The sequence below is a fragment of the Uloborus diversus genome, unplaced genomic scaffold (assembly GCF_026930045.1).
Source record: "Uloborus diversus isolate 005 unplaced genomic scaffold, Udiv.v.3.1 scaffold_577, whole genome shotgun sequence".
Lineage (NCBI taxonomy): Eukaryota > Metazoa > Arthropoda > Arachnida > Araneae > Uloboridae > Uloborus > Uloborus diversus.
The window spans coordinates 49,933-122,021 of NW_026558766.1; the positions used below are offsets into that span (position 1 = coordinate 49,933).

General features: G+C 32.0%; 1 protein-coding gene and 1 long non-coding RNA gene across 2 annotated transcripts; one reads left to right on the top strand and one right to left on the bottom strand.

Moving 5' to 3' along the window:
* The first annotated feature begins 25,834 nt into the window (after positions 1-25,834).
* Positions 25,835-59,853, top strand: LOC129233647 (uncharacterized). Its single transcript, XM_054867621.1, has 11 exons — positions 25,835-25,849; positions 28,511-28,604; positions 30,963-31,134; positions 33,619-33,758; positions 35,969-36,086; positions 42,496-42,554; positions 44,677-44,799; positions 48,139-48,216; positions 55,459-55,525; positions 58,788-58,874; positions 59,693-59,853. Exons 2-11 carry the CDS (start codon positions 28,530-28,532, stop codon positions 59,851-59,853), a joined length of 1,080 nt encoding a protein of 359 aa, XP_054723596.1. The 5' UTR covers positions 25,835-25,849; positions 28,511-28,529.
* Positions 59,854-68,790: 8,937 nt separating this feature from the next.
* On the bottom strand, positions 68,791-71,480 carry LOC129233645 (uncharacterized). The gene is made up of 2 exons (XR_008581472.1): positions 71,385-71,480; positions 68,791-68,990 (listed from the first exon to the last, which is right to left on the bottom strand). It is a non-coding gene; the product is annotated as an uncharacterized LOC129233645 (long non-coding RNA).
* Between the last annotated feature and the right edge of the window lie 609 nt (positions 71,481-72,089).

Sequence of the window (72,089 nt, forward strand, 5' to 3'; positions counted from 1 at the left end):
GCACCAAAGTCGGCAAAGATGTCACAAAGAAGAATCAAGGTCGTGATGTAAAAATGTTGAACTTGAAAACATTTGCATTCGATTTTAAATGAATTTCTGTAATTTCACTGTAAAAACTACTAATCTATATTTATAGGTAATGTAAAGGAAATAAAATAATTTGGTAATTTTTAATGGTGTGAATGTTTTGTTTTTTCTCATGAAAACAGTATAACAGAATATAAAGTTAAACTTTATATAAACCTCTGACAGATTTTACTATACCGAGTGAAAAATTGTTTCTGTTTAGTTGCTCTGGAATTCTGAACTGTCACATATTTATTGTTTTCATCTATGTAAACTTTAAAAGGTTAATAAATATCAAGTATTATCTAATCTATAATAATATTCTGTTTACAATAAAAACCATACTGCTCATTTTAGCATTAAAATAATGTTGAAAGTGAAAAAAGTATTTTTAGTGAAGATACGATGTAGTGTTTTCAGTTATATATATAAAAAAAACTTCTCATTTTTACTAGCTTCGTGGATCAAAAAGTTTTGTTTTATGAAAAGGCTATACTTGTTCTTAAAATAAAGCTTCAGACCATATCTTGCAATTTCCTTCTATTTGTAAATTTTTAAGTTAGCAATAAAAGCTAAAAGTTTTTTTTAGAAATGAAAAAGCACCATTTTTCCTCCTTTAACAGGTGTTTATAAAATATAAAGACGGGTATTGATTTATTTTGTGTACAATGAAATTAATATCAATAAAACATTTAGCAGCAGTTAAATATTTTTATGTAAAATGCTTTTATATTTCTTTACTTGTTGCTTTTCATAGCCTAAAACATTATTTTTGTTGTTGAAAAACTTTAGAAAAGGAACAGATTTCGTATGTAGGCTGATTTTTACAACGTACATACAGAATAAATTGCTTTACTTTTCTATATTGTTCTTCAGCTGTAAAAGCAGTGATTTCGGCTATGAAAAGAGAGAACGATAGGGGAGAAAATTCTTTTGCATAAAAATTTATAACTATTTAATTTATGGTTTACTGCTGTTAATTTTACTGTACAAATCATTTATAAAACCGTATACTACTGCTTTTACGGAGCAGTGCAGCTGATTTCGCAGCATATTACTGCTAACTTTTCAGTTTGTTACTGTTAATTTTGCAGGGCAATTTCATTAAAAAGCAGTATTTTACTGTTAATTTTACACATTATCTCTGTTCAATTTACAGACCAATTCATTCCTAAAACAATATATTACTGCTAATTTTACTGTTTGATACTGTAAATTTTACAGGGCATTTCCATTAAAAGACAATATATTACTGCTAATTTTACAGTTTATCGCTGTAAATTTCACAGTAAAAGTCTGTTATAAGACAGTATATTACTGCAAATTTTACAGTTTAGAATTGTAAATTTTAGTTTTTCTTTGGAATGTGAGCTGCCAGTAATATACTGTAAAAACAACAGTTTATTTTTTGCAGTGTGACTGACACACTTGATACAGTAACTGACTGACATTCTGTATTACTTTAAAATAGCTGCAATGTATTTATTTCAATACTCCTGAAAACAGAATTATTTTTTTTTAGCATCAACAAACTCAACTTTTTTATATTTTAAGAATGATAACATATTTTATTGATTTTGATCATTATTCACTCTTACAATAATTTAGTAATGCTTGAGCCTAAATTTCGAAAATAATCTGGTTGTTTCTTTCAGTCAAAAGTAGTACTTTTTGGCACTGGAATAGATAGAATTAAAAAAAAGAAAAAAGAAAAACATGGACACAGAAAATACTTTCATTTTTTCAACAGTTATTTTTTAATTAATTTTTTAAGATGTCCGATTTTTCAAACAAGGCGTGGTCTTTATAACGTCACAAATGATGCACTTTGGCGCATCTTTCCATCACCTTTCACGCGATATGATTAATCAAGCAGCGAATTACGATGGGGTCGTTTCCAAAATTTTTTGGAAACAAAATTTTTGAAAGAGCATGCTTAAAAACATAGGATCTGACCATTTTTTAAATCATTTATTTAAGTTTAATATTTTTAAAGACGGCCGAAATTTACATTTTTAAGACGTAAGTTTCGGAATTTTTTTCGGGAAGATCTTATCTTTCTTTACTAAACTTTTTTTTATGACTTACGCTTAGAAGACTTTCGAGGGAAGAGCATTTGAACCACCTCCTTGTTCCCCAAACGTTAACTATAACAGACTTATTTTCTCCATTTCACTATTTTTCCTTCCTTCCCTACTTTCCAATTTTTAATTTTTCAATATTTGTTTAAATATTTTATTTATTTGAGATCTTTTTTTTTGTTTTGTTTTGTAGACGAAGAATGGATAACATAATTTTCCCCGTTGTTTTTGCATTAACAAATGAAAGCAGTATAGTATCGATGGTGTTGTTTTACTCTTCAGAGCAAAACCAGCTGCAGTTTTGAAATCGTTTTTTTTTTTTTTCCAGAAATATTCTATTATAAGTTACAAACTAAACCGCGAAAGTTTTGAAGAATCCTTTAACAGTAATTTGAGTTACCCCTCTGTTCCTTATAACGTTGTCTGGGAAACGCTAATTAATTACTATTACTTAAGTGGAATCTTTTAAAGTTAGTTATGTGGCAAATGCAGGTTTGTTGTTTTCTCTGTATTGACACACTGTTAGTAGAGAAAACCTTTTTACAGAATTCATTTACTTACGTTAAGAATATTTACTCAACAGTGCTTATATCGCTTAGGGACAAAATTAGTAGCTATAGAAAGTTTTTCTAAGAATAAGATGCGTTTTATGCAATAAATAAAATAAAAATTTAAATTAATGTATGCATTATACATTGTAAAAAAGCTTCGGAACAAGAATAATGTGATTTTTTTTTTTAAATTTCTTTGACATAGTTTCCATTCCGATTGCGAAATGATCATATATGTTTTAGAAAAATGACTGCTGCAAAAATTCATATTGAATAATATAAATATTTGTTCTTGATTTAATTTCTTAATTTAAATGCAAGTCCCTCTTTCTTTGTTGTTGAATGAGTTTTCCAAATTTAGCATTATCTGTAGGTCATCAGTGTTTAATTTGTCTTTAAGCTCACCGGATCTCAGTTCCTGCATTTCGTTTCATTTTCATTTGAAGTTTTACATATTGGACAGAATTCAGGCTATTTAAGCATAAAAACAAGTTCTGAAGTTTAGGGTCTGGTGGGGGAAAGTGGTCAATGGGGTAAAGTGGTCATAATTCAAATAAATGGCTATACCTTAAAAATAAATGTTCGAATGAAAGTGAAAATTTTATTTTAGAGTAGTGCAGTTAGAAACTACATTTTGAATACAAAATTTTACAACTGGCAAAATTTTATTTGGTAAAAAAAAATATTTTGAGTGATTATGAATTTTTTAAAAATATAAACACCTTTTTTAACTTCCTTGGGAAATTTTGTTTGTTAGAATTATGAACAGATTGACTGCACAGGAAGCTTCCTACATGTCTCAAGAACTCATACTCATTAGCAGTTAGCTGAACCTCTTTTGAATAATTTTTTAGAACAATTTTAGTAAGATGGGGTAAAGTGGTCATAATATTAGGCTTAACGAATATTGTTCTTTTAAAATCACTTAATCTTTAAGTATAAGGCAGGTATCAATTAAATATTAATTTCACTGAATATGTATTGTTTTTACAGTAAACAAGGCTAAATATATGAGTATATGCGCATGCATAAGCATATACTCGTGTAGGCACGTATATATACGTATTCACATAAATGCACCAATAAATACGTATTTGGGTATCTCGTAGTATTTTTTATCCATACAGATATACATTCGACTATACACGTATATACCCGCTTATACTCGTACATATACGAACACTTATATACTCAGGTAGACACGACGTATATACACGTACATACTCGAGCTGACACATACATACTAGCATATGATATACATGCATGCAGGGTGAGTTTAAACTCTTGGGCAAATTTTTAAAAGGTGTTAGAGAGGAGGATAAGAAGGAAGATTCATAAGAAACATATGGCCACAAACTCAACGCTGACGCGCTACATGCACGCAAAGCCAGAAACTAATGAGTGCAAAACAGGTCACAAATTTATTACAAAAAAGACAATTTCGCACAACGACTTAAGAAAGTTTTAAAGTCATTGATGAAACTTGCGGCCGGCATCTGTAATACATGCGTCGTAATCACTCTGTTGCAATTACGAGACTCTTGAAAAACTTTCATCAGTCGCTGCGCCTTTGCTGCGATGCGTGTATTAGAGCTACTACAGGCCTTACTTTTTAACAACTGTCTAAATATTTCTTAAGAACTAAAATGTCGGGTAAAATCATCTTTGTGTAACAAATTTGTGACCTGTTTTCATTCCATCGATTTCTGGCTTTGTGTGCATGTAGCGCGTCAACGACCATGCATGTAGCGCGTCAACGACCATGCATGTAGCGCGTCAACGACCATAAGTTCCTTACGATTCTTTGCTTCTTATCCTCCCCTTTCACACCACTTAGATTTTGCCCCAGATCTTGGATTCACTATGTAAGCATACATGTATATTAGCGGATATACTCGTAGATATACGTGGATACATGTACTGATGTTTACACGTAAATGTACGTATATACGTCTAACAAGTATATAATCGTGTTTACACGTAAGCATACGTATATACTCTTGCTTCCACATATATATATATATACGTGAGTAGGCACGTACCAAACACGCACTGGATATATCCACGAATTAACTCGTTTATACCCGTATATGTATGTAAGTACACTACTAGCTGTTAAAATTGCTACACCAAGAAGGAATAATCTGAATGAAACAAAATTTTGCACACGTGATGGCAACATTGACACTAGAAAACGATTACAAAATGAAAGCAAAATGATCATTTATTACTGGAAAAATCTCACATGAATGGAGGTTTAAGTACCCTGTTCCGCCACCTCTAGTTAGAATTTAAGAACCGATACGGTCGAGCATTGAGGTACAGCAGTTTCGTACGATGTCTTACGTCTTCTCGTACCACAGTTGCTGTAAACACGCCACTAATTTGATCAAATTTACAGGCTGTCCAATTTACCGTCTCAAGTGATCCCAGATATGCTCGATTTGTGACAAGTCACAAATCGCAGACCAGAGCATCACGCAGACCAGAAAAAGTGATAATGCGGAAGAGGAAATCCCTTTACACCCTTGCTGTGTTTGACCGAGCATTGTCATGTTAAAAAATGGTTCCTGGGAGCCCCGTCGTGAGTGCTAACACGTATGAGTTTGATCGAATGAGTGGCACGTTTACAGCAACTGTGGTACGAGATGACGCAGGATATCGTAGGAGACTGTTTTGTCTCAATGCCCGATTGTTTCGCTTCAAGTACATCGTACATTCACGCTAGAGGTGGCTTAACAGGGTACTTAAACCTCCATTTATTCGAGATTTTTCCAACCATAAATGATCAATTTGCTTTAATTTTGTAATCACTTTCTAATGTCAATTTTATTATCACGTATGTAAAATTTAGCTTCATTCTGACAATTTCTTCTTGGTGTAGCAATTTTAATGGCCAGTAGTGTATCTATGTACACTTATATATGCGTATATACGTCGACTATACACGTATATACTCAGAAACTCAGGTATGCACATATATACTCGAGATACATGCGCAAACACGCAAATGATGTTCGTTTTGCGCGTATATACTCGCATATACACGTGACTCGTATATACTCGTGTAGACACGTATACATGCTTATACGCTCGTGTATACACGAATATACTTGAGTAGGCACATGCATGCATGTATCTGATGTATACATGTATTTATTCATATATGAACATGTTTACTCTTGTTTAAACGACACGTATATACTCGTGCATACCCGCATATACTCGTATATGTACTTGTAACAATAAAAATAACCAAAATATACAAAAAATAGGGTTATTTGTAACAGTTTGTAGCTGTTTTTAACTATGACCACTTTACCCCATGCTATGACCACTTTCCCCCACCCCATGGGGTAAAGTGGTCATAAATACAAAGGGAAATGAAAATGTTATAAAACTACTTAAATCAATATTTTTTTCCCTGAAATTCAATGTACGTGTTCTTTAATAATGCAATGTAAAATAATAACAAAAAAAGTTGAAGTATTTAAAGAATTTATTGTATTTATTATCCACGTAAGTTGAAAACCTACGATTTTATGACCACTTTACCCCACCAGACCCTATAGGATTACCACACTTCTTTTGTCAGAAATTATAAATCCTGTACGTCAGGGATTCCCAAACATTATAGCTCCTTCATAGACCAATATTCAACGCGGCTCTCTGTCATTAAAGTGAATATATACTTGAAATTAATTGAACTTAATTAAATTACCCAGGTAGCAGTTTACAGTGCTGAATTTTTTTTAGAATTTCTGAGAACAAAAATTAAATTCAAGAAGCGAAAATCAATATAGGGTCAGATTTAGCCTTAAGGGGTCAAAGCAAAAATCAATATAGGGCCAGACTTCAGGGGGCCTTAAGCCATCTCAGTTACTAGGACTTTTTTGTTGGCCGGACAACTTTTGTGTTGGTGGCAAAACAGGCCAATTTATATAGTCTCCCCCCTCACTATGCGTGTATACGCTCGAATACATAAGAATATGTTTTACCTTTCTTTTTTTAATGCTGTCCGCTCTTGGGTTGGATCGACCTTGAGCGGGAAGGGGGTATCAGCAGAGTGAGTTAACGACTCTATTTTAAATGTCCTCAACATTTTAGAGTTCCAGGGCTTTCTGCCCCGGGGAAATATTTATAAAATACCTCATTTCGAGGTCTTATATAGGGTGATTGGAACAGCAGAAATAGCCGGAAAAAATAGGCAAACAAAAACTTTTTAAAAGCTAAACACTCTTTTTTTTTCAAGTAAAGATAATGCAAACTAAGATTTGTTTTTGGTTCGACAAATCGTTGGCTCAAATTGTCAGAGGGAGGAGAAAAGATAACGCATCGTCACTGACTCACATCGGCTTTTTCCTTTTGGTATATGGTTGATTCTTGATCTTCCCCCAACCCACCGACAAACAGAGCACTGCATTAAATGTGAAATGATCAATGGTAAAATATACATAAAATTCTTCAAAATAAATAGTGCGGAGATATAGAAAATACGTAACGAGAGAATAAGAGCCTAGCCGTTCAACCAATTCATACTTGATAATAAATAAAATTGAATTTTTTTTCAAGTAGTCTCAAAAAGGTATTTAATTATTTTCAAGGACTCTATAATAATTACATTATATAAAGCACTTCTTTTGCGCTTAATAGTCTCCAACATTTTAATATTTAATTGCATAGTTTTACCGAATCGTTCTAACTTTGTGAGAAATTTCGGTTTTAAATTTAAATAATAATAATAATAATAAAAATAAAAAAAACCTTTTTCAGATTTCTGAGTACAACATTTTTTTGTCATCAGAAGAAGTGCAGAAAACAAACAAAGAATTTTTATTCGCTAAGGCCGGGGAGTTGGCGAGCAAAGCAAGCAGGTGGTCTGACCTACTAGTCTGTTCCATTAAAACTTATTCCCGTCTGTCTGTGTGTCTGTAACCCTCTCCTCCGGACTGTGAATGTCTATCAGGTCAATAAAATTATCGGGTTGTTTCTTTCAGTCAAAAGTATTACTTTTTGTCACTGAAATTGATAGAATAAAAAAAAAGAAAAAAGAAAAACATGGATGTAGAAAATACTTTCATTTTTTCAAGAGTTATTTTTTAATTAATTTTTTAAGATGTCCGATTTTTCAAACAAGGCGTGGTCTTTATAACGTCACAAATGATGCACTTTGGCGCATCTTTATATCACCTTTCACGCGATATGATTAATCAAGCAACGAATTACAATGGGGTCGCTTCCAAAATTTTTTGGAAACGAAATTTTTGAAAGAGCATGCTTAAAAACATAGGATCTGACCATTTTTTAAATCATTTATTTAAGTTTAATATTTTTAAAGACGGCCGAAATTTACATTTTTAAGACGTAAGTTTCGGAATTTTTTTCGGGAAGATCTCATCTTTCTTTGCTAAACTATTTTTATGACTTACGCTTATAAGAATTTCGAGGGAAGAGCATTTGAAGCACCCCCTTGTTCCCCAAACGTTAACTATAACAGACTTATTTTTTCCATTTCACTATTTTTTCTTCCTTCCCTACTTTCCAATTTTTAATTTTTCAATATTTGTTTAAATATTTTATTTATTTGAGATCATTTTTTTGTTTTGTTTTGTAGACGAAGAATGGATAACATAATTTTCTCCATTGTTTTTGCATTAACAAATGAAAGCAGTATAGTATCGATGGTGTTGTTTTACTCTTCAGAGCAAAACCAGCTGCAGTTTTGAAATCGGTTGTTTTTTTTTTTTTTTCGGAAATATTCTATTATAAGTTACAAACTGAACCGCGAAAGTTTTGAAGAATCCTTAACAGTAATTTGAGTTACCCCTCTGTTCCTTATAACGTTGTTTGGGAAACGCTAATTAATTACTATTACTTAAGTGGAATCTTTTAAAGTTAGTTATGTGGCAAATGCAGGTTTGTTGTTTTCTCTGTATTGACACACTGTTAGTAGAGAAAACCTTTCTACAGAATTCATTTACTTACGTTAAGAATATTTACTCAACAGTGCTTATATCGCTTAGGGACAAAACTAGTAGCTATAGAAAGTTTTTCTAAGAATAAGATGCGTTTTATGCAATAAATAAACTAAAAATTTAAATTAAGTTCCGAAACTTTTTTACATTATACATTGTAAAAAAGCTTCGGAACAAGAATAATGTAATTTTTTTTAAAATTTCTTTGACATAGTTTCCATTCCGATTGCGAAATGATCATATATGTTTTAGAAAAATGACTGCTGTAAAAATTCATATTGAATAATATAAATATTTGTTCTTGATTTAATTTCTTAATTTAAATGCAAGTCCCTCTTTCTTTGTTGTTGAATGAGTTTTCGAAATTTAGCATTATCTGTAGGTCATCAGTGTTTAATTTGTCTTTAAGCTCACCGGACCTCAGTTCCTGCATTTCGTTTCATTTTCATTTGAAGTTTTACATATTGGACAGAATTCAGGCTATTTAAGCATAAAAACAAGTTCTGAAGTTTATAGGATTACCACACTTCTTTTGTCAGAAATTATAAATCCTGTACGTCAGGGATTCCCAAACTTTATAGCTCCTTCATGGACCAATATTCAACGCGGCTCTCTGTCATTAAAGTGAATATATACTTGAAATTAATTGAACTTAATTAAATTACCCAGGTAGCAGTTTACAGTGCTGAATTTTGTTTAGAATTTCTGAGAACAAAAATTAAATTCAAGAAGCGAAAATCAATATAGGGTCAGATTTAGACTTAAGTGGTCGAAGCAAAAAATCAATATAGGGCCAGACTTCAGGGGGCCTTAAGCCATCTCAGTTACTAGGACTTTTTTTGTTGGCCGGATAACTTTTATGCTGGTGGCAAAACAGGCCAATTTATATAGTCTCCCCCCTCACTATGCGTGTATATGCTCGAATACATAAGAATATGTTTTACCTTTCTTATTTTAATACCGTCCGCTCTTGGGTTGGATCGACCTTGGGCGGGAAGGGGGTATCAGCAGAGTGAGTTAACGACTCTATTTTAAATGTCCTCAACATTTTAGAGTTCCAGGGCTTTCTGCCCCGGGGAAATATTTATAAAATACCTCATTTCGAGTTCTTATATAGGGTGATTGAAACAACAGAAATAGCCGGAAAAAATAGGCAAACAAAAACTTTTTAAAAGCTATACACTCTTTTTTTTCAAGTAAAGATAATGCAAACTAAGATTTGTTTTTGGTTCGACAAATCGTTGGCTCAAATTGTCAGAGGGAGGAGAAAAGATAACGCATCGTCACTGACTCACATCGGCTTTTTCCTTTTGGTATATGGTTGATTCTTGATCTTCCCCCAACCCACCGACAAACAGAGCACTGCATTAAATGTGAAATGATCAATGGTAAAATATACATAAAATTCTTCAAAATAAATAGTGCGGAGATATAGAAAATACGTAACGAGAGAATAAGAGCCTAGCCGTTCAAACAATTCATACTTGATAATAAATAAAATTGAAACTTTTTTCAAGTAGTCTCAAAAACGTATTTAATTATTTTCAAGGACTCTATAATAATTACATTATTTAAAGTACTTCTTTTGCGCTTAATAGTCTCCAACATTTTAATATTTAATTGCATAGTTTTACCGAATCGTTCTAACTTTGTGAGAAATTTCGGTTTTAAATTTAAATAATAATAATAATAATAAAAATAAAAAAAAAACCTTTTTCAGATTTCTGAGTACAACATTTTTTTCTCATCAGAAGAAGTGCAGAAAACAAACAAAGAATTTTTATTCGCTAAGGCCGGGGAGTTGGCGAGCAAAGCAAGCAGGTGGTCTGACCTACTAGTCTGTTCCATTAAAACTTATTCCCGTCTGTCTGTGTGTCTGTAACCCTCTCCTCCGGACTGTGAATGTCTATCAGGTCAATAAAATAATCGGGTTGTTTCTTTCAGTCAAAAGTATTACTTTTTGTCACTGAAATTGATAGAATAAAAAAAGAAAAAAAAAGAAAAAAGAAAAACATGGACGCAGAAAATACTTTCATTTTTTCAAGAGTTGTTTTTTAATTGAATTTTTAAGATGTCCGATTTTTCAAACAAGGCGTGGTCTTTATAACGTCACAAATGATGCATTTTGGCGCATCTTTCTATCACCTTTCACGCGATATGATTAATCAAGCAACGAATTACAATGGGGTAGTTTCCAAAATTTTTTGGAAACGAAATTTTTGAAAGAGCATGCTTAAAAACATAGGATCTGACCATTTTTTAAATCATTTATTTAAGTTTAATATTTTTAAAGACGGCCGAAATTTACATTTTTAAGACGTAAGTTTCGGAATTTTTTTCCGGAAGATCTTATCTTTCTTTACTAAACTTTTTTTTATGACTTACGCTTAGAAGACTTTCGAGGGAAGAGCATTTGAACCACCCCCTTGTTCCCCAAACGTTAACTATAACAGACTTATTTTCTCCATTTCACTATTTTTTCTTCCTTCCCTACTTTCCAATTTTTAATTTTTCAATATTTGCTTAAATATTTTATTTATTTGAGATCTTTTTTTGTTTTGTTTTGTAGACGAAGAATGGATAACATAATTTTCCCCATTGTTTTTGCATTAACAAATGAAAGCAGTATAGTATCGATGGTGTTGTTTTAGCAAAACCAGCTGCAGTTTTGAAGTCGTGTTTTTTTTTTTTTTTTTTTTTTCAGAAATATTCTATTATAAGTTACAAACTGAACCGCGAAAGTTTTGAAGAATCCTTAACAGTAATTTGAGTTACCCCTCTGTTCCTTATAACGTTGTTTGGGAAACGCTAATTAATTACTATTACTTAAGTGGAATCTTTTAAAGTTAGTTATGTGGCAAATGCAGGTTTGTTGTTTTCTCTGTATTGACACACTGTTAGTAGAGAAAACCTTTTTACAGAATTCATTTACTTTAAAATTATTTACTTAACACTGCTTATATCGCTTAGGGACAAAATTAGTAGCTATAGAAAGTTGTTCTAAGAATAAGATGCGTTTTATGCAATAAATAAAATAAAAATTTAAATTAAGTTCCGAAGCTTTTTTACATTATACATTGTAAAAAAGCTTCGGAACAAGAATAATGTATTTTTTTAAAAAAATTTCTTTGACATCGTTTCCATTCCGATTGCGAAATGATCATATATGATTTAGAAAAATGACTGCTGTAAAAATTCATATTGAATAATATAAATATTTGTTCTTGATTTAATGTCTTAATTTAAATGCAAGTCCCTCTTTCTTTGTTGTTGAATGAATTTTCCAAATTTAGCATTATCTGTTGGTCATCAGTGTTTAATTTACCTTTAAGCTCACCGAACCTCAGTTCCTGCATTTCGTTTCATTTTCATTTGAAGTTTTACATATTGGACAGAATTCAGGCTATTTAAGCATAAAAACAAGTTCTGAAGTTTATAGGATTACCACACTTCTTTTGTCAGAAATTATAAATCCTGTACGTCAGGGCTTCCCAAACTTTATAGCTCCTTCATGGACCAATATTCAACGCGGCTCTCTGTCCTTAAAGTGAATATATACTTGAAATTAATTGAACTTAATTAAATTACCCAGGTAGCAGTTTACAGTGCTGAATTTTGTTTAGAATTTCTGGGAACAAAAATTAAATTCAAGAAGCGAAAATCAATATAGGGTCAGATTTAGACTTAAGGGGTTGAAGCAAAAATCACTATAGGGCCAGACTTCAGGGGGCCTTAAGCCATCTCAGTTACTAGGACTTTTTTGTTGGCCGGACAACTTTTATGTTGGTGGCAAAACAGGCCAATTTATATAGTCTCCCCCCTCACTATGCGTGTATACGCTCGAATACATAAGAATATGTTTTACCTTTCTTTTTTTAATGCTGTCCGCTCTTGGGTTGGATCGACCTTGGGCGGGAAGGGGGTATCAGCAGAGTGAGTTAACGACTCTATTTTAATTGTCCTCAACATTTTAGAGTTCCAGGGCTTTCTGCCCAGGGGAAATATTTATAAAATACCTCATTTCGAGGTCTTATATAGGGTGATTGGAACAACAGAAATAGCCGAAAAAAAAGGGAAACAAAAACTTTTTAAAAGCTATACACTCTTTTTTTTTCAAGTAAAGATAATGCAAACTAAGATTTGTTTTTGGTTCGACAAATCGTTGGCTCAAATTGTCAGAGGGAGGAGAAAAGATAACGCATCGTCACTGACTCACATCGGCTTTTTCCTTTTGGTATATGGTTGATTCTTGATCTTCCCCCAACCCACCGACAAACAGAGCACTGCATTAAATGTGAAATGATGAATGGTAAAATATACATAAAATTCTTCAAAATAAATAGTACGGAGATTTAGAAAATACGTAACGAGACAATAATAGCCTAGCCGTTCAACCAATTCATACTTGATAATAAATAAAATTGAAACTTTTTTCAAGTAGTCTCAAAAACGTATTTAATTATTTTAAAGGACTTTATAATAATTACTTTATTTAAAGCACTTCTTTTGCACTTAATAGTCTCCAACATTTAAATATTTTATTGCATAGTTTTACCGAATTGTTCTAACTTAGTGAGAAATTTCGGTTTTAAATTTAAATAATAATAATAATAATAAAAATTGAAAAAAAAAAGAACCTTTTTCAGAATTCTGATTACAACATTTTTTTCTCATCAGAAGAAGTGCAGAAAACAAACAAAGAAGTTTTTTTCGCTAAGGCCGGGGAGTTGGCGAGCAAAGCAAGCAGGTGGTGTGACCTACTAGTCTGTTCCATTAAAACTTATTCCCGTCTGTCTGTGTGTCTGTAATCCTCTCCTCCAGACTGTGAATGTCTATGAGGTCAATAATACTAATACCGTTGGGTGCAGGACATTCAGGGGTAGGGCCAAATTCAGCTCCATGCCACCCCTAGGCAGATTTAAAATCTGCCTTCCCCTCCTACCTAAAAGAAGAAAATTTCCTTGATTCAAAACGCGCAAAGCGTTTAAACTGTCGAGCTTATGAAGAAATGATTCAGAGGTGCCCCGATGAGAGATCACAGTGATCTCCCAAAAAATTCCTTATTCGTCAATATTTGCTGACGACTCGGCAAATTTGAAGATGATATTGCAACAGAGGGATTCTTTTGTTCTTCTTTTTAATTTTAAAAATTGTTTTTAAATAATGTCTAACGTTCTTTCTCATTAGCTGTTAGGTACGTATGTATAAGGGTTGCCCAAATGAAAAGTGGACAAGTTGAATAAAAATAATAATTTTAATGTAAATCAAAAGAAATCGTCATGGGCGTTGAGGCACAGGTCCCAGCGTTGCAGCAGCAGGTCGATCCCTTCGCTGTAGAAAGATCGGGGCTGATTCCAAAGGAAGTCCTGCCCGGCTTCCTTCACTTTATCGTCCGAATGGAAACGTTTCCAATGTAATGCTCTCTTAAGTTGCCCAAAAAATGGGAAGTCACAGGTTGACAAGTTCGGACTATACGGGGGTGTTTCAAAACTTCCCATCGGAAAATTTGTTTAGGGTCGTCTGGGTTTCCTGGGATGATCTTTGTGGATGATACTGTGAACCGTTCCTTTACTCAGGTTGAGTCGTCACTGATTTCAAGGGTCTTTTAATCTTTCGATTAGCTCGGATCATTTCATTAACGAAGGCAATGGAATCATTGGTGATCACGATGTTTGCTTGGCCCGTCCTCGGCAGATCTGATGTCGTGTGCCGCCCTCAACCTTACTACCGCGTTTTCCAATCTGGACGCATCCATGGATAGCACCAATTTTCTTCTGTACAATTTCCTCTACTGCAAACGGGTTGAACCGCTGAACGACAATTCAGATGCATACCTCATACCACCCTTTATATAGTTGTGCAGTGACGCTCTAATTGAATCATTCATTCTAATGTTATTGCACTTGTCCACTTTTCATTTGGGCAACCCTTATATGATATGCGTGTAATCTCGCGTTTTATCATTCTGTAAAACTAGAATTCCCAAAAATTTTAATTTGATGCTCCTCTGTTTATGTTATTTAATTTTGCACATCGTTTATGGCTCACGTACTGCTCTTGGGCAGGTTATCAAACGATTCACCTAAGACCAATTAAATAATATTTACATTATGTATACTTATTTGCTTTTTTATCAATTGATAGAGCATGGTTATTATTTTTTCATAACCCTATGGTTTCATAAAACATGTTCTCTTTCATTATTTCAAAGTTTTAAAACATTTCCTTATAATGACAACGTAGATGAATTGCTGAAAAATGATATAGACCTATAAGGGAAAATAAAATGATAGAAAATGGGGAGATAAACAGTAACTGAGATTTGTCTCGCACGCTAAGCATGTTAGTATGCTAGATAATTGTGAAATACCAAATAAAAGTTTTACTGTTTGCATACCAATGTTTACAATATGTGTGAGTATCTGTATCATTCTTCATTTTAGAATTATTTTCTTTTTCTTTTACCATCGTATTTTATTAAAGTAAAACTAAGATTTTTTTTTTTTTTTTTGCCAGAGGATTTTTCTTTTTTTTTTTTTTTTTTGTACTTGGGAATTCTATTCTTATTTTCCTTTGTTGCTTTATGAACGTTCGATTTTTCTCACTCACGTTACAGTACGTACTTTATTGCGAAACATGCTTCCGTTTCAGTTTATTGATGAAACGGTAAATCCATCTTTTTTCATGTAACATTTAAGTGTGAATGCTAATAAAAATTTTAATGTCTGCGATCCAATGTTTTAATGTGAGTATTTGTATTATACTTTATTTTAGGTTTTATTAGATAATCGTTAATCTATTAAGAAAAAACTAAAACAATTTTCAGCATAATATTTTTTTTTAAACTGGGGACGCTATACAGTATTTTTTTTTTTTTTTAATACTTTAAGTGCGTTCAATTTTTCTTAAATCTTAGTATTTTACCGCGAAACATGCTTCAATTGCGGTTTGTTGTTGATACTATCTTTTTCATTTTACAACCCAGTGCGGGGACTACTTAAAATTATACTCCCTGCATGCGATTGTTCAAATGTGCGTAATTTTCTATATCATACTCTTTTTTTTCTTTTCCTAAATCGTTATTGTTTTTGGAAAAGTAAAATATTTTTATCAAGAGATTTTATTTTATTTTATTTTTTTATTTATTTATTGTACTAAGGGACGCAATTTTAAATTTATCTTTGTGCTTTATGTATGTTCGATTTGTTTTACTCGTTATAGTATTTTACCGTTAAACATACTTCACTACCGGTATTTTGAAGAAACTGAATCCATCTTTTTCCACTTTAACTTCGGCATGAATACTAATTGAAATTTCACCGATGAGTGTTAATAGTTTCCAAAATTATTCACTATATTTTGGTATTTTTTTAGTCGGTAAGCAATTACAAAAAAAAAAAAAAAAACCCTTTAGTTCAAAACTCCCTTTTCTTTTCTTTTTGTTTAACTTAACGAACACTATTTGTGTCTCGGTAATTTGTACACAGCATCACATATGACAGCATCTTTGTTTTCCGAATTAATTAACTAACTTCTTTGTTGTTTCATGATTTGTCATCGTTTACTCAAAATGCATTTCGATTTCAGGAAAAGAAACAGAAAAAAAAAATGAATTTTGTCATCTTGAATTCAAATTATGTTTTTCGCAATCACGAGTGTGTGTGTATATGTAAGCGTGTTTGTTTGTGCTTGGGGAATATGTGTGTGTGTGTAGGCATGTGTGTTTGTGTCTGTGCGCAGGCATGGGTGTGTGGGTAGTTGTGTGTATGTGATTGTGTGTGTATGTGTTTGTGTATGTGTGTAGGTGTATGTATGTGTGTGTAGGTGTATATATGTATGTGTGTGTAGGTGTATATATGTATATGTGTGTAGGTGCGTGTATGTATGCGTGTGTGTGTAGGATATTGACGCAACCTGGAGACGGTTTTCGCTAGAGTTGCAGCATCGTGAGGACCCGGTTGACGGTGATGCTGTGGAGGGTGCTGGTGGGAAAAATCAAAGGAACGTCAAAAACAGTCAAATGAAAGTAATAAGCAATCGTGATTGCTCAAAAAAATACTGATTACATTCCGAATTAATTCTGTTACTTTTTTTAAAAGTTACGTATTAGCACTGCTCTTTTGATCAAACCCGTGTTTTGAAATCGAAACTCTAGCTTCGTTATTTAATATCTAGATAGTTGAATCTTTGATAAGCACTGATATTGGACTTAATTTTAAAAAATCTCCATGAGATCTGTCTCCTGATATTACCGAAGATCCTTCAAAATTTCTTTGATAAGGCTTCAATTCGGAAAAATTTTCGCGGGAGATCTACCAAACTCCCAACCCCTTTAATAGTATTGAAAAGCGCCTACGATTGCGTTAATCTTTCTACAAATCGAAATTTTTTCGAGAGAATGCCCACCTCTCTCTCTCGTCAACATCGTCGAAAAAGTCTTATATCTCGCTTTTAGTGCTTCAATTACAAAACATTTATGTGCGCGAGCCCCTTCAAAACTCTCCCCCCCCCCTGTCATCGAAGGTTGGCTTAAATTACGTTTTCGAAGCTTCAATTTCAAGAAACTAGTGGTGCACTCAATTTTAACAAAAAAAAGACTTCAATTGCGTTTTTAAGGCTCCAATTTCAAAAAATTTCTGGGGGATGGTCCTGCATCTCTTTCTTCCTTAATATCACCATAAATCGGCTAAAACTGCATTTTTCGAACTACTATTTTTAAATTTTGCCCGGGGGAGAGCCCCCAGACCCCCTTTTACTTGTCACAATCTCACAATCAGAAATAATTCACAATTACGAGCTTAGAGATTGAAATTTCAAAAATAGTTAGATATGACCCTCCCGTGTCTCTTTCTCCCTGAACATCATCATCTTGAAAAATCTTGAAAAATTCCCGGTGGAGAACCCCCGAACCCCCTCTTTTGAACATAATCAAATTTTACATACGATTGTGTTTTGAGAACCTACATTTGGGTAAAAATTATCAGGAGAGGCTATCTTGGATCTCCTCTCCCCTTCCTCCCTAACTTAAATATAGTTTAAAACTGCGTTTTTATACCTTCAATTTCGAAAAAGTGCCAGGAGATAGCCCTCCGACACCCCCTATTTCTGATTGAATATTATCCTTACAATTAATTTTATATTGCTAGTACTACTAAGGTCTAGTAATATGACTATCCCTGCTAAACCGGAAGCTAAATCTTCTATCTCTCTCTCTCTGCATATTGGAACATGCGTTTGAAATAAACAAGGGGCCGCCGAATGCGTACCCCCCCCCCCCCCAGGGTTTTTGATTTTGACCTAGCGACGGCCCTGCCTGGAGGATTCTGAGTAATCGGACTCCACCCGTTCTGTCTCGCTTTGCAACTAGACACATTAGACACATGATCATCTGACGTTGGCGACAGCAAATACAATGCAATAAACGTAGGAGATCAAAAAGATCAAAAACGTTCACGTATTTTTCAGATTCTCAAGCTACAAAAAAGGAATTATGTTTGCAAAACACTTTTGTACAAATTTGACCAAAATGAAAAATGTGCTTCAGACATTCGAACCAAAATGCCGCCCCTAAAATTTGCCGCCCCGGACAGGGGTCCGATTTGTCCGTCGCTAGAGCCGCCCCTGCACTGAACTTTAATGTCTTGTGCGTTAACAATTTTTTCAGTTGTTATCTTTATTTTTCACAGCATCTTTATTCTGTTATTTTTATTTTTTCATCTACAAATCAATGATTTGAATAATTTCCTCTGTTATTACGTTTACTCACTAATGTTCTTAGCATTTCTACTGTTCGATGGTATTTCATTAGTAAATTGTTACTGGATTAGATTGCAAAGATTCCAAAGCTTCCTCTTTTAAAAACTGCCCATTTGATATACAGTAAAACCTGTAAAGTTGACCACCTTTGTAAGTTGGCCACCTGTCTAAGTTGACCGCTTTTGTCAGGAACGGAATTAGTCCTATCTTATGTAATGAAGGAAAACCTCTGTAACTTGACCACCTCTCTATCTTGACCACCTGTCTATCTTGACCACTAATATACACCAGCTTTGGTTTGGAGTATTGTAAAAAACCCTTTGTAAGTTGACCACTAGGCAAAAGCATTAGATTGTACTAAAAGTTTCATCAGTTATGCCTCAAATAAGTAACCAGACATTTTAGAAAAACCTATGAATGTTTGTTTCCATCGAAAAACATTGGGCTAATGTTAAGTCCCAGAAAATGAGCCAAACTTCAATAAGGAGTTATTTTGTTGAAAAATAGATTACTATGGTTACAAATGTACAAGAAAAAATCAAATGAAGAATTTGAGTCACTTTTGACTTGTTATGAAATTTTAGGAATTGTTAATATCAAGTAAGTAGTTTTTCATAAGCAATGAGGCATTTTTTTTTTTTTTTTTTTGATCAATTCACAGAAATTTTAAATTTGTATGATACGTTACGCGTCTCATTCTGATAAATAATCTCTAAAAATATTTAAACAACTTTTTTTCTTATTGTTTTAAAGTAATGTTAAATAATGAAATGAGTTTAAAGTATTTCAATTAGCTAAAAAATAAATGCATGGGACAAAAAATGACAAAAAAAAAGTTTTCATTACTACCCTCTATAAGTTGACCACCTGTCTAAGTTGACCACCAAAGTACTGCACCGCAAGTGGTCAACTTATACAGGTTTCACTGTATATATATATATATATATATATATATATATATATATATATATATATATATATATATATATATATATATATATATATATATATATATATATATATATATATATATATATATATATATATATATATATATATATATATATATATATATATATATATATATATATATGTATGTATATATATATATATTCCGGCCAAACGCAACGACACTTTTTGAAATTGACACCCGCTTATCGTCTTCACTTACTTTTTTACGCTGATTTATTACCATGATTGAAAATCATTTGATTTTCATAAGATGTGTGAAAGTAATCACTATTCAATTACAAGAAAAAACTCACTGTGTGGAAAATGAAAGAATGCTGATATCTTATTTTGAAGATTAAAGAAAATTAATTTTAAAAACCTGTGGTTAAAGCTAAATTTGCAGCCATTGAAAATTTTGCCGCCCTAGGCAGCTGATACTCTGCCTATTGGGAAATTGGACCCTGTTCAGGGGAAGCCATTCCGCCCTGTATTACGCACTAAACCGCACGGGTCCGGACATCCAGGATGTGCTTAGGACATTGCGGATTAAAAGCGTTCAAATCATCAAATTTCACCCGCCGCAGGCGGCATTGATCCACTGCAGCTGGCGGACGAAGGTCGACGCGCGGAGCGAACAGAGGGCACAGCCACTAGTGTAGCGTAATTTCTAACTTCTATCACACTCGCTTCAGTTCAGTTTTCTATTCTAATGAAATGATTAATGCATGTTTGCCCCTTTTTGTTCCATTCGGACACTAAACAATTAAATTTGTATCCGATAAAACAATACAGTAAGTGTTTTAGATTAATATTGAATTGAAGTTTTGAAATTTTAAATAATTAATTTTTAAAATGAAAAAGGAAATTAATAGTATTTGTCTCCTGCTTGCTGGGCCGTATTTTAGGATTGGGTTTTAAAAGTTCAAACTCCCTCCGAAAGTTTCAAAAAATATTTTTATTGTTTTCTTTTTTTTTAAAAAACCCCTAATATTGCTGAAAAAATATTAAGATTTAATTTTTTATTTATATTTCAATATCATTTGAAAAATTAAAATATTAGGCATTGAATTATTGTACTTAAGTGTTTGATGTGCAGTATATTTTTTTATTGCAGTTAGTGAGAATATCATTTCTTACTAAACAACATAACGTTTTCCTTCAAATTTTGAGTACCGCTACAAACACGTCAAAATTCTTAAATTTGGAAGTGCCAAACTCTATAGTTAGCACATTTTATAATGGGGTTGTTTCCTTCAGACAAAAGTACTACTTTTAGTCACTAAAATTGATAGAAGAAGCAAAAAAAAAAAAAAAACATGAACCCAGAAAATACTTTTATTTTCCCAACTGTTATTTTTCAATTAATTTTTTAAAATGTCCGATTTCTCAAACAAGGCGTGGTCTTTATGAAGTCCCAAATGATTCACTTTGTGGCGCATCTTTCTACAGCGTTTTCACGTTACGATAATCAAGAAGAGAATTAAATATTGCGCTCTACTCTTGCTATCAACCATATCGTTACCAATATACGTAAGTAATGATGTCACTGGGAGAAGCGTAAACAATGAAAGCGCACCGATTAAAGTAATTTTTTAAAAATATTAAACTTAAACAAATTATTTAAAAAGTGGTCAGATCCTATGTTTTTAAACATACTCTTTCAGAAAAAAACACTTTTAAAATTTTGGAAACGACCCTATTCTCATCTCAATATATAAAAATCAATGTCCTGAGATAACATATATATATATATACATATATATATATATATATATATATATATATATATATATATATATATATATATATATATATATATATATATATATATATATATATATATATATATATATATATATATATATATATATATATATATATATATATATATATATATATATATATATATATATATATATATCAACGCACAGCCAATACGGCTGAAGCATCAGACTTGAAATTTGGCAGGCATATCCACATGATTATGAAAGTATCCACTAAGAAAGGATTTTTCGAAATACCAATTAGTTCGGGAGAAATTAATTAAAACCCGTTAATTTCTGTGAAATTAAAACCAGTCATTGAAATTTAAATCCCTTATTTTAAGAGGCTTTCCTCCATTCAAATCATTATTCAGTACTTCATCTCAACTTTTGTTCGATAGCGAATTTTAAATTTGATATTGTTTTTATTTCTCACGTGATTCTTCGAGGCTTTTCTCAAGTCAAATAATAATGTTTCTGTCTTTTGCTTTCATTTTCTCAAAACTAGAAACGAAGTTTTTAAGAACATCATCATAGGCGGACTATCCTTTTGAATTTAGAAGAGTGCAGCTTCCTGTAAAAGTTTGCTTTGCAATAACCGTTAATAAGTCACAAGGACAGACATTAAAAGTAGCAGGGATAAATTTAAAGAAGACTTTTTTTTCACACGGCAAATTTTATGTAGCTTGCTCCAAAGTCTGTTGATCAAGCAGCTTAATAATTTTATAGCACCAGAAAGAAAAACCAACCTAAACTAGTATGTTGTGGCCATCACGAAACTTTCTTCTATATTTTTCCTTTTTTTTTCTGATCCATCCCCATGCTTGACGAGGAAGCAATATTCCCAACAAAAACAAAATTACACATGCAAAAACTTGACGACCATCCCAATGTCTGAATTATTGCAAAAGCAAAGCAAAGAGCGAAAATTGAAAGTTATTTTAAAAGCCTTGCTTGAATTAATTACAAATATTTTATTTGTTAACAAACATAAGATGGCAACAGTTAAAAATTTTAAATCATTGAGATAATATTTCCGATCGTTTCCATACAATTAAAATCACGAGAAATACGCAGACGACAATTTATTACGATTTATCTTTCTTATTGTTGTATTAATAAAGCTATTTTTATTCGAAAAAAAAAAAAAAAACACCTTGGAGCGATTGGTGTCAAAATTGAACCAAAGCCTATTTACATATGGATTCACATATATTCCAAATTTCAACCAGAACGTAGCATTACTTCTTGAGATAGGGCACTCACAATGGAAAAAAAGAACGGACGATTGCGCTACCCCCCATTTTTAGTTGTTGACACCAAAATAAAATTAGCTTTTATACCCACTAAGGGCTACTTGCCGATATTTTTTTTTTCATTCCGTTCATTATTTTTTGAGATACAGCAGTCACAATTGACGACAAAAAAACGTTCTATAGCTCAACCTCCGTTTGAGTTATTGACACCAAAATTAAATCAGCACCTGTTCCTGTTACTGGCAACATATGGACCAAATTTTGTTCGATTCCGCCAGTTACTTCCTGAGGAATAGCAATCACGCTTAACTCAAAAAACGTCCCATTGCTCCACCCCCCTTGGAGAAATTCGCGCCGAAAACCAATGGGCACAAGTTCACATAGGGGCACATATGTGTACCAAATTTCGTTCGATTTCATGCGGTAGTTTTTGCTGTAGAGCGGCCACAAAAAACTGGTCACACACAGACGTGACACACACACATACACACACACAGACAGACAGACATTTTCCAAAAATAGTCGAAGTGGACTCAGCACACCTCAAAACGTTCGTATCCGTCAAAATTCGAAATTCGAAAATTTACACGAATCCAATACTTTCTTCTATATATTAGATATAGAAGAAAGTAAAATGTGTTATACAAAGAAGTTCTTGCTTAAACATAGGTATAACAATAAAATGTGGATGGCCTGTGTTTGCAAAGATAATCAATACTTTAAAAGGATCGTTAATAACATTGAAAGATCGGTTAAGTACAAGGGCATATACATAAGGAGTCCAGGGGCCCCGGGATCCTCCCAAAACTAGAAAAAAATATAGGTAGTAAGTAATTATTACAGGGGATTTTCGAAACTAGGTGCCCCAAACACTGTTAACTCTTGCTAATTCCATTACCCGAGCAATGCCGGGTACGGGAATGCTAGTATAACATAAATTTAAGAAGTATTACTTTGAATGTGCGTATATGCTCGCGGTGCCGATGCGCCTTTGAATGAATGCCCTCTGTGCACTTTCGTTTCTTTTTTCGGGTTTTTTTTTTTTTTGAGCAATCACGATTGCTTATTGCTTTCATTTGACTGTTTTGATGTGCTATCATTTTATTTTCCCACCAGCACCCTCTGCAGCTTCACCGTCGACCGGATCCTCACGATGCTGCTCCTATAGCGAAAACTGTCTCCAGGTGGCATCCATATACTACACCACACACGCATACATACAGACACCTATACAAACACACACACACCTACACACAACTACCTAAACACTCGTGCCTGCACACAGACACAAACACATATGCCTACACACAAACACACATACCTCCCCCCACACACAACACACCTACATACACACACACACTCGTGATTGCGAAAAACATAATTTGAATTCAAGATGTCAAAATTCAAATTAATTATTATTATTATTTTTTTTTTTGCGCCCTTTGGGAGTGAAGATTGGCACCCTCTTGGGGGACCCAGTCCACCCCTGCTGAGTATACTTATCTATACTCTTGGCTGCTAAAAAGGCATCGAATATTCAACAGGGGTGAAGTTAAGTAATGTACGCAACATTTTTTCTCTTCATTTCACAACAATTCTCTTATATTATTTTTCGCTTTACTACATAGAAGACTTAATTTTCTTAATAACTTTTTTACTGTGATTGATGATGAAAATTTCTTTTTTTATTTATTTTCTTGTAGTTGAGACAGGGCAGCTCTGATAATTTAACAGGGCTCCACGCAGATTCACCAGGGAACGCCGATGGGAGACGTGGGAGAGGTCACAATGACCTCCCAAAAATATTCTTTCATTCAGCAAATTTTGCTGACGATTAGGCAAATTTGGAAACAAAATTGGAAAACTGAGATTTTTTTTTTCGAGTTTTAAATTTTTAAATTTATTTATAACTCTTTTTTGATAGCTCTGATGATACATGCATGACATGTGTTCATGTTCAAAATTTATTATTCGACGAAATCGGAATTCCCTCCCTCCCAAAAATTTTAGTTTGCGGATCCTGATCAGGCCCATCATTTTTTGGAGGGGGGGGGGATCAGGAGAGAGTCATTCTCCCTTCTGACTTTTAGGAAATTAATGAATATACATACTTGCGGGCCCAAGGGTGCCCACCTAGCATGGGCGTGCACAGAAATTTTAGGGCCCGTCACAGATGACTTTCCCGGGCCCCTTCCATATTGTTTACCCCTATATTTCATGCATATTTTAAAAATATTGGGCTCTCTTCAGACTCGGGCCAACAGGTGTCCCTTCTCTCCCCCCCCCCTTAACCACCTAGGCGCCGGCGCCATTGAAAATTATTGTTAGGAAGGCTGTTTTGAGGGGTATTTTTCTCATTTTTAGGTCGTGTTTTTATTTTTGCGGAGGGGGGGGGGTTGCTTCGCGATATTTAGGGGGTGCTCTTGCTGTTGGGGAGGCACCCCCTGAGTATGCCTGAGTTTTCCTCGATTTGAATTTTTATTTGATACCAAATTTTTATGCTGATTAATTTGCGTCATGTATATATACTCTTTGAGCCTACAGGAAAAATTCGAAATGACGGGCGTGATTCGCGTAAAACACTTTCGTATATAAGAATCAACGTCAAAAAAAATCATAAGATTCTTGGTTGCAAAAAGTCTTAAGAAATATTTTTAAAATGTACTTTACGCTCTTCCGCATCAATGAAAGATTTCCTTTTAACTCTAGTTTTGGAGAGGATGCGAGTAAAATCGATCCAAACTGTATGGTGAGGAGAGGGGAAGGGGAGAGCAGTGCGCTCCTTATAAAAGTATTCAATTCCCCCTTAGAATACGGGAGTGGGAGTAACCCTCATCTCGGAGTAGTAACTGCGCATGCCTTTGATTAACTGAGAACGTGCGGTTTTATTCGATCGCCTTGATATCATATAATCATTGATTATATAGATTGTTCTTAAAACGGAGTTCGATTTTCACTTTAAATACTTTATTTGTAAATGTTCTTGCACATTGGGGTTTTGTGACGAGAATTCTAGAATGAATTCTAGCAAGTGATACAAGTAAATGATCCTCTGATTTCCAGCAGGGATTTGAATTTCCGTTCCAGTAATCATAAAGGCCTGCATTAAATGTGAGTATCACAAATAAGATTTCTATTTTTATGCTGATGAACCTTTTTTTGAGAAACCTGAACGATTTAATGCATCCCTACCGTGAATCGCACCTTCTACTATTGATTTTATTCAAGGCCATTCGAGTGATGGTACCGTCCATTTAAGGAGCAAGCCTAAAATATTAATTCATTTTCGCGAAGTAGAAAACGTAAGTGAAACAGAGACTTGTCTGGCGAGTTTTTTCTTTCTTACAAACCTTGAAGAGTTGCTGTAATGTAACATTTCAAAAAAAAAAAAATCTAAATGCCACCAACAAAGCATCTATTTCAGCTAATGAAATCTTCCTTGCTCCGAAAGTTGGTATCATGTTTACGTATTATCAATTTTTTATACCCTGCTGTGTTATTATATTTTTTAAAAATTCATTATAGTGTTAATTTTATTTTTATCCGCTGGAAATGATTTAAATTTCTTTTGTCCTTTTAGTAAGCGTGTTACTTCTCAACTGTACTCTACTGTTCATGTAATGTTTTTGACAGATTTTGGCGCAAAGCAAAAGAAATAATCTGTAATCAATTTAGTTTTTTAACTACATTAGAATTCTGTTGACTTTGTGATTAAAAAAATGTTAATTGCATTTGTTACTCATTGTGAAATGAAGCATCCAATATTTAAAATCGCATTTAATGTTATGAAATTGTTATTTGCACATTTTCGCTAAGTTGTGCAAATTTTCCACTGATATGTTTGCATTCTCTCGTTTCGGAGCGAAACTCATTAAGAAAACTGTCTATCTATAAATATTTTTTTTTGGAGAATAGTTAATGCTTCAGCACATGTATTTTCTGAAAGGTTAAACAATTTTCTGAATGGTGCGAAAAATTAAAAGTGTTTTTAGTTTACTCACTTTTTGCGTATCGAATTCTTGCTATCGTAAAAACCAAGTCTGTAAATGTTTTAAGGTTTTAGTACAATAGTGTTAAGAGCTTAAAAATTCTCTTTTCCAAAGAGATAAGACATTACTTATTGTCTTTAGTAGATTCAATTTGTTTTAAATTTGAAATATAGAAATGAAAATTTTCATTTTGCTTCATGAAGTTTTGTTTGTTCAGAAAGCTAATTTAATTATAATGATTAAAATATTTTCTTATATTTCATATTTGCTTTTTGAAGTTTTATTAGTTCAGATATGAATTAAATCATAGTAGTTAAAATATTTTCTTCTACTTCATATTTCTGCTGTCGTAAATTTCTTCAGATTTGATTAAAATATTTCTTGTAAATGTAATTTAAAAGTATTTAAGAAACTACTTCATTGTCTTCAATGACTATAACCAGAGATTATGAAGTTGAAATATCATTAGTTGTTGAGAAATTATACTCATGCTGTATGCTATGGGTATGCTTAATGGTAAAATAATACTTAAAGTATTTTTTTAAAATGATTAATATAGATGAAATTATGTGTCGCTAATTGTTAGCTCCTATATTTACCTTAAATTAATATTAATGTGATTTCCCAGTTTGTAACGAGTATAAAATTATTTGAAAATTTTAAATGGTATTAATACTATGTTATTGTCTCTCCTTCATAAAAAAACAATGGAAATTCAAGGGATATCAATTTTTTTTTGGTAATGAAATTCAAATACAAACACAAATACAAAAATACAAAAGTGACGACCAGCAACAGGCTCTGGGCCCAGCTGGACTGGTCCTAGTCAATTTACAATCCCCAGTGAAGATCAATGGCCCTCTTAAAACTGTCTACTCCTTTGCTCATTACCACCTCTTCCGGTAAGTTGTTCCAAGGTTCCACTACCCTGCTAAAATAATAATTTTTCCTAATATCCATGTTAGCCTGAGATTTAAATAGCTTAAAACAATGACCCCTTGTCCTGTTTTCAGTGCTAAACTTTAGCCCCGTAACATCTTTCGTTTTAATAAATTCAAACAGCTGAATCATGTCCCCTCGGTCTCTTCTTTGCTCAAGACTGTACATTTTTAGCCTTCTAAGCCTGGAATCATAATCTAAGTGGGAAAGTCCACTTATTAGCCTTGTAGCCCGCCTTTGAACCCTTTCCAATACATTAATGTCTTTCTTAAGATAAGGAGACCAAAACTGAACAGCATACTCCAATTGGGGTCTTACCAAACTTCTATATAAGGGCAGAAGAACTTCTTTAGATTTATTTGAAATAAATCTATTGATAATCCCAAGCATCTTATTGGCTTTGTTGCTTGCAATGCTGCACTGTTGGCTAAACTTTAAATCCTGACTTATTAGGACCCCCAGATCAGTAACTTTGTCTGCCTGACTAATGACTGAACCTTGCAAATAATAACTTGTACACTTATTTCCATGCCCTAAATGTAGCACTTGACATTTCCCAACATTAACAGCCATACCCCATTTATCAGCCCACTCCGTAATATGATCTAGATCCTCTTGCAGCTGATTTGCTTGTTCTTCATTTTCTACAGTCCCCATAACTTTGACATCATCAGCAAAACAATTCATGTTCCCAGAAATTTTTTTGTGAATATCATTCATAAAGACAATGAACAAAACAGGCCCTAACACTGATCCTTGAGGAATCCCGCTTAAGACCTCACTCCAATTAGAATAATTTCCCCTTACAACTACTCTTTGTTTCCTTCCGGTCAGCCAATTTTTTACCCAAATGAAAGTTTTCCCTCCTATTCCTATATCAGCTAATTTGCTAAGTAGAGCAACATGCGGTACCTTATCGAAAGCTTTTTGAAAGTGCTTAATTTTTATATCACGAAATTAGATTGAATTCTGTAGTTATTGGTCTAGATATATTGCAATTTTTTATAAGAAGTTATTCACATGTTTTACATTTAAGTTATGAATAAGTTATTAAATTAGGTTGCACTGTTTCATTGGCAACCAATTTTACTTTTACTAAAGATCACTGGTATAGAGAAGAAAGATTGTTAAAAGAATGTAGTAATTTGTTGTTATTGAATCTAAATTCTGGTATTAATTTTAGATTTCTACATGGTCTAAGTATGCCTTCTGAAGATTCAACTTCATCTTCGGGAAGCAATGAACCAGTAGCAGAAAGCAGTTCCTCTGGTTTTCAGGTAAGGGATTAGAAAATTTCTAATATAGCAAAAAAAAAAAGTCATTGTTTTCTGCATCTGCTAACTGCATTATGAAATTATGAAACATTAAAAGTAGTAAAAACGTTTCTTCAAACATCTTGTCATACCTGTAGGTCGAGTATAGTATTTAATAGTAGAATAGTTGCTGTAAGGAAATGTCAAGTGCTACATTTAGGTCATGGAATTAACCGTACGAGTTATCATTTACAGGGTTCAATCATTAGTCAGGCAGATAATGTTATTGATCTGGGTATCTTAATAAATCAAGACTTCAAGTTTAGTAAACAGTGCAGCATTGCAAGTAACAAAGCCAACAAAATGCTTGGGTTTATCAATAGATCTATTTCAAACAAATCTAAGAAGGTTCCTCTGCCTTAATATAGGAGTTTATTAAGACCTCATTTGGAGTATGCTGTTCAGTTTTGGTCGCCTTATCTGAAGAAAGATATTTCCTTATTGGAAAGGGTTCAAAGAAGGGCAACTAGACTAGTAAGAGGACTTTCAGATTGAAATTATGATACCAGACTTAATAGAGGGGACATGATTCAGTTGTTTCAATTTATCAAAATGAGAGATGTTAATGGATTAAATTTTTGCACGGAAAGCAGGACGAGGGGTCATTGTTTTAAGCGATTCAAATCTGAAGCTAACCTGGAAATTTGGAAAAATTACTAGAGTCGTAAGCACTTGGAAGAGCTTACCGGAAGAGGTGGCAGAGGGCAAGGGGGTAAATAGCTTTAATAGGGCCATTGATCTTCATTGAGGACTAATAAATTGACTAGAACCAGTCTAGCTGGGCCAAGAGCCTGTTGTTGGTCATCTCATTTGTATTTGAATTTTTTTTTATTGAGTATTCCTGATGTTTTGATTTTTTTACAAAACTATAGCTATATTTTATAAATCGGTTTCATATTTCGAAAACTTTTTTAAGAATCTACGTAACAGGATCAGGGCAAGACTTTGAGGACACTGAGAACAAATTTTATTTGATGCCTAGTGAAGCTTCTGTGAGGGATCATCTCCATTAATGACAAATTTTCCAATGCTCTGATTTTCCCTGTATCAACACAATCTTATAATTCCCTTAATACAGACAACCGTGTCCAGTGGTCAGAGAAGTCTGACTCTGATTGGGAGGTCCTGGATTCGAATCCCTGTTCAGGCATGAATGCGCTTTCTCTCTTGTCCTTCCTTTGTGCGAATGTGTTGTTGTGTTGTGAATGTTTGCCTACCCTATAAACGGGTCCTTATGGCATGTGTCTACTGTAGAAGTCGAACTTCACACCAAAATTACAGTACAGTTGGAAAAGTGAAGCAGTGCACCCCAAATTGCCAGCTTAGCTGGCACAAGACAACAACAACTTTACTGACTTGGCTGCCCTCCATTAGGGATCAAATCTCACTATTATATTTAAAAAAATCTTGCTGTTTTCCTCTAAGAATTTTCAGGTGAAGGTTTTTAGCCTTTTATTGATTTTAGGTATGTATTATAGACTCAAGAACAGAGTTTCTAAAATGATATTGTTCATCAGATAGATTCCATGATGACAGCCCCCCTCTCTCGCTTTTCCAGCAAACTCTCAAGCACATAAACTTCATCGTGTCAATACAGAGCTCACACAATACGTTTATATAAATGCTCTCCTCAGTAATACTAAAACTTTTCTTCTTGATTTTACTGCACCAACTTGAATATATTTTTCACTTTTATTTTCAAATAATCAGTAAGAGATTTATTATAAATATTTTTATTAGTCCACTCCTCAACTCTCTGAGACAAATCAGCCATGAAGTATGCTGTTGTTTAAAACCCGCACAAGTTTTGAGTTATCAAATTTTTGAGACAGTCAAATTTACAGTTAAATGTTGGAACTGAAAGTTCAGTTGGAAATTTAAAAAAGAAAGAATCAATGCTTCTTTAGGTTTTTTAAAGGATTAATTTAAATTAAAAGTCTTTTACGATTATTTGTATGCAATGCTCTGCTGTAGGCTGTAGTTTTGTAGCTGGTTTCAATATGTATTTTTTGCTTAACCTGTTACTGACCCAATGAACTTGAATGAGAAAGTAAATCTGTCGATGCTTGGGTGACCACAGACTGCAGAGGCTTACACATCTTATAAATAGATCATTTTGTCAGGTGTCTTTTATGTTATATTTTTCCACCATTTAACAAGCTGATGTTTCTTTTGAGCTTTATCTGAAAAGAATCGGCTCTGAAAAATGTTTTTGAATTTTGAGATGTAGTGTAAAAATGCCATTGTAACACATTGGAAAGTTTTTTACATTGAGTAAAAGAGTATAAAATTTCATTTATTACATCATTTCTAATCATTTAGGTATCTTTGATTGCTGGCCATAACATTTGGGAATGGATCTTTCTGGTGGTAAGTGCATGGAATGTGGCCCTCTTGCTTGCATCTTCTGGAATCGCAGTGGCACAGTGTGACTTACAGCACAGTTTGTTATCGCCAGAATTCATGACTGAAGTCATTGTCATTATTGTGTCAGGTACAATATAGTGAACTCTTAGTGCCTGCTCTTTGCTATTTTTTTTTTTTTAAATTAATGTTCATATGTTTCTTTAAAGCTTTTTAAGTGTATTTTAAAGCTTGTAAAACGTTTTGAAAAAGACTGTATAAAAGTCTAATATTTCTCAAAGATCCTTCTTCTTTTGTTACTTGAGAGGAATGAAGAGTTATAAAGATATCTATTTCAATAAAGATATCTATTTCAATTGAGCCAAAATGAAGCAAAATATTTCTTGTCTTTAGCAGTTTATTAAATCTTGTGTGTAGTTAAGATAAAATGTTATGTATTTCTCATAACTCTTGGGAGTTAGATTTAGTGTTCAGTGTGAAAAGGTAGGTTTAGAACGGCATATTCATATTATTCTAATAAAAGAAATCTCTAGAAAATATTTCTTCAGTTGAAGAAAGTTTAATAGTTCTATCTGGCTTATATTTGTCAGTCTTATGTCTTATCTTTTATAAGGATAAACTCCCAAGTTTAGTAATATCTAATATTAATATCATTTAACTTTGAAAAAGCAAATGCTTCTGCAAGCTCAGAGTAAGATGGTTCTCTGAGCTTAAACCCTCTTCTATAATTGTGACCCTGATTTTTTTTTAAAGCTGTGATGTATCAATCAATTAAAGTTTGTTTAATACAGTTCATTTAAATTGTTTGAAAACTATTTTGTAAAGAATAGGATCATTCCATGTCAAATCAACCAAAAAAAAAAAAAAAAAAAAAACTTATTTTCAAATTTACCATCTCAGATTTTCATGAAAATTTCAGGGATTATACTGTTTGACATTCTAAATTCAGATCTACTTTTAAAAAAATCTATCTTTTTTGGTTAATGAGTTATTAATTTTTTAAATGTGTAAAAACTCGCATTTTTTTACTCATCTGTTGTGCTTAAAAATGCTACAATTTTAGTTCTATGGGGTCAATACAGTTGGTTAACAGCTCATTTTAAATAGAATTGCATGAGCTTTAATTTGACATGCAACGTGCATATTTCTCTTAAATTTTTAATATTTTTTAAAATTTTAAAATTTAAAATTTAAATTTTTTAAAGTTAGTGTTTTTTAAAAGTTTTGAAAAAAATATATGTTTTTTAATATGATTTAATAGATACATCCTAAAAATTTCAGAGTGGGGACATGATGGGATCAGCAGTTATAGCAAATAATGCAATGGTGCTACTTAGCATTTTTGTTTAAAAATTAAAAAAAACAATAAATAAATAAAAAATACTTTTTTAAATGCACAAAACTATTTTTAACAATTTAAATTTCTTTCAAAATATACATGTTTTAGTTTTTTTTTAAAATAATATTATAAACATTTTGTAGTGAAACTATAAATAGTTCCATTAATTAAAAAACCTTTAAATTTCAAAAAATCTTAAATTTTGGTTATCTTTTATTCCTTTGAAGTTCAGTAAACAGGACTTAATGCGTCACACACCTGTTTGAACATGTCAGGGAGTGTTTCAACACGTGTGTAAACAAGCTTCTGCATGATCTGCCTGTTCTTTAAATGGTTTTAATGCATTTCATTTTCAATTTTTAATTATATTTTAATTTATATCATAATTTTGAAATAAAATGCTGTCAAATTATAAATTGCATAGTTAAAAATAAAATTAAAAAATAATTTTAAAGAAAATTTAAAATAAAAGTAATTTTAAAAAGTAAGAGATTAATTTAAAAAATATGATTTTAAAACAATAAAAGAAAATAATCTAAAAAAATGTCTAATAGAAAACATATGTATATATATTTATTAAAATGTATTTATTAAAACATATTAAAAAACATATATTTTTTTCAAAATTTTTAAAGGACACTCACTTTAAAAAAATTTAAATTTTAAAATTTAAAAAAAATATTAAAAATTTAAGAGAAATATGCAAGTTGCATGTCAAATTAAAGCTCATGCAATTCTCTTTAAAATGAGCTGTTAACCTACTGTATTGACCCCATAGAACTAAAATTGTAGCATTTTTAAACACAACAGATGAGTAAAAAAACGTGAGTTTTTACACATTTAAAAAATTAATAACTCATTAACCAAAAAAGATAGTTTTTTTTTTTTTTAAAGTAGATCTGAATTTAGAATGTCAAACAGTATAATCCCTGAAAGTTTCATGAAAATCTGAGATGGTCATTTTGAGTGATTGGTTGATTTGACATGGAATGACCTAATATTAGTCTGAACTGTTTATAAGAAAATAATATTTTTGATTGAAAAAAAATCTATGGCTACTTATTTTGAAAACTTATCAAATTTTATTTTGTCTGTCTTGGCTTTTAGTTTCATGAAATTGAAATTATGCTTCAATGTCATTCTACTTCAAGGATATTAATTTCATGTTTTTTTTTTTTTTTTGTTTAGAAAATAAAATATTAAAAAGCATTCTGATTCAATCACTTTCTGTTACTGAATTAGGAAAAAAAATATATGTTTTTTTTCTTTTTGCAGTTCTTGCTCTTGCATTTGCTGTATATGGGGTTCACGAAGAGCATCAGTTTGACATTTATCTTCATTTAATTTTTGCTTTTGCTGCTGATTTCTTCAGTTACTTAGCAGCTCTTAAGAACTGCTATTCTTGTTTTAAAATAGTGAGTTTTCTCTTCATTTTAAAAAAATTTACTGTAAGGTAATTTTACTTCACATTATTTAACATAGTCTCACACATAAATGTATCTATCTGTGAGGTAATTAAAATTAATCTGACAGTACTCAGAGGCTCATAGTTAAAGCTCTACTGAGCAGATTCAAATGAAATTTGAAATTTTTATTATGTAGATCATGGGTTCTGAAACTTTTCTGATTTGTGGCACCCTTTGAAGAATTGGAAATTTAAATTGTTTCACGGACCCCTAGTCTAACTCAATAAATACATCTATGCATATATATTGATACCATGGACATTTTGTAGCACCCCTTCCCTTTTCCTGTGTCACCTTAGGATGCTGCGGCACCCAGCTTGGGAGCCCCTCCTGTAGGTTATGCCAAGGAGATAATTACAAAAAATATTTAGTTTGAAAATGTGTTAATTATTAATTTGAAATGGTTTTTCAAAGATGCAAAAAGGAAATAACTGTTTGCAAATCAAAGAGAAATAGTTTTTTATTTATTCGTACACCTGTGTGCGTACCTCATTGGTCAACATGCTGAAAGCATACCAGAATATTTTAAAGTTTATCATCCACTATTAAGCACGAACTGCTGCCATCAAATCCATGCTCACATTCAGTAAAAAAACTTTACTATTAATGTGCTTTCTTTCCTGTTCAGAGGGAGGTTCTCTAAGGACAATGATTTCTTTGAACCATCTGTATTGCGTGTGCAGTGAAATTACATTAATTACTCATTTGGATATGGTTTTATTTTACCTATAAACCTTGACTGAATGATCTACATAACATAGGTTTGAGATTTTATCCGAAGCCGCTTTGTAGAGCTATGAGCCTCTGAGTACTGTTTTTTAATCACCCTTTATTTAAGAATGTGTATATATATGTGTATCTATCTATTAATTTGTTGGTTTATTTATCTATATTTATATAAACAACTCTTAATGACAATTTTATTTTTCTGATGGTAAAGGCTGTGAGTTTTTTTTTATAACAATCTAATTAGGAAAAGCACTGCCAGTGTCAAATAGGTGCAAAAGATATCATAAAAAGGACAGTATAGTTATTAAGAAGTACTTTTCTATACCAAATTAAAACTCTTCTTCAATATACAATGCCAGACTATCTGTGTATCAAAATTCATGATTATAATTGTCATAGATTTGTTTTGATTCACACATCAAAACAAAGAACACTTTTTTACCAGAAGAAGAGATTGACTTATTAAAAATAAAAATAATTACAAAACAAAAGTAACAATCGGCAACAGACTCTGTGGACCTCGATTGGTTCTAGTCAATTTATCAAAATGAAGATCAAGATCCCTCTTATAATTATACACCCCGTCGCAAATAATTGCTACTGCTAAACTATTTCAAACGTGTACAACTCAATAACCTTATTGAAGTTAAATGTTTCCTAAACTTAAGAAGTGAAAACTAGTTCAGATATCTGTGCGGAGATTTAGCCCATAAACATCTTCCATTTTAATAAATTTAAGTGACTGGATCTTGTCAATCTGGTTCTCCTTTGCTCAAGATGATATACATTAAGATTTAAAATCTATATTGAAAATTGTATAAGATTTTAAATCCACAATCTGTCTTTATAAATGTTAGGATATTTGTAATCTAAAGCAGTAAGCTCATTTTCTAATCTAATAGTAGTCCTCCTTTGAGTACTTTCCAATAATTTAATATTTTTTCTTAAGACAAAGAAACCAAAACTAAACAGCATGTTCTGAAGAAAGTCTAATCAAAGTTCTGTGTGATAAAAAAGATTGACTTGATTCTTTCTTTTTTGAATGTACATAAAAACTATGGAAAAATATTATAATAAAGATACAGTAAAACCCCTCCTAACAGACACCCCTCTTATGCGGACAATTTTTAATTCCCCAGTTCCAGTTCAAATAATATTATTAAACCCCTGTCCTGCGGACACCTCTCTATTGCGGACAAAAAAAAAATGTTCCGTTAGTGTCTGCATTAGAGGGATTTTACTGTACTATTGGAGATAATTCTTTTATATTGTATGAGCAGTTTATTCTTATGTCCAACTTTAGCGATTAATTTGTTTAGTTATAAAATTATCTGTAACTATTTATTTCGCTTTTTTATTAGTATTTTATTATATAATTTTCTTTGCTATTGTTTTTTTCCTTTGAAGGTTTTAATGTGAATTTCTTTTAGGTGTGTTTTTATGTTTCTGGTGGAATGACCCTTGTTAACACATTTTTTGCCTACAAAGCAACCACTGCTGCTGACTGGACGGAATTTCGTATCATCGGAGCATCAGAATCTCTTGCTGGTATGAAATGTAAAATTACTTAGGACTGTATGTTTGTTTGAAGATTTTTACTTAATATTTAAAATGACTAAAAATTTGGTAGCATTTTTTTTACTGAATTGCAACAAACACACTAAAAAATATTTTTTAAAAGTTTGATTGCATAATGAAATAATTTTATAAATGGGATCTTTTTGCAAAATTCAGGTGAATAAATCAGACACATTAAAAAAAAATTTTTTTTTTACAAGAAAAGAAAAAAAATCAGGTTTAGTTATCCTAACATTGAAAATTACGAGAGAAAATGAGTCTATAATTTTTTCAAATTGTTTAAAGATAGAAAACAATGTTTATCAAATTAAAATTTTTTAACACATTTGTTTATGCATCCTGAAAACATTATTGTATTTTATGAAATGGTGAAGCAGTGAGCAAGGCCTTATCCAGGAATTTTTTTCGGGAGGGGCCCGGTTTCGCACATTGCCCTAACATACACACACATATATATATATACATATAGACACACATACACGCATAAAAAGTTAACATAGAAGATGTTTTTTGTCTCGATTTTTAATGATTCCACAGTTAGACTGTTGTTATTCTTATTTCTTATTATTTTTTATTCACCTTGTAGTGGTAAGGATAACAGGAGAGTGTCCCTTTAAGTCGGATGTAGAGCATCCATAATTTCAGGGGGCCGGGGGTTTCTCTCCCAGGAAATTTTTTGGAAAATAGATATGAAAATCTGTATTTTGAGGCCTTATATGGAGTAATAGTGAGACTACAAAAATATGAAGAAAAATATGCAATCGAAGTCTGTTAAAAGTTATGCATTCTTTTGCAAATCAAGATCAATCAAAATAAAAATTGCTTGCTCGACAAATTGTTGACATTTATAAACATAGAGGAAAAGCGAGAGAGGAGAAAAGAGTAGCACATCGTCATTTGCTCCTATAGGCTTTTAGTGTAGTTTGTTTATGATCACTTCTCCACCTCCCCCCCCCCCCTTTCATCAAATACCCTGCGGTATAGAAATTGTACAAAATAATTCAAAAGAAACGTTGTAGAGCAGCGGTTCCCAACCCATGGGCCGTGGCCCACAAGTGGGTTGTGAGCAGTTTCTTACTGGGCTGTTTACACTGGTCAAGAATCTGAACCGAAATAAATCTTGGGGTCTTAGTTTCTGTTTTTTGCGAAAATTTTTCTTATTAGATGTACCGTCACTCAAGAGCTCTCCATGACTCATAAGCGATAAGGAACTTTAGGATAAAGACTTTTCATATTTCTTGTGAACTTTGAAAATAAACAATTGAAAATAAAATATAATAAAACAGAAACTCCTTTAAAGAAAATTGTCTAAGAAACTTGCATTAGCTTCAAGCTTCAAGTTAAAAATGCTCCTTCCTTGTTGAACTAGCATGACTGATCAATGGATTGATTACTTAAAGAGACTTTTCATTTCAGTTTAAAAAAAAAAAAGTATAGAAATGCATTGATGTTGCGAGATTTGAGACTAAAACTATCCAGTTTCAATCCAGATATTAACTCTCTCGTGGAGGGAAAAAAAGCATAAAAAAACCCCATGCAGCTTTAAGTTCGATTTTTCTTACTGCTATGCCAGCTAAGTGAGTGCAATAAAGTTATTTTCTTTCTTAACCCTCTCAGCACCAGAATATAATAAAAGTGGGAAAAAATTTTTTCTTCTTCTCAACACATACAAAATGCCTCTATATTTAATTTGAAAAAACATTTTTTTTCTTACCTGCACTCCTTCCTAGTTATTTTTACGAGCCTCATATGAGACTTAACGTACTCAAGGGTTGTATGTGTACTCTGATGCAATTTGATTGCATCCTCGAAATAAAGTCTATATTTTGTGTTTCAAAAAATTCTTTTATTCTTAAATAAAGTTATAAGTAAAAAGAGAAAGAAATCGAACAAAAAACAAAAAACATTTTTTTTTATCTGGAATGAAATGCTGCAAAGCATTCAGGGCATAGAGGCTCCTTACATTTTTCACAAATGTATCTACTTTTTTTCAAATATGCAAGTGGCATTTGGCTGCATACTTTTTATCTGTTTTTGCAGGGTAATGGTTGCTACCATCCTTTCTCAGCTCGACTGCTGCTTGTACTTTCACTCTTTTCTTCCCTGTAAAGTCAGGAATTTTCTCCTTCAAAGCATTATCTTTCTCGGCAAACCACAAAACTTTGCGACTTTGGTCTAATTGCTAGTTTTACAGATAGAGTAGTTGTACTTCTGATTTAATCATCAGTGTCTTCTTCTTCACTCTCATGTGTAACCTTCTCCGATGCTTCTGAAACCTTTTGGGTTTCTGGTAACCAAAGTTCATCTTCTGAATCCGATAGAAAATCATCTTCAGAGACACTTCCAAAGAGTATTTGATTTATTTCTTCTTGTGTAGCGGCCTTTTTTCTGAAAGATATAGGGAACCTTGTTTAGAAAATTCATAGAAACCCATATTACAAAACTGCCAAAATGACAAAAAGCTAGAATTCTGAACCTAATTTTTCAATTGATTTTTTATTTACTTTTTTCAAATCTTAGTTTTTGATAAAAAATACTGAAATGAAGGCTGAATCACTGAAAATTTGAAGAATTAATTATAAAGTAAATGTGATCAAAAAGCGAAACTAATGGTTATATTATATATAATGCTTCTATCAAAAATTCTAATAATAACAATCTGGTTCAACATTTACCTATTTCTTACTGGTGTGATTCTCTGATTAGTGTCCTTGGATGTACCAGGTACAGCATTAGTATCTTCTTCCATTTGTCTATAAAAACACATAAAATTAATTTTTTTATGCATTTAAAAATTAAGTTTTTCATAAATTTTGATTCACAATCTCAAAGTATGACCGATTTAACACAATAATACTCGTCTATAACACATATTGTTCTTCTAAGGCTAGCGCAGAACAGTTGCTATATAAGCCACACAAATGCAACCGTAAGTAACGTTAAGCCTCATATGAGACTCATTACATTTACTCCATTTTAACAAAAATACTTGGTATAGAACTAATTAAATGGTATGCTTATAATATTGGAAGGTTAAAAAAAAAAAAAAAAAAAAAAAAAATTACTTACCATTGAAAATGTTGCACAGCAGCTAATATCCTGATTTAGTTGATTTTCATCGACAGCAGAGTTTGAAATCAATACTATGAGGAATAAACTCCATGCTGCCGTCTAAGAACGATTTCTGAAACCATTTAGGAGCCTCATATGTGATCTATATGAATAAGTGAAGTCACTGACGAAAATAAAAAAAAAATTACGTATTTACTTGCCCGAAAAATGAGGTAAGAAGTAGGGGCCTCATATGAGGCTCAGGGTGCCGAGAGGGTTAAATTTTGTTTTGAAAATTGTTCTCGTACAGTGTATCTATATCTGTGGTGCAGCATGAGGGGAGAAGGGGATTAACATCTCCCAGAATTCTTGTTTTTAACACATTTTCAGTCCGAATGCGGTATATTATTTACGCTTAGTTTTGAGCAGATGCCATCCCTACTCCCCCCCCCCCAAATTAATTTTGGCTGTGCAAGTAAGATATAGTTAGTGGGGGCCTCAATGGTATTTTCCTCAAAACTGGTGGGCCGCACAACCAAAAAGGTTGGGAACCGCTGGTGTAGAGATTCAGAGAATAAAATAAGAGTAATATTCTGGCCATTTGGACAATTCATACTTTATTTTCTTGATAAGAAACAAAATTGAAGAACTTTTTAAGGATAATATCAGTCACAAAAAATTATCTTGAAAAATATGCTACAAAAACGCGAGAATCATGTTTTTGCATTTTTTACTTAGGATGTATCAAGGAGTTGAATTTGGCACATCTTGGTAACAGGATCCTAGCCTAATCAGAAACTAGGGGCCCAGGCCCTTGGGTAGTTCCTGGCTCAAAATCGGTGCAGTGTAAGTTTTATAAGAGTTTTAGGGGGAGTAGGGCACAGGTGTGAACAGAGGGGGGGGGGGAGAAGAGACACCTGTTGGCTGGACCCGAGCCTGGGGGGGGGGGGGGAAGAGAGCTCGGGTAGAGGGGGCTCGAAAAAGTCATTTGTGACTGGCCCCAAAATTTCTGTCCATGCCCCTAGAGGAGGGCAAGTCTACCAAACTGACAAGCGACCTGCCTTGACCCTGGATGGCCCTGAGTTGAAATGGGAAAGAGAGCAGGAAGTCCTAATTAAGGGTCTAAATTTCAAGTATGCTTTGCATGAGAACTAGAATTGCTTTTTTTTGTATTTCTTCAAATTTCCACTCGTTTAACATTAGAATCTCATTCTGACACTAGAAAAAAAAAATTCTGTTTTACGATACAAAACATTTTTTATAAAATATTGTTTCTCATTTTTTTGCATTATGTTGGCATAAAGTCATGAAGTTTTATTATTTGAATTTTGAAAGACATTATACTAATGAAATATTCCTATCTCACGAACTGATATTTATTTGTCGTAACTCAAGTTAATGATCTAAAAAGTTCAATTTTGTTGCATTTTTTAAATGTTTACTCTTGTGTCAAATTTTCCTTGGATAGTTATAATATTTAGATAATTTCTTTCATTGTTTTTAAAGTGAGTTATATTTATACAAGGTGTGATCGAAACATACGGTGAATGAATTTTCATTGTAGCAACTGCTGGAGCTACATCCATAGACTGTGATTTTTCCCGTAGCGTGATCATCTGAGACTAGTAGGGACAAGTTGTAACACGTTCAAAGTGATTAGTCTTTTGCAGAACTGCTGGAGTGAGGTTGAGTTTATCGTGCCTGTAGCGCAACATGGATTTTGAACAACGCATTAACTTTTAAGTTTTGTTTTAAGTTGCAAAAGAGCTCACGAAATGTTAGAGTTGGTGCATGGCGGTCATGTGATAACTTTGAAGACTGCGTATAAGTTGTGTGACTGATTTAAAAATGGAAATGAGACTGTTGAAGACGAGCAACATGCTCGTCCTTTACTTTTACCACATCGAAAAAGTTAATTTGCTGCCCCAGGAAAAGTGTCGCCCGGAGCCTACCTCCCCTCCGCCTCACCCTAGCTACGCTATTGTAGAGACTATACAAATTAATTCTTTTTGCTTTAGTAATTTCATAGAATATAATAGTTATGGTGATGTGATCTTATGTTACTAATGAAAAATTACTACACATTATTATTTTTTGCTCTAATATTGGTAAAGAAGCCCTTGGTTTTGCTGATAGGATCTTGTATAAGGGATCCAAAATCACTGTTGTTTTTAAGCAACAATATTTTTACCCTTAATAAATTAGGGTCAGTTATTCTGCTCTAAATTATTTTCTAATGTCTGTAATTTGCAATTGAAAAAAAAACATTAGTTTACTAGAAAGGCTAAAATTTTACATTTCCCTTGAAATACTGAAGGGACTGCTTTTTTTTAAATTTTTTTCTCAGTTACTTCACTTACCCAACAGATCTTCTCTTATGAGTAAGCAAAATTGAATGGTAGATAGTAATGTTACCTTTACAAGGTAAAACATAAAGTTTGTTTCCTTTCATGTGCAATCGCTACTGTTTGCCTGGTAAGCAGTTGGCAGTATTTAGCATTTGAAATTCTAACCGACTGCAAAAAGAGAAAGGTAAATTTGAAACTAGATTGTGTTTGAATAGCGCTTTTTTTTTTTTTTGTTCTACAGCAAAGAAGAGAATTTTCATTGCGTTTGTTATAAAATACTTAAGGGGGCTACTGTGGCCCTGCCAGTCTTTCAAAGCATAATCTTTATTAATAATAAAGCTGAAAGTCTCTCTGTCTGGATATCTCTCTGTCTGTCAGGATCTCTGACACACATAGCGCCTAGACCATTCAGCCGATTTTCTTGAAATTCGGCACAGAATTAGTTTGTAGCATGGGGGTGTGCTCCTCGAAGCAATTTTTCAAAAATTCAATTTTGTTCTTTTTTCTATTCCAATTTTAAGAACATTTTCCTGAACAAAATTATCATAAGGTGGATGAGTAAATTACCAAGTTATCACAACGTGGAACTGTAACATGGGCAAGCCAATTAGCGAGAAATTCATCGTACAATATTTGTAAATATACAGGCGAACCAAAAGACCTTTTAATATTCTACTACGGGCAAAGCTGTGCGGGTACCACTAGTGTTCAATAATTAGATTCCTGTGAGGCACATGACTATATGATCAAATAAACTCTTTAACAGGTTCTTACAGCTAAAGCAGAATAAATGTACATTTAACTTTTAGTGTTGTAACAATGAAATATTTCTTACTGTTTATTTCTGTAGTTATCTGCACAGAATATTTATTCAGTGTGTCTATTTTTCATTTTTAAGGGATAAGTTTTTTAACCAACAGTTTTTTTTCCCTTTATTTAATCATGCATTGCTCATCAATTTTTTTTCTTTCTCTTTTTAGCTATGTATAAAAAACAGTGTGCATTTTTGTCACTACTAAAATTTGATTCTCTCTTTGTTGTAAGTACTTTATTAACAGTTTTTTGAATTCTCAATTTTAATTAGTGGATTAGTTGTGCTATATTCTGTGACTTTTTATCAGTGTGAACAGGGTTCGTATGGGTCATGGAAATCCTGGAAAGTTATGGAAAAAAAATAAGCAAATTACAGACCTGGAAAAGTCATGGAAAATTAATATTTTTATTAAAGGTCATGGAAATTTATTTAAAGTCATTGAAAATTTTGTTGAGCAAGAAGAAAGGAACAGTAGATAAAAGAGTTAAAAACCTTGAGTGATTTAAAAGTATTGCTTGTAAAAGATATTAATACTGAAAAATTGAATGATCCCTAAAATAAATCTGAGTTTTAGAATCCTGTTGCATCCTCTTCTGTAACAGCCACCCAGCTTTTTTTGTAATGTGTATTTACTTGGGACATCACTAATTTTTAATTCACCATTATTTTCAGCACTTCTTATATTTTATATTCTGTAGTGATGGAATTACATGTTCTTGATTTTGCCTTGCTCACTCAAAAAGTCACTTCTCAGCCTCATTTCATTTCAACCTTGCCATAAAAAAATCATTATTAAATTTATCAGAGCTTATCTTAATCTGTTGAAGGCTTTAGAAAATCAATACTTTTGTCAGGGATAGAACACTGAAATAGGGGTATTCTAATATTCTAAAGCAGTGGTGCCCAACATATGGCTTGCAAAACTGATTCATGTGGCCAGCTGAAATATCTTGTTTAGATAAATGAATTTACTGAAAACCGTGGCTTTACTTTAGAGAACAAAAATACTGTCAAGTTTGTTGGATGGTTAGATGGACTGTTGGCACTTAAGGGCAATATTTTTATAAAGTAAAATTATTATTCAAAATTTAAATGACTCATGCAAACTTTTCCCATTCATTACTATTCTGCCCTATTTATTGAATATTTAAGCATCAGTATAATGCATTCTCATTTTACTTCACTTAAATGTATATGTTAAAGACAAATAAGAACATTTTATAATTAGTTTCTATGGTATGCACTGACATTTTTTCAATCACAAGCACAAGTAAGTGCTTCGATGAGGTAGTGGCATCCACATAAAAGTTTTGCAAAATGCCTATTTCCGAAAATTGGAGAGTTTGACTTTAAATAGTACTACAGTCGAGTCTCGACTTACGCTAGGGATGCGTTCCAAGACTCCTCGCATAAGTCGATATTTTGCGTTGTGGAAAAACATATGCTTTAAATTTTTTTAGAAGCTTACCAACTTTTTCTAGACACTTATAAACACCCTCAAACTGCTTTAAAGCATTCCTCAACCATACACTACATTTTCCTACACAAAAAAATGAACTTTTACTGTATTAAATTTATGAAAAAGAAGTATCATCCATGAATTTGCTTAACACACTGTTTGGACAAAATACTGTAACAGCCCTTCAGTCTATAATTCCCTTAAATTTTTTTGTAATCATCATTTCTAAGCCTTTATAATATTTACCACAGAACTGTTAACTTTTTTATGAATAAATAAATAAATATCTTACATTGAAGTTGTCAGTAACAAACTCAAATTTCTAAACTTGACAAAAATTTTCGTGTTTCGTAAACTTTGTTTATTATGATAAATTGTCGTGTTGTGAAATGGGACTTTTATGACTTTCAATGTCACTGTATTCATTTTTATTTTCACCTTCAATGATTTCTGAACAGAAGCTGATATGTTTGTATCAGTTAGAACTGATTGTAATGTTTTCCTGACCCACTTAGTTAGCTGCCTCCTTATTCAAAACTTTTTTCGACCCTCCAGAATTCTAAAGAATGGAATCCACTTCCCTCTTTGCATTAATGCCTTCCACTGTTCTTGTAGTTTGTGCTTGAAAATTCTGTTTTCAGTAACATCTTGTGGTTGTTTAATCAGCCATAGAATCTTAGCATTAATTTTATAAATTCAAATTGTAACTATAAGAAAGTGACATTTTTTGTACCTTGATGTATTAAATGCTGTTTCCTGCTTTTCTATTTTTTTAGAAGTAAAAATTTAACTTTTTTCATTTCTGTGCAAAAAAGTTTTTTCACAGAAATAAGAAAATATTTCTTTACTACGTGTTATTTTCTGATCGTAATTCATGTTCTTTTTCAGTTAATTTGTGCCCTGTTCAGTTTTCCTGTAACATTGGATTTTCCAAATAAAACAAATCTGTATATCCTTTTATGCCTAATAGTGATATATTCCTTCCTCAGTTGGTTCTGTGGAAAAGTTACGGTATGTAACTCTTATTTTTGAGATTTGAAGTAATGTATACTTTTATGATAACATGCATTCAGCAAATGACTATTTTCATTACTATTGAAAATTTTTTCATGTTTTTAAGAATCAAACTGTTAGTAAACAATTCTTAACAATGTCAATTTTTTCGAACTAAATGTCTAAAATTAAAAAAAATATATATATGTTTTGGAAACCAAGCCATTTTTAATCAAGTTCTGGTTTGACAAGTTTATCATTTTGCATTATCTTAAATGAAGGATACAACATTTAAATTATCAATAATGTATATTTAAAGAATTAAAGAAACACCAATGTAATAGCCACAAATATGCTGTAAAAATTTCATGGTCTTGTACATAGCTCCCCTCCTTATCCCCCACTTTGGAAAGCATTTTCATCATTGTAAAACACACTTATAGTATTTTAATTTTAAATTTGCCAAATAATGTTGATTATTTTTAGATTTGCAGCAAGTAAGGTCGCCCATATGTAAAATTAAAAGGGGGGGGGGGGCTCAGATATTTTCCCCATGGTTTAGCAGGACATTTTCCCCATTGAAACTGATTTCAGTGCAAATAAAAGTTATTAAAATTTGACATTTTTAATAACTTATTCATTTACGCTTGAAGACAAAATGCTTTTACAATTTTGCAAAGAAAAAAGTACTAAAAACAAGGAAGTTCTAAATTCTAAGGAAGAGGGGGGGGGGGGGGGCTTGAGCCCCCTTGCGCTCCTACATGGGCACCCTTGGAAGCAAGTACAATGACAATCCTGTTAAAAATAAGATGTAGCATTTTTCAAAAAAGTTTTTTTTTCTCTATTTAATCTCAAATCCAGCTGTTAAACTTTTGGTAGAAAGCTTTATCACTGTGATGATAATTAATGTTGGAATGAAAAATATTATTTTAGTTGAATCACTCTTATCTCAGTGTTTACAATTTTTAGCACTGATAAAAATGTTTCTTGTACCAGAACATATGTTTGCTAATTCTTTTTTTTACATTTGTACGTAAAAGCATTATACAATTTATTTACTAACATTTATTTCTCCAGGGTGATTCAAAATTGTGTGTGAAGTAAAAAATCATAAAATCAAACTAGAATAAAGTAGAATCATTAACCTTAAATACTGAGGTGCCTGCCTTGGGAGGGAGAGGGAATGATGCAGATTGCGCCAATGAAATTTTTAGAGGGGTTGTTTAGGTGTAATTTTAACATTTTTTTTGGGAGGGAGGTTCTTCACAATATTCAAAAGGCTTTGCTTTTGCCCTTAGGGGGGTGGGCCCCCACTGATAAACAACCAGAAAAGTTGCAATTGATTGAAACAAGGCACATAAAGGACAAGCACAAGGGAAAAAAAATTGTTAGCTACAGGGTTCGTGCGAGTCATGGAAATCCTGGAAAGTCATGGAAAAAATTTAGAGAATTTCAGACCTGGAAAAGTCGTGGAAAATTTAAATTTTCATTCAAAGTCATGGAAAATTATTTAAAGTCATGAAAAAATGTCCTGGGCAAAGAGAAAGTAACAGTTACTAAAAGAGCATCAGAAATATTGAGTAATTTAACAGTCTTGCATATTAAAACTGGAAAATTGAATGATCCCAAAAGCAATTCTGAATTTTGAAATCTCATTACATTCACTTCTGTAGCAGCCACTCGTCTTTTTTTTGCAATGTGATTTTACTGCTTGGACATCACTCATTTTGCATTTACCATTATTTTCAAGACTTTTTATATTCTGTAGTAGCAAACTTGCACATTCTTGATTTTGCCACGCCCACTTAAAAAATGCAATTCAATTGCATCCGAGTTTGTTTACATCACTCTTAAAAACTTTATTACTAAATTTATCAGAGTTTATCTCAATTTGTTGAAAGTTTTAGAAAATGAAGATCTTTAGTCAGATGATGAAGCACAGAAATAGGAAAATTCTAATACTCTAAAACAGTACTGCCAAACATACGGCAAGCAGAACTAATCCATGCGACCCACTGCTACGTTCAATGTCAGGAATCAAACCCTATGTTCAGGAATTTCTGAACCTACTAATTTATATGCATTTGAAATTGTGCAAATAAGTAAACAAGTACATTTGAATCAGAAGATTTATTCGCTATTGAATGTTTTTCCTTCTTTTTTTAAATATAAATATTTGGTTTAAAAACATGAATTTACTAAAGAATGGCTTTTCTATAATGAACCAAAGTACTGTAAAGCTATGTGTATGTTTAAATGCACTGCTGATGCTAAAAGGCAACCTTTGAAGCAAATTTATTGAAACTTAGTAATGACTCATTCAACCTTTGTCCCATTCATTATCATTTTACCTGTTTATAAAGATTATTAGACATTTAAGCACTGTTATATTTCATTCACTGTAGTTTTACTAACTTTACTTAAAAGTTATATAATGAAGACAAATAAGAATAGTTTAGTTTTTAGGTGTACACTAATATTTTTTCAATCACAAGTAAGTGCTTCGATGAGGTATAAGCATTCACCTAGAAGTTTCGCTAATGCTCTTTTCCAAAAAATTTCCAGTTTGAAATTAAATAGTACTATTCTCTTCATGTAACAAAGTCATGAAATTTTTTTATGAAGTCAAGAAAAAGTCTTGGAAAAGTCATGGAATTTTTTCATCTGAATATAGTATGAACCCTGTAGCTAGTGATAATTTACATTTGTGAATACTGCATGTACTTAGCCAGTAAGTATGCTCAGTAGCTCCAGCAAGCTGCTTGGTGATTCTATTTGAAAATTCAAGCATTTCCGCACATCTAAATTTGCATCATTCTGGTGACAAAGTCCGAGTCATCAGTAGTCTGATATACCAAGGATCTGCGGTGCTAGCTGCTTTTTTGATTGCATTATTATTTTTATATTTAATTTCAAAGTGCTTAAAGTTTGCTTGAAATTAATTTGATGTGTATCATACTTTTTTCACACATAAATTTGCCCTTCTTTTTAAATACATTTATGTGCTTATTTTCATTTGGGAAATTTTCTGAGAGAATCATTTTATAGATTCTGTTCTCAGTTTATTGAAACCCCATTCACTACATGAACATGATAATCCAATCGCATCACAGTAGAAACATTTTGTCCAATCCACAGGCATTTTTGTTTCTTTTTCTCTAGTTTTCAATTTGAAATGTCTTCACTACCAGATTTAGAGTTTTCTAAGATGAAGATCATTTAGGTTTTTTTAGTATTTATTTGATGGTATTTCAGTCATTATTTAACAGCTATCTTCGTAGAAAAAAAATCAACATTATGCTTGAAAATAGTCATTTTAACTGTTTCAATAATAATAATTTGTTTATTTTAAATTAGGTATGCAAGGAAGACAAATACTTAGCATCTGGATTTATTGTGCTCTGCATTACCTATCCATGTTTAATAATATATCAGGTAGGATTGTTTTAGTCTTAATTTTGTTTTGTGAGAAAAATGCATTTTATGTGAATCAAAACTGTGTTAAGTACAAAGCAGGTGCAATTTTGAGCAACACCTCATATGATTTTCAAGTTTAATTTAAACTCTTCACAAAATTGATTTTGATTGCATGAGATTCATTGTAACTTTTGTTGTATTAAAAACGCATTTAAAGTTCAGATCCCAGGTAGGCTTTCTTAGAATTTTTTTAAATAAATCATGCTGTATAACGTTAGTGTACTAGTAGGGCTGCTAGTTGTATCTCTTGTCCCAAAACAAAGGAGAGGTTCTCCTATCATGGTTTTCTCCAAATTTTTATTTTGGCACCTACACCCCTATATGGTTTCTCACTGCCTCAAAAAATCAAGAGAATGAAATCAATACTGCCACTTAAAGTCATTAGAATAATATGTTTGCTGAATTTATCAGATCTATGTATTTGAAAATTTATTTTTATTAAATGAAATTTGGTGCATAAATGCATTAAAAAAATAAATAAATAAAAGTAGAATGATTCCCTAATTGATTTAATTCTTCCAACTAAATTTTGACAATTTATTGTTTTCTTAATTCAATCTTGTTTGTCTAGAGATCATATGTTAAGTCAAGGGTTCCCAAACTTTTCCGACTTGAAGCACCCCTTGAAAAACTAGAATTTTCTCATGGCACCCTAGTCTGTCTATCATATACAGAGTTATATTGACATCCCAGTTGTGGTGGGGATACGGTGGTGGAAGTGGTATCAGCAAATAGTTGTATATGCAGGGGTCTGGCCAGAGGATATTTGGGTCCGTTAACGGACCCTTCACAAAAATCCGATCAACCAAAACGGACCTTTCACAAAATCCCGATCAAACAAAACGGACCCTTCACAAAATTCTGATGAACAAGATCGGATCTGTCACAAATTGATTATTGAAAGAGCAAATCTGAAAGTAAAATAACGCATATTTCTGTGTATAAACCGATAATTTTTGGAACCTTTTTTTAAGTCAAATTAGAGGGATCAGCTTATACGAAATCGGCTAATTTTGAAGAAAAAAAAATCGGCACTCTTGCGATGCTCCTGCAAGGGATAAATAATTGCTACTGCCAAATAAATATAATGGTTGTTTGTTTTATCACAGCTAATTAGTAGCGGTGTTGTTGTAAACTTTTCTGAAAAGGCATTGGTAAGCACTTTTCTCCACTCATGATTTAATAAACAATAATAATATATATCTGTGAAATGAACTTAGAACTGCAAAGGGATAGTAAGGGTGAGGAAAAAATGATCACTTCAGATAGGGTTACCAACTTTAAAACTATCACCACTTAGCGTCTGGCGTTGAACCTTTATAATGACTTGATTAGAAAATATTCTCATCATTTTGTTGGCTTGTCAATATTTGCGTTTTTACAGTGCGGTGCGATGTTTAATTGTTATTTTGGGAGAAAATTATATGGGTTTTGATTTTTCGATGCTAACAAGGATGATTAACTTTAAATAAACTCTTTTAATTATCGTTTTTTTTTTCTTTAGATGTCTACATTTTGAAAAATGCAATCTTTTAACATCCGGTATGAGAATCATATTTTGTTCTTTTTTCAAGCTAACTTCGCTTTGTTAGGATTCAAATAAATGAAAAGTCTCTTTATTTCTGTTAGAACTCTCATTTCAAGTTTTTAAAGCAAAATTCCATTTTCTGTTCTATCAAAAATTAAAATGCTGAATAGATGGTTTATTTTATTTTTTTATTATTTTTTTTGGGAGGTCAACTGTGTTCACAGATATTAATGATATGTTATCATAGGACTCTAAAATGCAATTTTAAAATAATTTTATCAAAAATATTTCTTTTACAAGCCGTTTTTATACTTTTGATGCCTTCACTTTGAGAATTGCGATCTCTTTGCATCCGCTATGGGAATCCAATTTTTCGAATTTTTGATGATTATTACGCTTTGTTAAGAGGTAAACAATTGAAATATCTTTTTGTTTTTGTTAAAATCACGGAATTTATAAGTTTTAAACGAAATTCTGTGCTTTTTAAGAGTGTCTTGGGTCAAAAAGTTGAATGCTGAACCCTATTCTGAAATTTGTTTTATTTATTTATATTTTTGTTACAATTATTTTAAATAATGTACAGAAATATGTCTAGTATAATTTAACATAATGCAGAATGGTAGATAAATATTGATACTTGAAAGAGCGATGCCCCCCCCCCCCCGCCAAATCAGGAAAAAAATCCAGAATGATTTTCTCGTCATAGAAGAGGAAAACACTCAACTTTAAGTTCAATTGATACAGTTTGTGCCATCTTTAAATTCTAAAATTTCGTTTTAACAAAAAAAAAAAAACAAATTTTTTTTTCGAAATTTTTTGATTTTTTACAAAATAATTCATTTTTCACAAAATTATTTGATTTTTCACAAAAAACGGACCCTGTGAAAAATCCTGGACAGACCCCTGATATGTATAATTTGCAGTAGTAACAGTGGTATAGCTTGGTCATGTGTTGTGGAGGAGCAAATTCAAAATGGTGGGTTTTTTTATTACTACTCAGCAAGAATTTTGCATTGAGATCCTACTTGGGCAACTAAACTGTAGGGCTCGACCGATGGCATTTTTTGGCCGATGGCCGATGCCGATTGTTCAAAGATGGCCGATGGCCGATTGCCGATTGTTTTCCTCCAAATGGCCGATTGCCGATGGCCGATGGCCGATGCTGTTGGCCGATGGTAAAAAAAAAAGAATCTAACAGAAATAAATTGATAAGATTGTCAGGGATTTAAAGGATCATTGATTCATTTCACTTTACTTCCTTTCTGCGAATAAGGAATTAAAATCCCTCACCCCCCCCCCCAAAATCAGATTTCGATCTAAATTTTTATTTTACGATAATCCAATTTAAACTTCACAAGTTTTTTCAGCGCATATGTACATCCATATGTACCTAAGAACATATAGATGACCGAAATATCCATTTTGAACGCCTCCTTAATTAATTATCGCAAATTCTCTTGTGATGTCTTCATGGGCGTAAACTTACGACACTCAAAAAGTTATGAAATAGTAAGTTGAAAACTCATACGTACGTAGTAGTATGATCTAAAAGTTCGAGGACAAGTTGCATAAAAATTTACCGTGAATAGTTCACATTGCCGAAGTACATCTATCTACAAAATAGTCACCTTGAACGATTATGCACTTCTGCCAACGTTCGTATAGCTTTTAGAAGGACTCCTGGAAGACATTTATCGCAACCTCCTGTAAGGCCTCTTGCGCTGCTGCTTTAACTTCATCGTTTGGAAAAAGGCGACTTTCATGTTGAGGATGCACGGTTCGATTAGTCAATACTCTGATATGACAAACAAATAACATAACGTTTCGTCGGACTTAGCTCCGTGTGACTTTTACCTGTTCCCAGCAAAAAAACATTTGCATGGATGCTGCTTTCTTCCGTCAGGAGAAGATAAAGCTGCATCACAGAAGGTAGCGAAAAATGGCTTCCAGGAGTGTTTCCAAAAGTTATATGAACCCTGGCAGAAGTACACAGTCCCTCAAGATGACCTTTTGAAGGTGGATGTGCTTCGGTTATGTGAACTATTCAGGGTAAGGTTTTATACAGCTGGTTCACCGAACTTTTGGATCGTACTACGTACAATCTGTATAGGGTGTAGTTATGCTTCTCCTTTTTTGACTGCTGTATGATGAAAGACAAAGAACAACAGCCAAAAAAAAAAAGTAAGAAAAACAAAGAGACTGTTTAATAACCAATTGATTTTTTTAAATTGAACAAATAACTAAGATTTCAGTAACATTGTAATAATGTATTGATTTAGGTAAACTAAACATAGTTAAAAAACATTAAATTATGTTGTTTAATCATTCAAAAAAAATAAGACTCACACTATGAAACCGTTAACAAATTGCGCAATTAAAGTGGAAAGATTGCACGTAGACATTTTTTAGTCATCAAATTAAACAAAAAAGGTAACAGATAAATTACAATATTAAATCATAATAGGAATATTTTTATACTTATGAATGGAAAAGTTTGCATTTTTCATAAAATGTATAACTGACATAAATTTTGCGGAAAAAAGAAATAGCCATGAAAAGAGCGAGGTTCTTAAAACGTAGCTACAATAAACAAACTCAATATTTACACCAAGTTAATAACTGAATACATATACTATACTTGATCTGATGTTTGTACACGTAATATTGAATAATTTGATTGTTTAATCTTTTATGAAGCACTACAAACAAGTTGAAATTAAAGTCTTCAATTTAACAATAATTTTCTGAAATTTAAAAAATTGCATAATAGAAAATCCTTGAAACTTTTCTATAACATATTATTAAACATATGATGAAAACGAAAATAACTTATTCATTGATTTTATAAAAATACATAAAAATAGTTATTTACAACAGAAAAAAAAAATCGATCGCTACTAATGATGCAAAAAAGATGGCGCATTACAAATATAGGTGAAACAAGTATAAGAAATAAACAAAATGACTTTTCTTGACCAAAATAAATAATCGCTAAATATTTAAGAAATGCTTGAAACGACGAGGGTGGGTTAGAGGGGTCATTCTCTGATTTTGGAGTAACTCACAACGTCAAACTTCGGCCCCAACTTCAGCTTAATTTTTTTCAGTACAGAACCGCTACCACCAACGCCTCGGAAGAGTTTCTGAATCTAATACTCCAGCATTTCCGAAGAAAAAATTCATAAGTCCCTTTGTTTTCCGAATTATGTCACCATTCAAAACGTCTTTAATCAATTTCTTACATTAGTGCTCTAAATTCTTCCTAAACAATAGATAAAGCTTGAAAAAAATCTCTAATTTTATGAATAGTGTTAGTTTTAAATTACTCGGAACTACAACTAGAGTTTAATTTCAGAAATTGAGGGAGTGGGAGGAGGGGCACGCAAGTGTTCTCGGAAATACAAAAAATTGTCGTAAAAAATAGAGTTCAAAATAATCATAAACATTGAGCAAAAAAAACCGTTTGAAAACTTGCACCCGAGTTTGTTTTGACGTGCAGTGGCAGATTTAAAATATAGCAAATGTTGCAATTGCGCGAGAGGCCCCATAACCATAGGGACACCGTAGGAGTTACAAAAATGCTTATGATAAATGTTTTATAACTTCAATGATAGAGAAATGGGGCCACAAAATGTATTTCGACGGGCCCCAAACTTGTAGCTCCGCCGAAGCGATACAGAAAATACTGCATTACTGTGGTTCATATTACAAACATCGAAAAATGAAAAATTACCGTCGGTTCAATGGGAATCTAACAAAAGGAAACAAAACCGGTTTCGCCATATCATATTTGTTTCCATGATCTCCAATTCTGCAATATATCACCAAATGATCGTCAGTCTGAGACGCTATATTAGTTTTGCATTGAAATAAGTAATTAATAGCCACAAAAAATCAGTTAATAGGCTTTTTAGAACACCCGATCGAAAATAAAAAGGGAAGTGCACAACTGTAACGTGAGCATATCCCACATGCGAAAATTTAGCCTTCTACAACTTACCATTTTTGAGTTATGACTTATAAAAGATGTATACGTACATCCAGCCGCAAGAAACAACGCAATAATTAACTTGTTTAGTACCTGAATGCAGTATTAAAAACTGTTTCAGGGGTGACTAAAATAGAAATTCATACTGAAATTAAAGTAAACAATTTTGTTTGAAAACGATAACTCCATTTACTTTGTATTAAAAAGTAAAACAACAAAGGTCCTTTTTTTTTTCAAAAACATCGGCCAATTCCATCGGCTTTTCGATGTTTTTAAGGCCGATGGGCCGATGTTTTCTGCAAGTTAGCATCGGCAGCCGATGCCGATGCCGATGGCTAAATTGTTGAACCATCGGCGCCGATGCATCGGTCGAGTCCTACTAAACTGTGATACTTTTTAGCTAGCAAAACTTCACGTTGAGAAGATTATTGTCCAGGGTTTTTCTTATTTTCCTATCAGAAAATTGTTGAACAGCTGCATATTTATGCGTGAATGTGCTAAACACTTAGAGATCCTGGATAGATGCTATCAGGAGTGCCATATTTTTCAGCACTGTAACAGTCTGAGATCAGCCAGCCTTTCCCCCTTTTTTTTCAGTGCAGTACCTATGGCGCTAATGTTTGATACCCAAAAATATAATTTTCTATCTGGAACAGGATCATGTCTGCCAAACTGGAACTAAATGTGAAATACTTGCTGAATAGTAATCAAAAACCAACATTTTGAATATGAGCCTCCATAACATATGATAATGCTTACTGCGCCATGCCACTGCTACTGCTGGAAATGGCTCATATACTGCTATCTGTCGATGCCACTTCCACCATCGTATCCCCACCACAGCTCACGCAGCCCCTCTCCAAATAAGGTAGGTTAAGATGCCAGACCCCGTACATATAAACTAATACCATGGATGCTTTGCGGCACCTTTCACTTTCATTCTGCAGCACTCCGTGTTGCTAATGCACCCAGTTTGGGAACCCATGTGTTAAGGACAGTAAAACCTGTGAAGTTGACCACCCTTGTAAGTTGATCACCTGTCTACTGTCTGACCATCGATTATAAAAAAGGCTAATATCCAGTTTACAGGCCAAAATGGACACATTTGTTAGTTTATAGGGTTAGTTGATTTGTTACAGACATGCACTTTAGCCTCTATAAATTAGTTACGTTTTTCTAAAAATGAAAAGTTACTCACAGCAATATTTTCTTAATCTAACTACAAAAATTTATTGATTTATTTATTCACAACATAATTTTGAGCTTACCATCTTGCATTTACATTCCCAAACGAAATGAAAACATTTTATTTTCTTTTTGTTGTTTCCATAGTAAGTATTTTTGTTTCCTTTCATTTTATTTTATAGAATGCAATAAATGAATAAGGCTCTAGTAACATTATAAAATGTGTGTATAAATATTCCATCGCTGTTTTCCCTTCTTCCCTGCCAGATTCATTCAGATGGAATCATCTTTACTTAGCCGATTGCCAAATTACATACAATCCGTGGTCAAACAGTATCTTGACCACCAACTTGCACTTAATTTGGCTGAGAATCTTACAACAAACCCTATGTAAGTTGACCACTTAAATACTGCACCACAAGTGGTCAACTTACACAGGTTTCAGTGTATATTTATTATAACTGTCGAATTTGTGCTTAGTTTCATTTTTTCCCCGCAGATGTATATGTCAAATCATAAAGTGGTAGTAGAAAATATACAATTTCATCAAACTGCTCAGTATATTGGTAAGTATGCATTTAAAATTCTTCACAAGAACAGCTAAATTTATAGATATAAGATCAAGAAAATAATTTAAGTTTGTGGTGATGCTATATAAAAGAAGGGTCAGCTGGAAAGTTGGCCATAGTCTGCTTTTATTTTTTCTTTTACTCATTCTTTTCAAAAAAAAGGCGTCTGAAAAGTATTCCACTCATTAGAAAAATTCATAGAAAAGCAACAAATTGTAGTATGAATATGCAGTTTGTACAATAACACTTACAGGTCCCCAATTTTTTTATGAAAAAAAAAACTTTCAAATTTTCAAAATCAATTTGAATTCTAAAATTTTGAATTCAAATTCTGTTTTTTGCAATCACGAGTTGCGACAGGACCCTACTCATTGGTTACTACCCCACTCTCTTGTTTCTAGAAACGGTTCCTGTCCCTCCTCTTAGGCGGTTACGTGTGCATAGTTGTTTATGCGTAGGCTTGTGCGCATGCACATTGGCGTGTGTGTATGTGTGTAAAGGCTTGTGTGGATGTGTGTGAGTGTTGATGAGCGTGCGTGTGTGTAGGAAATGGATGCCACCGACCAGGAGCAGCGGCTACCGGGAAGAACCGCGCCTGCAGAGGACAGTGGGGTTGAAAAAGGAACCGGACATCAAAGACGGTCAAATGAAAACAATTAGCAATAGTGATTGCTCAAAAAAAGCTAAAAAACCTCCCTTCCGTATTGTGTTTAATGGGGACACTATACCATCAAGAGTAAGATAACAAATGCAATGTGAGGTGTTTAATCATTGTATTAAACAGAAAGCAATACCATTCATTACCAGAGTTTAATGTGTGCACCGTTTGATGCTTAAACCTCATGTAAATAGCAATCAAGTTCATCCCTTGTTTTAGATGCTCTGCAGTAACAATTAAGGCTACTTGGATATTCAGTAAATTACCGCTCAATAGCCAAGGGTAAAGCAGAAATACATGAAATACACCGCCAGCTCAGTCATTTCCAACCGAGGACTGCAGTTTTGTACTTATTAGCACTCTTGGCTTCCTTATGAGATTTTCCTTCTCCAGCTCAGGCACTTTCTTATGCCGGGCTGATGAGTGTTAATAAGAACAAAACTGCAGTCCTCGGCTGGAAATGACTGAGTGGCGGTGTGTTTCACCTACTTAGATAGTTTGCATTTTCACATCTACACAATCTAACACAAATGAAAAAAAGAATTGTTAACCTGTAAAGTATTCTTGTGCAGGATGGATAGTCATACAGGAATTCGTTACTTTTCTATGAATTTTTTAAATATGTCAAGGAGTTTTCAGACATCCTGTATAAATGTTAATTTTAACTAAACTATTATTTAAAATTAAACACTAGTTTGTCAAAACTATTTTTAAAAACGAATTTCCCTTTGAAATTTTCATTTTTCAATAAGGGGTTGTCCATGTGTTCATGAAATTATGACATTTTGTGATAAAGGGGAAGGAGGGATTACAAGACGTGTTACATCATGCATTTCATTATCAGAATGTGCTTATGAAAAACCGTGTGACTTGACAAAGGGAGGGGGTAGAAGAGAGTGATGTTTGTGTCCTAGGGGCAGGAGGGGTGGGGGGTAGAAAAACTTGTTGAAAAAAAGTGTGACATCATTTATAGACAGCCCCAACTTTCACTTACATTTTCCCTTTTTTTCCAAAACTTTGGCTGTTTTTTCAGCTACTGCTTCTTATAGGGTCATCTTTTCAGAAATGTAGTTGATATGAAAGCTGCATTTTTGAATAGATAAGAACTTTTCTTTTCTAATCTTTCTAATTAAAATTTTAACGAATTTCTAAACCATTTCAAGATTACAATATTTGTATTGCTCAGGGAGATTTAGTTTTTGCATTGTGGCTGTAATGTTTTATTATTAGAAACTTTTTCAAGTCCTTACAAACTACTTAGTTTTGACTTTGAAAATGAGTATGCAGAGTTTTTAAAGAAGCAAATTATATTTGCTTGTAAATTGGAAAATGTACCAAATTCTAAATAAATAATCTATTTGATACTTTGCCTATACTTTTCTTTAACAGCTCTGTAACTTTTATCATAAAGCTTTAGGATTACTATATAGCACGAAGGAGTTAGCAGATTCTTCCCATGTTGGGAATCAAACCTGAGTGAAAGGCAGCAGTCTTAATCATTAGGTCACATCAAGGGCGCCCATATGCAAAATTTTAAGGCGATAAGAGATATTAGTGATTTTAAAATTTGACATTTTTAATAACTTATTCATTAATGGCTGGAAAAGAAATTTTTATACATTTTTGCAAGGAAAAAAGCACTAAAAGTAAGGAAGTTTCCATTTCTAAAGGGGGGGGGGGGGGGCTTGAGCCCGTCTTGCCCCCTGTATGGGCGCCTTTGGATCACATAAGACTTCAATGCTAATAGTTATGTACAAATTATTAAGAATAAGTTAATAATTTCCTACTATAGAGCATGCTGCATATTTGCCATGTTTTTACTAGGGCTTGTTAGAAACCTGCTTTTACCTTGTTCTATATTTTTTTAAATGTTTTTTTTTCGTCTAACCTAATGAAATAATTTATTTTCAAATACAACTGCAGTTATTTATATACATAAAGATTAAAATAATTGCAATGGTGATTTATTTGATAATTTATGTCTTGTATGGCAAAAGTTTTTCTTGAATTTTCAGAGTCAAAGCAATTTTTCTCGATTATAAGAAGAATCATTTAGCAACATCAGAATAATATTAAGTTTCGAAGGCGAAAAAAGACATCTTTTGTAAAAGCTTCATAAGAATTATTGTTAATAGTAGAATGATGAAGTTCAAAATATAATTAATTTTATTTATATTACTAAATATAGACTTCGAAAGTGCTATTAATTTATTATTTAGCATACTGTGTACTACCTTAGTTATTTATCATACTGTGATAAACATTTTATTTATGGACGCGCAACATTCACGCTTTGAGTTATAAGTTATAAATTTTCTCATTTCACTCTAAATACTGTGAAAACTCTGATGTATCAGAATTTTTGTGAATTACAGAATGTTTTTGAAAGGTTATATTTACGTGTTCCTCAAAATTTTGAAAAATCATTTCTTTAACCTGTAAAATATGATTACAATAAATTTCAATTTTACTATGAATTTATTTTACAATTTCTTAAAATATAGTTTATTAAAAGTCTACAGATTTATATAGGTGATATCCTGGCTGGTTATTTTAAATATATTGCAGCAAACTATCTGATTTACAAATTCCTCTTTCCAGGTATTATCATAATCATTTGCAAGCTATCATTGACCTGCCTGATGGTGCAGACGTGCCGAACTTTTGGTTACGGATTAAATACCAGATGTAAGTTAATTCATGATTTTTTCTAAACAATTGTATTTTATTTATTTTAACTTATTTATTTTTTTGGATTTGAAGTAGCCTTTTTTTACATGCCTTAAACTTAAGTGAACTGAATTAATAAATCATACTAAGCAGATAATTTTGGTTTTGGGGAAGAGTAAAATGAAGAAATATTTGTCCCCAAGTCCAGCAAAAACTGCACATCCCATCATTTCTAGTTATTTTCTTTAAAAACCAATTACAAATTAGAATTTTCTCCCTGGAGAAAGCAGAGGGGGTTCCATAGTAATATATATGCAATGCATATTTATTACTCTATATTAGGAATATATTTAATACTTTATATTTTACACTGTGAGTCAAAACTCCAGGATCTGGGATGTTTTAACCGCTCAGCTCTTCCTGGTTACCCCTCTTTCCCCTAATATGCACTGCCCCTACTTATGTGGATGTTTTCTTTGAAAATTTGCAAGGTGAAAACTATGTTGCATGAATGATTTAATGTACTTTTTTAAAAGTTAGAAGCATTTTGTGGTTTATTTGTTACACCTTTTGTTTTATTTTTTTAAATCAAACTTATGAATATTTCTTTTATTTTCAGCATTCTATGATTTAGTTTCTAGATATTCGAATAGTTTGTTAGCTTATTCTAGATCATCCGTCGTGTTTTGAAATGGAATCTCTTTTCCCTTGCATGTGTGTCCAAACAGAATCTGTTCTGATTGCATGATTAGAACGCCGACATCCACTAGTCAGTGTTTTTTGAGTTCTCATACTGATAAGTATGTTTGCTTACATGATTGGACCATTGTTTTTAGCCTTGGATGTACTGAAGAAGTGGCTGGAACGCCCTTCAAAGAACAAGTCGAGCAGCAATGAGGGAACTTGGTTGAAGTTTTTGAAGGAGTCTTGTCACATCAAGTGTGCAACAAAAGCCAAAGAAACTGAATACACTTATAAGGATATTTATAGATTCTAATAAGGTTATTTGAAAACTCTTGATGTCTCCAAAAATATTCCTTTTAAATTGCATTTTTCAATGATGTTTATAAAATGATTTATAATGTTTATACTAAGTGGATAAGTTCCTTTAATCTCTTTTTGCCCCAGTAACTTTTGTATAATTTTATTATTTTTATTTTTGTTATTTCATGAATAATCTTTTTCAAAAATGTGCTGGTAAACATTTGAAAGTTGAAATATTATTTTTCATATGTTATCAGGACTACTTAGCATTGGGTTTCAATTTATACTCATGCTGTATGGATAGTTTGTATATGAAACTGAAAGCACATTTGATAGAGTTGCTAAGGGACATTGAATTTTTTAAAAGAAAATGAGTGAATCAAATGTTTCTGATATTAATTATGTTTGAGTAAAATCCCCCCCCCCCCTCCCCCTTAGTTATTCTTTCTTTTTTCTCAATTTTCCCCTTAAATCGGTCACCAGTCTTGTAGTACCTGTTCATTCAGTTTCAGTCCAGAAGAAATGACTTTTTTTTTTATTTGAATAAGCATTTCAGCTTGTTCTTGGAACTTGAGCAAGCCATTTTATAAAATAGGAATACTAAAAAGGGAATTATCAAATATGATGGTAAAATTTCAAGGCTGAGGATAGTTTTTGAAGTCTTGGAACTATGCATTTGTGAAACTGAGAATCTTTTGTCAGTCTGAATAGCAAACTTTTTCTTCAGTGTTCTTACTCATTTTAACCTTCAAACCTTTGATGTTTAATTCAATAAAAAATGTTTCTATAATTCAAGTACCATGTTATAAGGAGACCTCCTAATAAAAAATAACAGGCTTATGACATAATTATTACCATTGCAGCAATAAGAGTAAATCATTTATAAGAAATTACTATTCTGATATTAACTGTGTTTCATTTCCATTTCTCTTTTTTAAAAATGCATTTTATAGTAACTTTAAGTGCATGACTGTATATGAGTTTTTTTTTTTGGTAGTTTTCAAATTATGAAAACCTTTGTTGTTATGAAATATTTGTGGGATCAACAAAACTGAAATTCAACATACAAATACAAATGTGACAACCATCAACAGGCACTGGGGCCAGCTAGGCTGGGCCTAGTTAGTTTATTAGTAGAATGGTATATCAAGTAATGTTATTTTTGCTGAAAATATGAAACTATTCAATTTGGATACTTTAGTGCAATTTTGTACTGTATTTGAAAATAGCTGCTGTCTTGCGGATTGGCTATTTTTACCCCGTGATATTTCATTTTGTTCATTCTAATAAATATAACTTTGCATTTTTAAAAGTAAACATTTCTGTAATGAACATCAATTAAAACTTTCAAGCACTTCTATTAACATTATAATATAGCATTACTTAATATGCTATATTAAGTAATGCTATATTATAATGTTAATATTAATATAATTTACTTGCATATATAAGTTAAAAGCATCAAGAAAAATATGCCAAAGAAACCTTTTTAAATTTATTTATTTTTAATGATACTTCTGTTAATGTGTAGTATTTTACCATCTAACTGTCAAAATTTATCTGCCGTAATGCCTCCTTTGTATTTTAAAATGTTTTCAATAAAATCACCCTTTCTTAGTATAAAATTAACCTATTGGTGCTACTGAAAACTTTCAAATTTTTAATGAACCTTTTAAATTTTATAAAATTCTGAGTATGTATAATATATTTGAAAACAAAAAGAATTTAAAATGTAAAACCTCGATTTTGAGAAAAAGTATCTTAGTCTTCCATAGTTTCTCTTATAATTGAATGTTGTATATACAAATATATATGTGTGTGTATACAAGAAAGCATGGAGATAAATTTTATGGTCTCAAAGTTATGGAAAGGGTTGATTATAACAGTTTTGTATAAATAATTACTATTTGGTACAATATTTATAATTCTACAACTAAAAACTTCAGCACTAAAAATTTAACAAAGCTCTTCTTTCCATTTTAAAAATACATTTAAAAATTATTGTGCCTATTCATACATTGCTTGTTCAGGTAACATTTAAAAATTTTTATGCCTGTTCAGTTACATTGTAGTTTTTTGCAAGCGTAATTTCTATTTACAGAAATGAATTAAATTTTATGCATTAGATATTGTTCAAAAAAAAAAAAAAAAATTGTTGCATTGGTTAAAAATTGCCTTTGAAAAGTTGCCTTCATTTCCCATAACTTTGCGGTTGATGAAATATATTTTTTCCTTCTGACGTAGAATTTATTTTAATGTGTTACTGTTAAAAATTGTTGTTATATTGAAAACAGATATGATAGTTTGGCTTAGAAGTTGAGTGTATTAATGGAATTATTTGTATTGGTTTAAAATATATTGTAGTTTGTGACAAATGTTAAAATATGGGGGGGGGGGGGGACAAGTGTGATTTTTATATTTTGTTCATTATTCATAATGTTATAACACTCAAATTTATGAAGAAAAAAACCTATATGATACTCTACTTATCACTGATTTTGCTTTTATATTTTTATGACATTTTATTTTATGTGATATTTTTTAATATTTTTTAGATGCTATTTTTTAGCCATTTGTATTTTTCGGTTGCAGAATTTTATGTCTCAAAAAATATTTTATGGCTCCAGGATGCCTTTGTTTGGGTTAAGTACTTACATTTAAACTTGTTTTATGTAGTTCAAAATTTTAACAGAATTAGCATGTTGGATTCAATTAAAAATTTGATTTGGCTGAAGTATTTTTTGAGTTTGCTAAATGTAGTTAAGCCTCGCTTTTATGAATATTTTTAAAAAAATTGGAAGTTTTGAATCCACATAGGGCTTTTAGTGCATGGAAATAAAAAATAAATCAACTATCTTTAAAAAAAAATTTCTCAATAAAAAATTTTCTTCATATTCATATGCAGAGTTAATTTTACCGTACAAAGATCACATTAACTCTATTTGTTACAAAAGTATGCATTAAAATGATCAATGTTGCAGTTTTTTTAATTCACGACACATATTTTTTGAGTTTTCGGCAACAACTCTTAATGCTAAAATGTTTTATATCACTTTGCTCTTAAAAAGTTTATTGTGCCATTTATTTTTGAACCTTTATATTTGAGCCTTTATTAGTTAACTTTTAACTCTTAAGCAATAGAGAAAAGTTAATTTTTTTTTTGTTTTTGATTGTTTAGCAACATTTGAGTTTAGTTGAAAATGTAGGAATTCTAAGTTATTTCATGAATAAATAGCAATAGCAGATAACTTTATTAAATTCCGTACGTCATTAAAAAAATATTACAAGCACAAATATATGATGCCTAATGCATTAGATAAAATAGGTTGAATTCTTTAACTAATTTTCTTGCTTTTACAAAGTTCAAGTATATTTAAAAATGCATATTTAAACAAAATATTGTGGGAACAATATTTACTTATCTATGCATATAAAGCACAATATTACTTAAAATAATAATTAAGAATGTTCTTTTCTGTGTTAACTATCTTCTTCCTTATTAATTAGTGCTGGTAGATATGAAACCAGAGTTTTAAGTAATTAGTGCTTTCTAGCATGACTATTGTTAAGTAGATTATTTATCATTGTATTTGTTGTTTTCCTTTTTCAGCTGGTCATTTTGCTTATGAAGCTTTTGAAACACTCTTTGATACTCTATATCTTAGCAATATGACACTTTGGCAGGTGTATTTAATGTAGGATAGATGATCTTCTTGCAAAACTTATACAAAAGTTTTTACTGTAAAATTAGTCTTATATGTTATAGAGAAATTTGATGGTAAACATGCTCATGGGTGCCCACCGGGGGGGGGGGGGGGGATTATGGCGCAAGTTGCACCATCAAAATTTTTGGGAGAATTTTCTAATTTTTTTAAATTTCTTTATTTAAATTTATAAATTGATTAATTTTTAATTTAAATTATTTTATTTTATTTTATTATTTTTATATTTTATTTCATTTATTTACTTAGTGTGTGTCATTGGTGTTGCACAGAACTTTTCTAATAAAATAACAATAAAATAAATAAATAAATAAATAGATACAAAATGTGTTTAAAAAATAAATAAAAAAACAGAGCTAAAAATTAAAAGAAAAAAAAAGAAAGAAGGTTGAGAAAAATGAGGGGGGGGGGATTAGCGCCATTGAACTTGGGAGGATGGGCACCCCTGAACATGCTCAGCACTCGTTTGTATTCTTTAGAATCATTTGTCAATTAAGGTTCGTGAAGAACAACATTTTTCCAAATGTCTATAATAATTGCTGTTTTTCACCAACTGTCCCAACTCTTTATAATTTTTACAACCTATCACTTAAAATTTGCATACCTTGGTGGATTGTTAATAGTTTAAAATGTCTTTAAAAACTGTATATTCTCGATTCTTTCTTCTTAGCTTATAGAAAACTCAATATGTTGCGAAAAGACTCTTTTAGTTACTCCAGAAAAGTTTGCACAGGCATATTTCTTTCAGATCTGCAAATCTTTAATTTTTACTTTGTATTATTTGTCAGTGAGAGCACAATGAACGATTGCGTAATTGATACTCTTAAAGTACTTAAAGGGAAAGTCTACAACATTTTCATCATATTTTGCTGGTAAAGAACATAATCTGTGTATCCACTTCCAGAAAGTTGTTAAAACGTATAGTACGTAAGAATCCTTCAGGTGTTCAGTTTAAAATTAAAGATCAGTTCAAAAAATAAATAAATAAATAGAAAATGAAAGGGGGAAAGAAAAAAAAACAGCAGGCAGCTTCAAAGAATGGAAAAAAAAAAAACATGCGTTTCATGTCTCAGTGGAAAAAGACACAGACAATGAATTAAAACTTGCAAAAATGGCCTGTTTTGCAACAAACAAAAAGTTGTCCAGACTACAAAAGAGTCTCCCCCCCCCCTTTTTATAGTTTAGTTTGCTAATATTTTCAAGTACGTATAACTGTTTTGCATAATTTTGAATCTTTTAAGAAACAAATTTTTAAACTTAGCTAAACTTTTATTTTTTGTTTGATTTTTGTAAAACTATAATTTGAATAGAACCAATATTTTGACATAGTGCATTGGTTTGGATGAGTCTTAGCAATTGCATAAGACAAAAATTATATTTGTATATGATACAAAGCTCACACTACAATTAAGTAATTTCTTCCCTGCATTTGTTATATATATTTTTTTAAATGCTGTTTTTATGTACAGTTATTTCTTTTAATTTTTTACTTTTATTTCAATCGTAAAGTAATCGAGAATATACGATTATCTGAAACAAATTATTCGTCATATTGTGCGTGTACGGTTAGAAGAGTATTTTTTAAAGCAATACGTGCCAAACTTGTTTGCATTGTGTCAAACTCGACTATGAATCTCCTTGGAAGTATAAATTATCTTGACGTAAATATGTGTGATTAATATTCATCCTTTACTTAAGACATGAAAAACAGTTTCATAGCTTTGTAAATAAGGTTTTGGAAATTGTTTTATTTCCTTAATACTGTTCTACACTCATGTTAAAAATCTTCGGTTTCTACTTCATTTTGTCATGTTTAACTAGTGTACATGTAATTCATAATGAAATGGTGTGAATACGTAGTCTCATCAAAATTTTCACAATTGTTCGTCATATCTTCACTATTTGTTTTGACTGTTATTTGTTCTTTGCTAACAGCATTGCACTGTCTTGTTATTACCTTTTGTTCATTTTATATTGTTTCTTTCATATATTTTTAAGTTTTGTTAAATAATGTGTTCAATTTTGTTTGTTAAAAGTTTGTTCATGTTGTAATGATTTTTTTTTTTATTAATACAGATTTGTGACATCATGTATGTAATTTGTTTGAGTTTTATTTTTCTTGCGCCACTTCTTTTTTTTTTTTTTTTTGTGCCAAGAGAATGATTTTCCTTGTAATTTGCTTGTTGCGTAAGCGCAGGATTATAATTAAGTTAACCTCTTAATTCGCCTACACACTATATAAGTAGTCGCCTAGTAACACGCTGTTCGGGTTGCGAACCGTTGCGCTATGGGGTCTCCTGGTAATCAGGCACAAAGAAACATCCTCGTCTTTATATACTCTAAAATCACTTTTTTTTACGCTTGGATTTAATTTTCATGCCTGTTGTAATCGGGAAAATACAAGCCTCATGAAATATTTTTTCAAGGCAGATTTTTTAACTTTCTGTTACTCGTGTGTTGATATTAAATTCGCAAAATTTTCCGCTCGCAAAATCACCGATATCTTCATTTTTAACCGACTTCAAAAAGGAGAGGCTTATTAGTTCATACCATATGTATGTTTTTTTTTTTGTTGTTCACTCACAACGTCTCACCGAGTGAACCGATTTTGATGATTCTTTTTTTAATGGATAGGGGATGGCTCAACTTAGGTCCCATTACTTTGTTTGACCATATTTGTTCTTGAAAAAAAAAAAGTTATGGGCAAAAAACAGTAAATTTCAGGCAATTTCCCTATTAAATGATTAAATATAAAACTCATTGTTACAAATGTTTGGTGCCATACAACAGTAATATTAATAGCAATTGCAGTGATAATTTTGAATATCAATTTTTTCAGTATCATCGCTCTATAGTAGGGGTAAACCTAACCTGAAAGCGAGATCATGCAGTGATTCGCAACTCCAGAGCTCGAATACGCTACTTTGCGGTGATTTATAAAATTACCGAAAAAGGTAAAACATTGCGTTCCACGTGTACCATTTTGGGCAAAAAAAGCAGCATGTTATGTGTATTTTTTTTTATTTGCGTGATTCATCATACGGAATTGTCATCCACAACAGCGTAACATCAAAAATATCTGCTAAAAAACTGTAAGTACACATTTCATTTATCTTGTTCTAAGTAAATTTGAGCAAATATTAGTTTTTCATTTCGATGAAAAAAAAAAAGCGAACTTAATAACATTGGTTGGACACTATGGCCATGCTGAAAAATTACTGCCTTTTCCTTAACCTAATTCCAAGTAATTGATTTAAATAAATTACTACAGCATCCAACTGAAATGGACAGTATGCAAATAAATATTCTTGAAAATATTTATCGCTGAACAGATTGAAAAATCCAGAAGGAACGTTAAAAATTTTAACAGTAAAAAATAAAAGCTTGGAATTTTAGGGTTATTGTTTTTGTATTGTGTGAAAGAATAATGTATCTTGACGAGATTTCGCATATCAGTTAAATCATTTCCATGAGGAATGAATTAAGTGCGTGAAGATTCAAAACAGAACTGCCACTACATATCCGAGAGCATTTTGTAGATGATTTAGGCAGCATAGCATGACAGAATTTTATCATTCAGTTGAAAAATAGAAACATGTGAAACAGCGAGAATTAAAATAAATCGATTTGAAGAAATAACTCAATTACATAAATAAAACAATTTGCGCCAGGTAAATAAAACAGTGAAATATCATCTTCCTCTTTTGATATTCAATCATATGGTCATAGAAATAAATTATCTGACTGACTTACGGTCACGTATGTGCACTATGTGACCAAAGTGTCATGAAATGCTGGAAATGTCACGAAATTGGACATAATAAGTGCCAATGAAAAGAAAAAGACTACAAAATGAAAAAGGTGTTTGAAGTGAGCCAAAAATTTATGAATATCAAATTCAATATCTTGAAAATGGCTGCTTCAGAACAACTTACTATGTGTTTTGCATTAATTTCTTACTTTTGTAATACTTTTTGATTTCTCATCTCTTCTTACATGCGTCAGAATAACCAAAGGACTTTTAAAAAAACTTTTCAAAAGAATGAAGAACAAAAAAATCATACATACTAACAAAAATTTCTGTCATTTACTAAGCTTAGAAGCAATTTATACGTTATGGCGTGCATTTGTTTTACCTTTTTCATCTGTCACTAGACAGTGGCTGCAGCGTCCCCTATAGTTTGTTGGAGGTACTTGCTTAGCCTTCACAATGCTACCAGGTTAGGCTTTCCTCAACTGTATATATAGTAGTATTTTTATCGTTATCATCTATGCCAATAACAGATGATCTGTGCTAAGTAAGGAGATACAGGATTGCATCACAAGCAACTTGTATGCTGTGAAATGTAAATTAGTTGGGGAAAACGTAATATTTAAATGGCTACAATTAACAAACAAATGAATTCCAGAGATTAACAAAGATAAATTTTTAGTGCCAATTGCTTAAAATTTAAGGTGTGTTTATAGTTTTTTTTTTTTAGCATGGAGCATTTTTATGAAAAAAAAAAAATAAGGTGAAGTTTTGTGATGGTAACTTCTTACTATTTCTGAAATACATTTACACTAAAAAGGATGAAATAAAAAAATTTTGAAAAAAAAAAAGAAAAATAGAACCGATTTCAAAATGCTCTAAAAAGTGAAAAATAATTTTTTTCTTTAGACACCATAGATAATACTTTCAAACATAACTTTTAAAGTTGGCCAAAAAAAAAAAAAAAACAATAGATAAAATCATTCAGAGTCATAACTCAACTATAAATTTAACCAGGCCCAGTTTCTTCACTACCACATACATTATGCACTGATGATAGCTGATGGTATTTGAGTAACGACATAAATGATTCGTTCCTAACTTTGGATGATTTTCTGAAAAAAATATGAACAAAGCATGGTTACTCTGGATTTTACTTTTTGTTTTTGCGCCAACTTCAAATATTATGTTTAAAAGTATTATCGATTGTGTTTAAAGAATGAAATTATTTTTCACTTTTTAGAGCAATTTTGAAGTTGGTTCAATTTTCCCCCCTAAAATTTTTTATTTCAAAAACAAATACTTTTATTGTTTTTAGATTAATTACTCTTGTTTGAATTTTTAATAAAATCGACTTTTTTTGGTCGATATGGATACTTCTACAATATTAAGTGGTTGATCTACTGATTACTATATAGCTTACTGTATACCTTTAGTTATTGATTGAAATTAAATTTTCTAGACAATTCTGAAAATACACATTTTTATGGCATTTTATTAATGAGATTCTATTTAATGTAATAATGACAATGTTTGGTGCGTTTAACTCAGCCAAATCTGGTTATTTCCACTGAGATCTTTAACTGTTTATTTTCCACACTGAGGCACTTCATTTTCAGACTGCAATTTTTTCAACTAAAAATGCGCCTTTTATCTTTTCTGTGTGACCTCCTTTACCTGGAAAATATAAAAATGAGATATTTTTGATTAGCACTTTTTGGGAGATTTAATTTAAGCGTTTTGATGTGGTTAATTTAAAAGTTAAAAAATGATGTGTAAAGTTAATGAAAGATACGTTTGTAATTTCGTCTGCTTCCAAACAAAGTTGATTTTTGCACTTTAGTGATTTTTTTGTTTCCCCCAGCCTTTTCTAAAGGTTTTTATGTGTCCATTCAACTTTATCAAAGTTACCAAAAAAATAAAAACTAAAATCCTAATTAATAAAGTAACAATAAATGGTGCTCGCATTAATGGCAAATACACGGAAAATAAACTATTTTCCACATTAATGAGTGACGCTCCAAAACTATTCTTTTGCAGAAAAGAAAAGTAAGAAAGTAAAAAAATATGTAAAGCTGCGCCAAATAGCTCTATACTTACCACACACACACACACACAAAAAAAAAAAAAAAAGAGAGAGAGAGAGAGAAAGGTTACGCGTACGCACATAAATGCTCGACTATCTTTTTGGCCTTTAAAAACCAACAGGGTTTTTGGGAAGGAAACTTTGAAAATTCCCGGGAATTTTCAAGTAGTTTAAAGAAAATCGCTGAAAGAAGGACTCTTAAAAAATTTACTAATACTACTAAAACTGAATTTAACTATCACTAAGTTGTTCAGTTTTGCTATTCTGAAATCGATGAAATTCCCGGCATTCATTTGAATTTGGACATCTTTAATTGGAATTATGTTAATCACGAATTGCGATAGGACCCACTCGTGTTTTTTTTCTATAAATGGCTCCTATCGCAATCATAATGTCGAAAAACATAATTTGAACTAGAAAGTTGCCTGTCAAGGGATGACGGGTGAAAATTGATTTTCTTCTACATTTTAACGAAGCCATTGCCTGTTTGATGATAGTTTGGTAGTTGAAATTTTAACCCTAAACTCCAGTACATAGCGTTCATAGTTGACAGCTTTTTCGGTTCTTCATTCCCCTGAAATGATAGTCTTACCAGTAAAACAGTTAAGTTACCGGATAGAGTTCAGCCTTGTCACGATAATAGCTTTCCCTGCATGTTTAACATTACCAAAACACATTATCAAATTATCATGGCGTGGTGCGAGTTTCATTGTTGAAACACGCGAGTTACTTGGTCATTTGCTATTATTTATGTGAGGATGCAAGGTGTAAAAATTCAAATGAATATCAGGAGCTGAATACTGTTTTTGTCTTGAGAGGATTGTGTAATCTCGTGAGGGTTGGGTATAAATAAAGTTGATTCTGGGGGACATGGTACATGGACGCCACTGCCCAGGAGGAGGGATATCCTCGCGGATCAGAGGAGCTTTTATTATAAGCATTCAAAGGTACATCAAATGCGTTCAAGTGAGAGCAAAAGCAATTCGTATTTGCTCAATAAATTGTGGAGAGAAATTAAGTTGTTTCGAAAGGAGTGTTCCTGGAATGTTGTCGCTTAAAATAGAGGGAAAGTTGGCATTAAATGCGTATAGAAAAAACTATTTCCATTAGTTTTGTTTCCCTGGGTAAGCGATTATTTAATAGAAAGTGATCGTTCTCAGGATTCAATTCATCAAAATAAAGGTAATATAAATTCAATTGATACGAAAAGTAATTTTCGACTAAAACTAAAATCCATAACAATTTAGACTCATTCGATGTTTATGACGTACAAACTTTCCCAACACTTTGAAAAGTTTTATTTTTCATCATTAAACATCATTACATAAAACAATAATTTTGTGATCTTTGCCAACAAATAGTAGAAAAAAATAAATTTGAAATGTGGCCTCAGTACCAAATGCTTAACTTTAAGCAGTCCGAAGTGCATAACTGAAAAGGTTTTTCATTTCTGAAATATGCTTATTTATTATTTTAGCTCTTAGCATAGTTGGACCGAAAATAATTTTGCAAGTTTAAGTGCAGTCGTAACACCAATTCGATTTAAGATCGGCAGATTGCATTGTAGCAATTCTTTCATTGGTATTTATATGCTAGAAAGTTGCCCGTCAAGGTATGACGGATGAAAATTGCTTCTATTTGAACGAAGCAATTGCCTGTTTGGTGATATTTTGATACTTGAAATTTTAACCTTAACTCCAGTGGATGAACTCTAAAACTCCAGTAGATAGCGTTCATTGTTAACCATTTTTTAGTTTCTTCATTCCTTTGAAATGACTGTCTTACCAATAAAATAGTTAGGTTACCGGATCGAGTTCAGCCTTGTCCAATAAAGCCTTTCCCTGCATGTTAAACATGACCAAAACATATTATCATGCCGTGGCGCGAGTTTCATTGTTGAAACACGCGGGTTACTCGATCATCGGCTGTTATTTATATCAGGATATGTATATTTTGAAATTGAGGATAAAATTGCCCATACTTACCAAATTTCTTGCCTAAACTATTTTTCTCCCACATCATTCCCGCCATTTAGTCAAATCTATCCCTTGGATAGAGTCGCATCTTTGCATTGGGTTCCTGAAAAAGAGAAGCACATTTCCGACCGTTAGTAAAAACTAAACAATATTTTTCAAGATAAAGAATTATTTTAAATAAATTAAAAATCAAGTTGGGGAGCTCCGTTTTTTTAACTCATAGTATGAAAATTGAAATTCATAGTTCATAAAGAATGTTTCTGAACTATAAAATGAACAATACAGTACCCATATGCAGTGTACTGATAACATTTATTCAAACTTTTTTATTTTTTATTGAAGGACACGATAAAATAAAATGTACTTAAAATACCGCCGCTTACGCTACAGTTTATGCTCTAAACTGAAGTCATTGGAAAAAAAAGTACATAAATTGGCAATTAATTAAAATTCAAATGCACAATTTGAAATCAAATGACGCTTCTTTAATGTTGAAATATTTCTAGAAAAATAATACAAACATTTAAAAACAAATTGAATATATCGAAATATATGGATAACTAGAGGAACCCGACAGATGTTGTTCTGTTCAAACTTTGTAAATTGAAAAGTTAAAATAATTCAATAAACTACCAAGTGTTTGAACCGAAAAAGAAAATGTTTTAAGAGCCATTATTTTGAAGTTCAGACAAGGTGTGGCAGTGACCATTTTTG

Coding starts and splice junctions, on each gene's coding strand:
- LOC129233647 (XM_054867621.1), top strand. CDS start 28,530: ATGCCTTCTGAAGATTCAACTTCATCTTCGGGAAGCAATGAACCAGTA. Junction 31,135..33,618: donor CATTGTCATTATTGTGTCAG/GTACAATATAGT, acceptor TTCTTTTTGCAG/TTCTTGCTCTTGCATTTGCT. Junction 36,087..42,495: donor AGCATCAGAATCTCTTGCTG/GTATGAAATGTA, acceptor TTCTCTTTTTAG/CTATGTATAAAAAACAGTGT.